Source organism: Helobdella robusta, assembly GCF_000326865.2.
Source record: "Helobdella robusta unplaced genomic scaffold HELROscaffold_34, whole genome shotgun sequence".
Taxonomy (NCBI): domain Eukaryota; kingdom Metazoa; phylum Annelida; class Clitellata; order Rhynchobdellida; family Glossiphoniidae; genus Helobdella; species Helobdella robusta.
In genome coordinates this window covers 224,514-277,013 of record NW_008704659.1, presented here as the reverse complement: position 1 = coordinate 277,013, position 52,500 = coordinate 224,514, and the positions used below count along the sequence as shown (strand labels likewise).

Below are 52,500 nucleotides of genomic sequence, written 5' to 3'. Positions count from 1 at the left end.
GTTCAAAAACAAAATAACAGTAAATTGATAATATAATTCAGAACAGTTTTAATTTAAAACGAAAATCGAATAAAATTAGAGTTACCTATTATCGCATCAAAAATAAAGTTAACAATTTAATATTTTAGATTTCACAGCATGTTTAAAGTTGACAATTGACATCGATTTATACGCGTTAATAGCTAGTTCGTTCCACAATTTGGCACCTCTAACCATCCAATGACGATCATTTGTGACCGTTCTACTTTTTGGTATTTTTAATAAGCCGTGTTGCCTAGTCGCAGAACTTGTAAACTGAAAAGAGTAGAGAAACTGATAATTGTCATAGTTGATTACTTTGAACAAAAAAATTAAAGTTATATATTTATTAATTTCTTCTATTGTAAGAATTTTATTTTTAGCAAATACATAACTGGTGTGATCATATTTACTTAGGCCGAAACATATGCGCACGAAATAGTTCTGTGCAATAAACACCTTATTAATCCAAAACTTAAATGTTGAGCCCCAAAATATGTTGCCGTAAATAAGGTATGGGTAAAAAAAAGAATAATACAGCATAAGTTTAGTACCACAATCCAACTTGTCACAGGCCTTATAAACAATGCCTATCACTTTATATAATTTATTTAATATAAATAATATGTGATGATTCCAATTCAAATCACTTTGAATTGTGATTCCTAAGAATTTAGTTGAATAAATGCGTGGTAATGTGGTGTCGCCAATTTTTATGGAATAGTTGTCAAAAAGTTTATTGTTAGTCCTAATTTTAGGACCAAAGATTATATAACATGATTTATGTAAGTTCAATACCATATTATTTAATTTGAAGTATTTATTATATTTTTTAAGTTCTTCGTTCATTGAACTAAATAAAACTACTGGATCCTTATCAGTCAAAAATACATTGGTGTCATCCGCAAAAAGAATTGAAGTGCAATGATGGGACATCTCAAAAATATCGTTGACAAATAAAATAAACAACAACGGCCCCAATATCGATCCTTGGGGCACACCTGTCTGGATGGTCAATGGAGCTGACTCAATACCATCAATCGACACAAGCTGCGTACGATCACATAAATATGACGTTAGCCATCTAGAAGCAACATCTCGAAATCCGTAATTTTTCAACTTTGATAGCAAAATTTTATGATTTATAACGTCGAACGTCTTTTTCAAATCAATGAAAATACCCAATGTAAAAGATTTGGATTCAAAGCCGTTAAGTAACGACCGGTACAACTCTGCAACTGCTCGCTCAGATGTCGATTTAGGAATAAAGCCAAACTGATTTTTGTTAATAATATTAAATTTAATTAAAAATTTCCACATTCGGTTAAACATTAATTTTTCAAAAATTTTGGAAAAAACAGGTAAAATTGAGATGGGTCTATAATTTTCAAATTGGTTAGGGTCACCGCTTTTGAAGATAGGCAAAACTTTGGCTGACTTCAATTTATTTGGAAATTTTCCGATTTTTATAGATTTATTAAATAATTCTGAAAGTGGAGATGCAATATAGTGGATAGTGTTTTTTATTATTTTTGTGGAGAGAGAGTTTAAGTCATAACTATTTTTTAATTTAATCTTATTAGTAATTAAAATAATTTTATCTGGAGTTGAGTCATACATCTGGAATGCAGGACAGCAAGCATTGCTTGGTGATACATAATCAGCGTTTGTAGAGCCATCAATTAATCTTTGCCCCATTTCAACAAAAAATTTATTGATGCTGTTAACAGCTTCTATTTTTTCCTTCAAATCAAGATTCCCTTGAAGGAGATGAGATTTATTAGTACTTGGTTTGACAATATTATTGATTGTATTCCATTTTTCTTTAATGGTTTTACACCTTTGGAACTTATTTTCAAAAAATTGTTTTTCTTGTGTTCGTTTAATTTTTGTAAAATGATTTCTATACATAGTATATGTCTTTTTATTATCAGCCGTTGGATTTAATAAATATTTTTTATATAGAGTGTTTTTATGGATGGAACAGTTATATAATTTTATATATTATTTCATTTGAAAAGAATACCTACGCTCACTCCCTTACATACATACACAGTTCCTCAGATGAGCCAGCATGGCCTATCACGTAGGATTGGTTCAGGAAGACAGGCAAGGCATTCTGCCGTGAATGATTACATATGTAGATTGTTCCAGAAAGCAGTGATACCTGCCATCAAAGAACCAGAGAGCTTACTATCTGAAGGTAATCAAAGTTACCAAAGCTATCTGTTACCCCTTGTTGCCCTGGTCCCAGGGTTGCTGTTTATCCTGGTCAAGAGGATACCTCACACACTGGTCGAAAGGTACATGAATTACGGGTCTACGGAGCCAGGTTCTGCTGCAGTGAAAGCTGCCGATCTTGAGAACGCAGAGTACGAAGCATGAAAGTTTTGTCCCGATCTGTCTGGAGGCATTCGGCCCAGTTGATAAACAGACGCAATTATTTTTTGATAACGAAGGTGCTAAAATAGTCATTAAATCCGGAGATCCAAGTGGTAAAATCTATACAAATCAAAATAGATCGTTGTTGTTGCAAGAGTATAATTCATTCTGTATTTCAGAGAATACTGCTAAGTGCCCTTCTGTGCCAGACCCCAGATATTAATATGAACTGTTGGGCAGGGGCGAAATGATGGTTTTTATGGCGATTGTTTTTAACCACGGGCTCGCACATACATACACCCACACACACAGGCATAAATACATGCAGTAGTACCTAGATACACACAAATACATATGTACATACATATAGAGTATGAACATATCCACAGATACACATACACGTCCGTACATACATCTATTTTTGACGACGATACGTGGGCGATGATTGGTCATCATAGCAAATGACATCCTCTTCCGACTTCCGAATGCATGAATTTTCGTAGAGGAAGCACGGAAGAGTGCTTGTAAAAGACATTTGTGTACCTTGTTGTTTGTGTATAAATGTATATTTGTGTATGTGTGTATGTATGTACGTGTATTTGTGTATGTATGTACGTTTATATGTACGTGTTTGTATGTATTTATGCATGTATGTATGTATGTATGTATGTATGTATGTATGTATGTATGTATGTATGTATGTATGTATGTATGTATGTATGTATGTATGTATGTATGTATGTATGTATGTATGTATGTATGTATGTATGTATGTATGTATATACGTATGTATGTATGTATGCATATTTGTATTTACGTGTATGTATGTCTGTATTTTTGTATATATTCCTGTATAGTACTATTAATGCGTGGGTGAATTTGCCTGAAGCGGTCATATTTAATGGTGGAGGACTGTTTATTTTGTGTGTGCGTGTGTATGTGTGTGTGTACGTGCGTGTACAATGTAAACAGATAAACGTAAAAAATTGTAAATTTACTTGTTCGTCAAGAAAAAGATAGCACTCGCCAAACAAATTCCACCATCAAGGTTGCCCGCCTGCACTCAATATTGGAATAAATGTATCGAAAATTAGGACTTTTATTTCAATATCCTGATGCAAAAACCTCTTGGAAACCAACAAAAAATATACAACTATTCAATTTATTGATTATGAAAATAAATCTTTATTTCGACTTCAAACATGTAAGACTTCAAACATTTTCGTCTATATTCCAACAAGTCTAAAAACTCATCACCTAGCTTTTTTAAAGCCTAACCGCCAGAAAACGAAATTAAACTATACAAAATGCAATATTGAAATTCGAAAATATGGAGAAAAAACTAACAATCTCTAGCTAAACTAACAATCCCTAGCCAAATTAGCAACCTCTAGCTACTAGTCTGAAGGAGTACCTATTGAATACTAAATAGTAGCCCATCATTTAGATCCATTATATATAGAACATAACATTCTAGAATGTGTTATATTCTATATATAAATATATATGTGATTAGACCTAATTGCTCTAGCCGACGATTGTCGTCTTCTCATTTTCATGTGACTGACGCAAAAGCGAAAGTGAAACCAAAATTTGTGAAGAAAACTAGCCGGAAGTTTCTGCCGGACGAAAATAGCACGATGTGTAATAGATTCCCATTTATTTAATATTAATTAATTCAAATTTATTATGAAAACAAAAATAAACTTTAAACAAAAAACCATTCAAAAACAGATTTTTTTTCAAAAGCCGAATTTGTCGACGAGCAAACAAATTCATTCATAACTACAAGTAGATAGATTTGGTGAATGATAAAAAAAATATATGTTTATAGACAATAAAAATAATTATTTGCTTAATTATGCCATTAATTCGAACAAGTATTCAATGGCAAATGTTTCACTTAAGGAAAACAACAACAAACAACAACAATAACAAACCCAAACAACAACAAAAATAACAACAACAACGACAACAAAAATAACGATAATAATAATTTGTTTAGCAAGTTTATCGGATGGATTTACATTTCATTTCAAAATAAAGTTGAAAATTCATACATAAATAACTTTACAGCCATATTTAAATTAATTTAAAATAAATCAAATTAAAATAATAAATGGCATTATCGATCTAGTTATAATAAACTAAGTATTTATTTAATTTTGGAAAAAATAGAATAAAATGATGTAAGAAGACACCTGATAAATTAAACAACAAAAAAAAAAATAAATTTCTGAGTCGTCTCAAAATTTGAGAATGAAAAAAATTTTTTAGTTTTTTTTTTGTTAAGGCATCATTTGTATCAGAAGAAACATGGCAAACATCATCATCCTCATCGTCATCCTCATCATCGTCATCATCATCACTACATCATCATCATCATCATCACCATTATCATCATCACTATTACCACACTATCACAATACATCGTCATCATCATCATCACAATCAAATCATCACATCATCATCATCACCACCACAAAGTCGTGATCATCATCATCACCAAAAGGTCACCTTCACCATCAACGTCATCACAAGTTCTTCAGCTCCCTTCTGAGTATCTTCCCAGCTGGTGACCTTGGAATTTGGGGCAGGAAGACAACTCCACCCCGCAACCTCTTGTACTGCACCACCCTCTCTGCCGTGTTATTAATAGATAAATGAATGACGGAATGAATAAATGCATGAATGGATGAATGAATGAATGAATGATGGAATGAATGAATGCATGAATGAATGAATGGATGAATGCATGAATGAATGATGGAATGAATGAATGGATGAATGAATGAATGCATGAATGAATGATGGAATGAATGAATGCATGAATGAATGAATGCATGAATGAATGATGGAATGAATGAATGAATAATAGGATGAATGAATGATGGAATGAACAAATGATTAGCCAAACAAACAAAGTACATATTTGAAGATAATTAATAACAACTGCCCACCGTCAACGAATTTATGAATTTCCTCGGCAGTGACCTTGGCCCCGGGTTTCAAGGCCACGAAGGCTTTCGGCAGTTCCCCAGCCTCGTGATCAGGCACCCCCACCACCGCAGCGTCACCCACCGCTTTGTGTGAACACAACAAGGCTTCCAATTCGGCCGGTGGGACCTTGAAATTAGTGGATGGATGGACGATGATGATGATGGGGCGACCGATAGCAGAAAATAAAATAGCCACAAAAATTGTAAACCTGTAAGCCTTTGTACTTGATCAGCTCCTTGACCCGGTCCACCACAAACAGATGACCATCCTCATCTATCGTGCATATGTCACCTACAAACACCCGAGAAAGAAAAAAAAGTTAAATCATCACGTGATTAAAATAATATGATCACATGACCAAAAATCACCGGTCAGAATTCTTAACGTCGGTACTCCATATTTTAATGTTTGAAAATGAACACGTAAAAAGCCAAAGCCAACCTGTATGCAGCCAGCCCTCACTGTCAATCATGTTGGCTGTGGCTTCGGGGTTTTTGTGGTAGCCCTTCATCAACTGAGGCCCTTTGATGCAGAGCTCCCCCTTCTCTCCCGGTCCCAACTCATTATTGTATATGTCCACCACCTTGAGGAACGTGTTGGGCACGGCGGTCCCTGATGACGCCGGCTTCGTTTTGCACGTTGGGATCTGGTTCATGGTGACCACGGGACTCGTCTCGGTCATACCGTACCCTTCAAAATCCAAAAAAATTCTACTAATTCTTTAAAAAATGCAAAATATACACACACAAACACGCACGCACGCACACCAACACAAACACACACGCACGCACACCAACACAAACACACACGCACGCACACCAACACAAACACACATCCCGGCAGTTAGCTAAAAAAATAAACCTTGCCCAAGAACACAGTTGGGATATTTCTCGTGAAACTCGTGAACAGATTCGGCGCCGAGAGGGGCAGCGGCACACACCAGACGTTTGAGGGAGGACATGTCAAACCTCTTGACCATGGGGTGCTTGTTTAGGAACATCACAATCGGAGGGACTATATGGGTCATACCGATCTGAGAGAAGTATTTTAGGATCTCTTTACGCATTTTTTCGAGGTGTCAACAACAAATACACAGTGCATGTGAATACGCAACGACAACAACAACAACGACATAGCTGTGAACTTTAACCATTAATTACACCATGGTGTGTTTGATTTTTTATTCTACTTTCATTTACACTCAGAATAAGTTTATATGAGCACACAATCGCGCGCGTACACACACACACATACATACAAAAACACACAAACAAATACACACTCATACAAACACACACACACAAACAAACAAACACACAAACAAACACACACACACACAAACAAATCGAAATAAACTAAATCAATCGACTGAAAAGGCCGTAAAAATGACAAGTTATCTTCCTAAATAAGATTAACAGTCTGTCATAAATTTGACAAAAAGGTTACAATCGAAAATAAACGAAAATAATACTCGTCATAAAAATTAGGAATAATTGACAAAAACACTTTAAAACCACACACATACACATGAAACCGTACGCACACACATAAGCGCACCACCCACGCCATCTCCCTTTTAAACACACATACACACACAACACACACACACATACATGCACTCACACTCACATACATTTACACACACACACACACGCACGCACGCGCACACGCACACACCCCAAAATTAGCCACAAAAATCATAAAAACAAAAATACAAGGCGACACGACGGACTTTATATCTCTGTATGCAGTCAAGAAATATCTTGGGATCGAAGGCGGGAATGATGACTGTCGTCTGGCCATCCTTCATGGAGCAGATGCAGTGGACGATGATGCCAAATATGTGGTAGAAGGGCAACAGGCCCAGGTGCTTCTCCACGTCTCGATTCAACAAAAAGTTTGGAATACTGAAACAAAGAACATATTTTTTAATTTTCTGTGTGTTTGTTTGTGGTGGTGGTGAAAATGAATCAATAAATTAATAAAACAAATGGATAAGTGAACCATGAATAAATAAATGAAGTAAACAATAGCATGAATGAAAGAAAGAACGAATGGATGGATGGATGAATTTATAAAGAATGGATGGATGAATGAGTAAGTGAATGGATGAATGATATACTGAAGTTTGAAATACTGAAATTTGCGGCTTTTTTAGAATGTTTATCATTAGCTCAGCACAAATGAATGAATTGTTAAAATGAATCAATGAATGAAAGAAAAAATGAACGAATGCATGAATGCATGAATGAATGAACGAATGAATAAACGCCTACAGATAAAATCAAGAAAAAGCAAGAAAGAAACATTTAAAACCAAACAATGCACAATAAAAAACTTCCAAAACAGCAAGACCCAAAAAAAACCCAACTAACTCTGATTGGACAGCATTGGCCACCTCGTTATAGTGGGTCAACATTACCCCCTTTGGCATGCCCGTGGTGCCACTAGAGTAGGGCAAGAGGGCGGTGTGGGTCTTGTAATCGATGTCGACGTTTTTGGGGAATTCAGAGCCATCATCTTCGAGGAGGATCGTAAGTGGAATCAAGCCGTCCACCTGACCAACTGTTATTACTTTCTGTTTTGGGGTTTTATTTAATCGCTAGTTAATTTATTATTTATTTTTGTTATTTATACATTTAAAAGTCGTAAAAACAAGAAATTATTACCGTTTATTATCTATTTATTTATTTGTATATATTTATTTTTTTATTTTTAATTATCTATGTTTTTATTAACCTTAATTGTATGCATGTGTTCGGATACTTCGTGGGCCTTGCCGCTGTAGAGATGCGAGCAAAAGATGTAACTAACATCCGCATCAACAGCCTGCTTTGATATGTCAGCTTCGAAGGGAAAATATATATTATTTAGATTTTTTTACTATTACAACTATTTTTGTTATGACTATGTAGTACAAGTATTGGTAGTAGTAGTAGTAGTAATAGTAGTAGTAGTAGCAGTAGTAGTAGTAGTAGCAGTAGTAGTGGTAGTAGTACTATGTCAGCGCTTGGAAGATTGTTATTGTTATCTAATAAACTTCTAAAAAACTCTTAAAAAAAATTTTATCAGCTGACTAACCAAAACACTTGTCAATCAGATTACAATATTTCAAAAACACAAATGTCATTTAAAAAAGAATATAATAAAATTAATAATAATAGTAAATTATAATAATCAATAATAATAATAAATATATAATATAATAATAAAATAATTGAAGCCACAAATCCTCTCCTCGCATTTGATCCTGGTCACTACAACAGCAGCAGGACCAGACACCTTAACCATAGACCATAATCGAAGACCATAACTATATATACAAATAGTTAATTTAATTAGTATGAAGAATTACTAACGAACGAGATAGTGAGGATTACAGGTGGTAACAGTTCCGCCGATCCACATGATTGCATGGAACACCAACATAAATTCTATGCTATTTTCACTGATGATCATCAGCACATCCCCTTTTTTGAATCCCAGACGGGAAAACCCACTTGCCAGGCGCCATACTGAATCTTTGACTTGGTTGAAATTCAATGTACGTCCGGTAACGCCATCTATCTGAAAAAATACAATAGAAAAAGGAAAAAATTAATAAATAACATGATAGAATATGTTTAATTCAATTATTTCAATTTGACAACTATTCATTTTTTTAAAATACATTGCACACATTAAAAAAAATTATTCCAAACAAAATTCGAAAAAACTTCTTAAGCAAAATTGTAAAATTAATCAAAAATTTATTCGGATTGTAATGACTTTATTTACTTTTGAAAAGTGAAAACGCCAAAATTTACTTATTTAAAAGTGCATCTAAACTAAAACAGATAAATTCTCAAGCGGTGAAAGTTAGTCGAAATTTTCGGCAGAAATGCATAAATCTTAGCACAATTAGCATAAAACAAAACGAAAATATTTTAAATTTAAAAAATTTGAACTCTAAACGACATTTACAAGGTAGCACAAAGTGAAAAAACCGAAAGATGCGTTATTTTTACGCAGGTTTAAAATCTGGGACGGAATAAAAATGACGACCTACATATTAACTTAACCATGTCAGTTCGTATTGCATTCTGTATGATAGCTGTACGCGCTATATAAAGCCTACCATACAATTATATTATACTATCGGAGGTATTTACAGTATACTCACCTTATGAATCAATTAGTATTATTATAACGTATTAAAAATACCTGAGTAAATCGCATATACAAGATGACATTAGTTCAGCACTTAGATGAAGGACTTCTTGCAATAAAACGAACATCACACACCCAACGTCACGCACAAAGCACAAAAATAACTGAATAATTGATTTCGAAACATATTTCGCAATACTTTACAATAATATTTGAAATATATTGGAATAAAATAGAGGGTCTCACAAACCAGAGCTGGCTTAGTGGTGAATTTGCTGTCGAGGACAAATTCCGGTATAGACATGTTTGGGATTTGAACATCGGGATGTCTACTCTTGAACACTTTTAATTGAAAAATTGTGAATTAGTTACCCAATATATATAATAAGCCAAAGTGTAGCATGTTTTGACAGTTATCAACTGATCGTATCATACGATAGAAACCGCCAAGCACAACTACAGTACAACAGTGTCAACTCGCATATCCTTTAGTAGTAGAGTTAGAGCAAAACCCGATTAAACTTATTTATTTTTAAAATACTAACCCAGATTTGACGATGTCGTGTGAAATAATCTCGCACGGTTGGCTAAATTGCAATTTTCAATGAATGTCAAAGCCCTTAAACCATTATTATTCTCAAATAAGTTGACGCGGTAAGAATGCGAAGGAAGGCACAATCCAGCGTAGCCTGCTTTCTCGTTAGCACATTTTTTCCCAATTTGTTTCAAAATAGCAAACGTGTTGGCAGAACGCATTATTATTTCAAAAGCCTTTAAATTGATTTATTATTAATTTAAATTAATTAAATTAAATGGAAAGCGCGACTAATTTAATAAATAATAAACAAATTAAATCATACGGATAGCAATTGAACCTAAAAGCGAACAACAACGATACTTCGAGGTATATTCAGAGTTGCATTCAAACAAATCTTAATAAGGTCGGGTCACAAACAACAAAACACATAAACACATTACATATAACACGCATATGTAATATATAGCATACACAAAATATACAATACACACACATACACATACACAAATACACACGTATACAACATAAAACAAAAGCATAGCCTGCAGCTTTTTATGTATGTACGTACGCTTATGTAGTTATAAATACAATTATAACACATGCCTCGTGGCAATATATAGAAGCCATTGAGAGCAACATTAGGGTAATTAAAATGTATTTTTGTTATTTTATATTTGCGCTAGTTTAATTGTAAGGTAAAAATGGATAAGTAAGTTAAGGTGATCATTTGAAAAAAATTATGAATAAAGTTTGTAGGTGAAGAAAGGACGTGTCGTTTAAAAAACGGTTTGTTTGAAATTAAATTAAAAGATGCCTGAATTGTATGGATTTGAACTGACAACTGAACTGGCTGGCTGGCTGGCTGACTGAGTGACACACCCCTATGCTCTTCAAAAAAGATCTCATCCCATGCGTATTTACCTTGTTAGGTATCTCGAATATAGATCAAAAGTGATAGGCCTTTTGACTTTTGTTTCGTGTTTTTTCTAAGAGTAATTTTGCTTTTTAATTGGAAAACAAGTGTTTTTGTTGTATTTTATGTTTGATAATTTAATTTATTATTATAAAAGTCTATAACAGATTTGTTAATTAATTCTTATGAAATGTACGTCTTTTTACTATGTCTAGCATACTAAAAACATCTTCGAATAACTCATTTTTTCATTTTTTATGTCTGCAATGTATTCAGTTTCGTTTTTTCATCATTTTTTCTTTGCAGAAAGAAAGAAGTGTTTTGATGAGATCATGTTTTGATGCTCGTATTATCATGTTGTTTAAAAGATGCCATTCAAAATTTTTATAAAGTTTATGAATGTTGTCAAACAAAATCAATTTTTCGTGAACTTAAAACTTTTCAAATCATTTAAAAAGTTGAATTCATCTATAATATAGAAATATACAATAATATAGCGTGTAAAAATGATTAACGAATTTTATTAATAAAATCATTTTGAAGCATACTATTATACAAAAAAATCTCAATTATATATTTAACTGTAATTTAATTGTATTTTAATTGCATTTTAACTATATTTATTGAATTTTATTAATAAATATATAAAAAATTACACGTTAAAATGTCTATGCTAGATAACATAAGATCATATTTCTTTTATTTCTGCTCATTTTTCGTAGTTTTATTGCGTTTTTATCTCGATTATTTATATTTTTTAAAAAAATTTTAAATATTTTAATCAATTATTTGTATAGTTGCGTATAATTACGTCATATTTGCCAAAAAATAGCTTCAAAAATTGAAATAAGATGATAGCGTTGCAGAGATCGTCCTCATTTTTAGCCGGCAGCCTGGTCAAAAAATTCCCGAAAAGTTACTTCATCGAGGTATTCAACCATTCTAAATGCAACAGTAAATAAGATAATTTTGTTACAATTTTTCTTAATTTGAAGTTTTTCGTTACATTTTTTTAGAAGATTAAGTGTGTTTTTATTATTTTATCATCCAGTGAATTTTATATTTTAGTTTTAGAAATTAGAATAGTAGTAAAAATTTTTTACTAAAAAATAAATGTTCCCAATACAATATGAATATTAAAATATCAATCAAATACAAAACCATTCATAATTATTTATTTAGTTTAAAAAATCTTTATTTAACTTATAACATTTATATTTATTGTTTTAAAATCAGATGTGTGAAAATTTAAAAACACCAAAGATAGTAAATAATAAAATAAAATTTTATTTTAATTAAACACATATTTCATTTGAAGTTTTTTTAAAAAATAGAAATTCAAGTTAGAAAATGCCTTGAATCTCGAAAAGTCGACCTGACAGGAGCGAAGCAGGTCTATATGTTTGATACTCATCTTCTAATAAAAAGTCTTCAGGATAGTGGTCAGTAAAGTTGGCAATTTTTAAGTTTTTAACATTCCAATTTATATATTTTTTGTTTTAAGGAAGAAATTATTTAAAAATCTTGTTGTTTTTCATAATTAAAACTTTTTTCCAAAATAGTCATACTTTTAAAATTTAGTTTTTTGAAAAACATTTGAAAGTTAAAATAAATGCTACTGTTATTATATATGATAACTTATCTCTTTTTAGGCATAGCCCCAAATCAGGCAGAGACATTGGCGTATTCTCTAGTGCAGATAACACAAGGACACATGGATTTTGTTAATAAAAATTTAATAACCAAAGAACAGCAAGTGGGTGATAAAAGAATTACCTTGCTACCTACCATTTACCTAGCTACCTACCTACCTGCCCACCTATCTATCTACATACCTACCTAGCTACCTACCTACATAGCTACCTTTGTACACTACCTATCTTTCCTACCTATTCATACATTTATTTATTCATTATTTATTTTGAAATCATTTTTTTTCTCAAGGAAATTCTCCTGCAGCAAATACTCTCGCACATAAGTTCAATTAAAAAGGACATGATCATTTTGGAGAAAAGTGAATTCTCGAATTTGAAACACGAATATGAGGTTTACTTGTTCATAATTTTAATCGTAATTATGTGAATAATTTTTTATTTTTAATAAGATTTTATAATTCTTTGTGATACAATTAAATAAATACATATATAGAAATGTAACTTTTCTCCCTGTATCCAAAAGAAACAAAATATAGAGATAGAGCAGATGAAGAGACATTTCAAAGATGAGATCAACAATTTGAAATCTGGGGTTGCCCTCGATATGAACCTCGAGAAATCCCGGGCTAAAGATGCTGTGAGGACAAAATCTTCATTAATTTTTATATTTTCATACATTTTTTCTTTTTATCAAATGATTTTCCACTTTACTACTAAATCATAACACCACCACACTAATTCTTACATTTAATCTGCATTTTTCCAAAAAAAAATCTCACACCCTACGTCCAAATCCTAAAATCTCCTTAACTCTAATTCCTTATTCTTCCAAAATGACTCCCATCCCATCTTACCTCCAAATCCCAATGATCCGACCCGACTTTGCAGCACGCAGAAAGTGAAAAGGCCTTGACGAAACTGGAAAACAGGATAGGGATAATGTCGTCGGAGCACGACAAGCACATCTCTGGCATGGACAACAAGATTGAGAAGGAGATCGCCAACCTACTGGCCACCTACGAACGCTACAGAAATGACGTCATCAAATACGCTGCAGGTATCAGGGATTGGAAAACGAAATTTATAATTTTAATGAATTTTGTCTTTATAATATGTGAATTTTTTTTTCAATTGTAGTCATTTCAATTAGCATAAATTGGTTGGATAAATGGATAATGGCATTTTAACAACTTTTTATTTCGTTTATCCATTTCTTTGTTTAATTCATTTATTTATTCTTTCATCCATTTATTTATTCATTTATCCAGGTGCTGTAATGACTTGCTTAACAATATGTCTTGGCTTCTACAGACTTTGGTCATAGTGTGTGTGGATATGTGTGTGTGTATATTGCGTGCGTTTATAGTTTGGGATCAAATGAATTTTTTATTTTTAGATAATTTTTCAGATGAAAAAATAATTTTCTCATCTAATATTAAAATCATAATAGAATAAAATTTAATTAGCGCATATTCAGTAGCTTGGCTAGAATTTTTCTGTTGCGTGGGCTTGAGTTATTTTAAAAAAACATTTACAGTCACTTTTTTTATAAAAAGTTTACCGTATTCCACGTTTTTATATTGATTTTTCTTATTGAAAACAGCATTATCTTTTGTTCAAGGTTGACAAATTCTACTTTTCGAATGGCTTGGGGGTAGGGGTTTCTAGGAAAACAAATTGGCGACCATTCCTTCAACATTTTTTCATACTATTTTCATTTTCGAAAGTTTTTTTTACTAAAGTTTGAAAAAATTCACCGTTTTTATGTAGAAAAACTAAAATAGTTTAACACCGGATTTTGAAAATTATTGATTTTGTAAAATTATTTCTTATTCTTGATCAAAAAGCACCGATTGTTGCAGTAGGCTGGTCAGATTAAAACCCTCCACTCTGGCTGTCCCTTTGTATTAAGGGTAAATTTTTATTAAAATATGTTGTTGGTATAATAGAATTCAACAAGTGAACACAAGGACTTCAAGTGAGACAACTACAAGTTTGTCACTTGTTGAATATCACCACATTTCAACTACTACAAAATGTTAAAGATCGGGTTTTGTGGAGGTCGATGGTCGCCAATGTCCTGAGAGGGTAAAGCACGAGAAAGAAGATAATAGAATAATTTTTATATAACTACTTTGATCAGTTAGATTAGATATTTTTCCTAATTACATTTTGATATATTGTTTTATTTTTATGGCAACAAATAACTTTAAATTTACTAGTAGTTACTAATTAATTAATTGAATCTTAAAACAATTTTTATGTGTAACGTACAAAATATAAGTGTGTGAAGCAATTGACAGTAATCGATATAACTGTCTTATAATTGTTTTATTGTGGCTAATTATTATTTATTTTTTTATTATTCACGTTATTATTGCCATATTATTATTATTATTGATTTATATGAATATTTAGGTAAATTTTAATATATATTTCCGGCACGTTTGTAATAAAAATTTCATTTCAGATGCATCTGTCTGTTACTTGTTTTCAAAAACTCAAAAATAAACAACACAGTTAATAAGAATAATAAATAGTAATAATAACATACATACATATATAATCGTCAGTATGTTGTCCATTTTGACCTTGGGAGATTTTTTAAATTTTATTTCTAATGAGAAATCAGGAGAACTGCAGGAATCAATTAAAGGTTTCTCAAACTTTATTACAAATACATTATTATTACAATATAATTATTTAATAATATTTAAAAAATTATTAAGAATTTTGTTGAGATTAATAAAAAGTTGGTGGTAACGAATAAAAACTTGTTAGTAAATTGTATCTATGTATGTATATATATATGTTGGAAGGAGACCGTATTATATACAGTATTGTATGAATTCTACCAAATTGTTGGCGTCAATCAATTTAAAGTTTGTCTTCAATTTTCCTTACTAGAATTCTAAAATTGAAAAGACAAACTTTAAATTGATTAATGCCAACAATTCGGTAGAATTCATACAATACTATATATATATATACATAACAAATTCTATATTATCAATAAGATTTTAAACAGAACAAAACAATAAAAAAAAGACAATTAATTAATGAAATGCTTGTTTCTCAGTGATAAATAATCAAGAATCAATCAACAAATTGAACATGTAACAAAACGGCGAAATTCCTAGAAACAGGTACACGCTAAAAATTTTTACAGGAAAAACATTCTTCTCAAATTTTAATAAAAACAATTATAATGACAACAATAGCAGCGATAATAATGATAATAATAATAACAGTAGTTTTTTTTGTTGTTTCATGATGTGACGCGTGTAAATACATACTCGTGCAATAGCTTTTTTCTTCACATTAATATTTATATTAAATGAATAAATAAATGAAATGTGAAATGTCTAAAACAATGTTTACCTCTCTCTTTCTTTCTCTCTCGCTCTCTCTCTCTCTATATATATATATAATATATATAAATATATATATATAATATATATATATGTGTGTTGCAAGGAGAACATATTTTATACAGTATTGTATGAATTCGACCAAACTCTTGGCATTAATCAATTTAAAGTTTAAACTGATTAATGCTAACAATTCGGAGAAATTCATACAATACTGTATACATATGTATATATAAATATATATATTCATATATATATATATGATTACATAGTCAAATGAGTGAAGACCTATGTACTAGTTACAATTAGGATGGTGGTGATAACGACTATTCCTAAGTGCAGTGCAGATGAACGAGAATGAGAAAGACAAAATGAATTGGGAGGAGAAAAATAACGTGACAATAGTGTTAACAGGGCTAATACAACTAATAATAATATGAACTATTTCTACACAAAATTTAAACATAGTCCAAATCAAGAAGTTGGTTAATTTATTCAATAAATGAATTAAATTAATTAATCATTTGACAAATGAAAAATAAAATTGAACAAAAGAGAAAGAATTAAGACGACGAGACTTGTCTGTTTCACTTTCGTACACAGTCACTATGGTTAAATGAAGAAATATAAACAATATAATAATATAACTTTAGAAAAAAAATTTCTCAAAGAGAATGAGGGAGGAAAACAAAGAAGCAGAGAGGTAGAAAACTGAAAATAATATTTTCATTAACAGATTAGCTATGATAGAGGAACAGAAAAACAGAAAGAGAGAGAGAGAGAGAGAGAGAAAGAGAGAGAGAGAGAGAGATAAACAGAAAGAGAGAAAGAGATATAAACAGAAAAATAAAATAGAAACACACACCCAGAACAACAAGGATAAATACGAAGAAAAACACAGAAGCAAAAAAACAATGCATCCATTTTTTTTAGACATTTTAGCGATTAGGGGTGAAGTCATTGATGTGCGTGAGAATTCTGTCAGCCTCTTTCTCCCCTGTCATCATGGCCCCGTGAGAACTTGAATAAAATGTTGGGTGGGTTGCCTCCCCAGCAAAGAATAAAACAGGCTATGAAAATTATTTAAATAACGATTATATTTTTTTCAGCATTATTCTATTCATATAAATTTTAACAAGCAAAATTGACTGACCAGCTAGCAAATCAACTGATCAACCAACTGACCAACCAAGCAATCAACTAACCAACTGACCAACCAAATCAACCAACCAACCAACGGACAACCAACAACTGACTAAGCAACAAATACAAACTTTATGTCGTGAGTTGTATACAGGTTCGGCTAGTGTCAGAATGGATTCTGCCGAAGTGCCGACAGGGATGTGACAATAAGCTCCTAATATCAGTGGATTGGCCTTCCAACTCGATCTTAATTAGTTAGGAGGGACATGTAATATTTAGTCAAGTATTTTAAATGCTTGAACTCAATTATTTTAAATGCTTTAAAATAGCTGTTCATAATATATATGGCAACAAACAAGAAAATTATTTTAAAAATTTAGAAAAGAGAAAAGAAGAGAGAAGAAAAGTGGAAAATAGAAAAGAAGAAAAGAGAGAGAGAAAAGAAAGAGATTAAATTAAAAACAACAAACTTAATGCATTGAACAAGCTTAGGCATCTTCTTAACGATGTTACTAAGGAAACCTTGAATGACAGATGATAATTTATTTGCAACTTCTTCATTGGTTAGAGTCTCCAGATACTCCGCCTCCTTTCCTGATATCCAGCCTATCAAAATGAGGGAGAGAGAGATATATATATAAGAAAATTATTCCGTTCATGCTATTTATAATTTACGGAAATTTCCATGAACAATTTTAATGCAAAAAGTGTGTGGGTTGTGTTGATTGATGCAACTAATAAATATATAATAATAATAATTAAATAAAAATAATAAGAAGAAAAATAAAAATAATGACAACATCAGAGTAAAGAAAAAATCAATTATTAAAAACATCAGAGATTGAAGAAAGGTATTTATTTATTTAACAGAGATAATATAATTATTTCCAAGTATCCACTCTGAAATAAAATACACACACACATACATTCACACACGCACCCACACAAACACACAAACAAACAAACATTAACATACATTTGTACTTAACCTACTTAATTACATTCATTAGATAAGAACTGGAAAGTACAATGCAATTAAGACTGTCACATTATTATTAATAACATTATTGCAGTCAACATCTTTCTGTTTCAAGGAAATACAGTAAGATACTAACAAACTAAGATATTCTGATCTATGGCCTCAACAAATGGTATCTTTTTGTACCAGGTTTTGGAGAGATCTCGATTAGGAGAGAGGTACTCTGGCTCATCTTCACCAGCCAGTTCCTCTCTATTCCAGATCATTTCCAGTCTAAAAATATCATTGGGAAATACCGGCCCGTCGTACACCAGTATCAGTTTGTTCACCTTGGGAATTTTTATGGATTGTGTACATGTTTTAGTTGTGCATACGCTTTTGAGAAGTTTATCTTAAAAAGCGCTTTATAAATACTCAAATACTAACATGCTTGGTTTGTACAGCTTAAATAAACATCGTTAATGAACTTATCCATGTTGTGTATACAAACCGTGAAAACGATAACTTGTAAAAGCAACAAAATCCAACTTTACACAGCAACTAAACTATAAAATAATGCATAAACTAGCACGTAAAAAAAAGTGAAGAAATAAAAAAAATGAAGAAACTAACAACTCCCATGCCGATACCCTCAATTGCTCCCAATTTGTTGGAAGGTAGTTGGGGATTGAAGAGCCTGGGTGCATGTTTTTTTAAATAGCCTAGAGGTACGGTGACCAGGCAGGTCTCACACATGTACTTGCTACCGTCCAAACATTGCACCATGACGGGATAAGTAGCGTCGGATCTATCCCACGAAATCTGCGTCACTAATTTATTGAGATGTATGTTCGGTTTCGGGATATCCTTGGCCAGGATCTTGATGATCATTTCGAACCCGGACGGGATTACGAAGTGGACACCGGGAATGTCTTCGAAACAGCCGGCTTCGCTTAATGCCACCTCTCGCATGGAATCAGCGCCTGTAATCGTGCACTCGCCAATCAATCTCTGGGCCAGAACATTTTTGCGTAACTGTCTATCTTCACCCTTGAATAAATCAACGTTTTTAATCTCAATTTTTAAAATATATAAATCTACAATTAGAAGAATTTATTTAGTGAAAAGGCGTTACAGAGTTACAAACACGTAGTCAACCAACGTGGTAGCCAGAAATCCTCTCCTCAAACTCCCTTTCAATGTAGGCCCCGACACTGTCATCTTCGTACGGGGTCGGCGTCTGGTCGCGGTAGAAATCTTCGCACTCGGACATCAACTGACCGAACAGAAAATCGACGTCGCTGACAATTCTCGGATGTACAGGGTCGCCGTTTTCTTTTGCGAAGAGAATTTTCTTGCCCAGACCTCTGCCGGTGTAGTGAGAGGTGAGGAGGTTGTTCTCCTTGGCGATTTTAAAGATCGGGTTTGCGTCCACACCATGGATCCAGTTGGCTCCAAACTCAACAATCACTTTTGATGGCTCTGTGGGAAAAAACCAATTAAGATATGTGACTCATGCATTGCTTACATGCAACAATTCGTTATGAAATTATAATTCAACTTGAAAAGTTATAAAGAAAATCTCAACAGTTTGAGAAAGAATGAGATTTAACAAATCACAAAACCAAACATACTTCTAACTAACTAAAAACAACGCAACTAAAAAACTCTGAAATCAAATAAGTAATATATAATCAGCTATCAGTATGTACAGTATATTATACAGGCAAATCATGTTTTTTTTTTTTAAAATAGATGAGACCATATTGAATGAATAAACTGATGAATTAATTATTGAAAGGGCACAAACTAGCATTGTAATGAATAGAATTGAACACTGAACTAATAATACAGATACAATACTGATTTACACCAGCTTAAACTGATGCAAATTAATAATAGTTGATTGTTCCAAATCTATACTTTAGATAGTTTTTTTTCTGTAAAAATCATGTTCTATCTTGAATGATTTTATTTAAATTCACTCTTGAAAAAAAAACTTTTAAGTAAATAAGAAAATTTTTCAACACAAATCTATCATATACATTTTTTGCCTCTGTCCTCTGTTCAATTAGTCAGAGAATTTTTTCAAAGCAATACCATACGCCCAAACACACACACGCACGCACACACACGCGCACACACACATATTTATATATATATATATATATATATATATATATATATATATATATATATATATATATATATATATATTTATAACAGCCTGCCTTCAATGTCATATGTGTAGCATTAATAATATTATAATGTTTATGTGTGTACATTGAATCAGGTTTTAAGGTTGAAGTGTATTAAACATATACAATATGTTTATTTATTTAGTTATTAATAATTGGTTTATTCATTCATTTGTTCCTCCATTCTTTAGTTCATACATCTATTTATTCATTCATTCACTTAATCATGAATGAATGAATGAATAAATGAAGGAATGAATGAAGGGATGGGCCAAATTATTGAATGAATGAAACAATGAAATTCCTTCACAAGAAATATTTCAAGTGTAATAGTATAAAAACATTTTCACAGAAGAATTCTGGCAATTAATTAATGTGCACCTTTGATCCAGGCTATCAAATTAATTTAAATAATTTTGAATATATATATATTGTCACATAAACTTACACACACACATACACACACGCACACACACACACGCACATAAACACGCACACATAAACACACACACACACAAATAGTAGAAAAACGTGATTGAACAAAAAAATAAATAAATGGATGAATGAATGAATGGATGACAAATATATTATTTTAGAAAATCAAAAACATAAAACAAACATAATTAGCAAAGAAGGAATAAAAATGTTAAATTGTGAAATAAAATAGCAAAACAACAACAAAATTGCATTTATGAAAAAATGGCAGAGGAAGAGAGAGAGAGAGAGAGAGAGAGAGAGAGAGAGAGAGAGAGAGAGAGAGAGAAGATAAACAGATAAGAAAGAAAGAGAGGAACAAAGTGAAAAGTGAGAATGAGAGAAAGAATGAAAAAATACATAAAAAAAGAAGCAAAGCCAAAGAGAAATATACCAAAAAAAAACATGTTCTACACATTTAGAGAAAGAAACCTTTCATTTTATATAAATTTTTTATGCATAGAAATCAGGGAAGAAAATGTTTCTACATTCAAAGATTTATTGGTATGGATGAGAGTAGATATTATAAAAGAACAATATCACAAGTGCATATTACATTTATTAAAAAATTCTGTGAAGGAAATGAGAGAGAGAGAGAAAGAGAGAGAGAGAGAGAGAGAGAGAGAGAGAGAGAGAGAGAGAGAGAGAGAAAAGACTGCATATTACTCTTTTGTTAAATTCATTGGTAGAAAAACTCAAAAGTAGTAGAAGGACCTTGAAGAAATATTGTAGGTCTTAACTAACTACATGTCATTTATGTTTGTATGTGTGTGTGTGTTTGTTTGTATGTGAATTTGTATGTGTATTTATATGTTTATATGTGTGTGTGTGTGTATCTGCATGTGTGTATTTGTAAGTATGTATGTTCTTGTATGTATGTTTTCATTTTTACTACTACTACTATGTAATTGTACTTAAATTTATGCTCTTGAACACTAAGTGTTTTAAAGGCAATATAATATATTGTATATTATATACTTATGAACATTCATGAGTATGTATGTGTTTTGTATGTTTATTTCTGTCTGTTTAACACTTTCATATATTCTTTCATTCATCCATCTACTAATAGATTAATTAATTAATTCATTCATTTCCATATGTTATGTTATGTTTATAAACAAAGTATGTACAATTCAAGTTAGTTTAATTCTTAAATAGATAATCATGATGACAAATGACTTATACTCTATACTGTACTACAATGTACTATACTCTACACTGCAGTATCAACACTACAATATTATTAATTTAATGCTATATCCAGTAATTATTGTTTATATATACATATAATTTAAAAAAAACCATACAAACCTACAACAACGGAAGAGATTCGGCCGCCAAGTTTGTTTGAAGCTTCAAGAATGACAAAATCGTTGAAACCTTTCCTGACAAACGTTTCCCCGGCCTTCACCCCGGCTATCCCTCCACCAATTATGACCGATTTGTGGCGACCAATGAGCTTTGTCGAGTCTTCTTCGTTGCCCATGTTATGTTCACACACGAGTTGTGGTAAATAAAGTATCGACCTAACTAGCTTGTGTAAGAATCGAACAATAAACAGTAATTCGTCTGTCTGTTGTTTCGTTTGATGTCGCCAGATAAAACGAACAAAAACAAAATCCTAGGAAAATTTAAAATCACAATGGACTGCGTATGATTATTTTCTAAATAAATGATAAAAAAATAGAGTTTTTGTCTGAAATCGATTTCAGTTTTCTAAAAAAATTTATTTACAAAAAGAAATAAAACACGAAAATTGACAGAAAAAGAAATTTAGAATGAAAAAGTTAACGAATATTGTATACAAAGGTTCGTCATTTAAAAACAAATTTAAAAGAAGATTTCTGATCGGGTAAAATTTTTTAATTTTAAAGCGCACTTTTCAGGTTTTCTAGCTCTTAGAGTTCGGCTGCATATAATTACATATAATCACGTGGAAATAATGGATATGACGCACAAATTATTTTCAAACAATATGTATCCGCGTATAACTTGCTATAATTAAATTTTATTTATTGCAATATTTATTCAAAATTGGCTTCCAAATTGCTATATCATTTTTCTTTTACAAGAAAACTTCTATTAACACATTTGTTTTCTAACTCGTTTATATAAAAATATCAATATATTAATACAAATAAAACAATATATATATATATAAATAATAAATACAACATAAGTATTTGTTTTTTATCTTCAAAAATAAATCATTTTGTTTAATTGATCTACCATAGATAATCTCTAACATAAAAAAACACTTGATAATAACTAGTGACCATGGATCATGTTTATAGAGTATAACAGCACTAGAATGTAAAGTATTTATTGAATATAATGAAGATAATTGTTTAAATAACAATTTTGATCTATTTACGTCGTTTATTTTATTAGCAAACAAAAGTTCAACAAAATCGAACAGGGTAATAAAAAAGAGTGACTATAGCTCAATCCTAGTAAGCCAACCTATTTTCGGAATTCACCGGACAAAAAATAATTTTTATATTCAAATTTACAAAAATATTTTATTAACTCATAATTCTATTTGATAAAATTAAATAAGTCAAGTAAATATTTCATATAGTTTGCATCTAAAACCCATGCAATTTCGTAAGTAAGCCAATAAGCCAACAATTCAAGCAAGTCAAATAGTACGATCCTTATCCTTGCAACTTCACAACCGTTGTAGACCGTATCTACTTGTAAGTCATATCAATAATAGTTTTTTTTAGCAAACTTATTATTTTACAAACGAAATTATGGCTTTCAATTTTAATGCTCCTACCAAAAAGTTGGTTGTTTTTTTTAAATTTTATTCATTATTAAAATTTCAAGAGTTATTCAGAGATAGAAGTATGAATGAGCACCTAATTTTTGTTTCTTAGAAAAAAAAGAAATTATTTGTATTTTTTAATTGTGTTTAAAATTTTCACAGGTATGGATTAATAATACCCAAAAAGGATTCCAATCCTAAATTGATGAAATCATCTGCTTTTCACGACAATGACAGCGACGATGAGAAGGTAATTCCAAATTATTTTACTATTAAATTAAATTAAAACAAATTTTCACAATTATACAGACACTTACACAAGTTACCAACATTAATACACACTCACAAACATAAAAACATATACAAAAATACATAAGTGTACAAAACCTACACAGACTGATAGTTACAAACATACAAGAATATATTATATACAAACACAACTTATAAAATAAGATAATGTTGAATAAACGTTTTTATGATTTTACTGTAATTATTTTTTTAATGTTATTATAAACCTTAATTTTTTATAAATTTATTTCAGATAGCTGGAAAATCAAACCCTCTAAATCTTAAAGGTTGTAGCATGATAAAGCCATCATCTAGATTAAACAATTACATCAAAAAACAGACGCAGTTGGACATAGAAAAAGCGCTACACGAGGATCCGAACTGTTTCGAATATGACAAAATTTACGACGAAGAGTGCACTAAGAAGACCCAACAGAAAGAGGAAGTTAAGAAAGATGTCAAGGTTTCTTTATCATAACTTGTATTAATTTATTCTAGCTTATATTTTTTCAAGTTTAAATTTTTTTAAACTTGAATTAATAATTTTGTTTAGTTTTTTATCATTATTCATTTTGTACATATAAATAATATAAATATATAATTAAATATATAAATTAATTAATTTATATTAAAATAAATATATAATAAATTAATTAATTTCCATCACCCAACAGCCAAAATATATTGGCCAGCTGATGAAGGCTGCCGAGCAAAGAAAGAGAGAGTATGAAAGAAGAGTAGAGAGAACTGTACAAAAAGAGAGGGAGGCAGAACAAGGAATGTACCAGGATAAGGAAGCATTTGTTACGACTGCGTACAAGGAGAAGATGCAGAGGATTAAGGAAGAGGAAGAGATGGAGAAGAAGCAGCAGTTACTGGAAGGTCGGGTTTTTTAAATTTGTCAGCATGTGGGTGAATTTTGGCTTTGTCTGTGGTTTGTATGGGTTTGTATGTTTGTGTGTTGATTTAAAAGTTGGAAATTTAAATTGTTTTTTTTTTGTATTTAAACATTTATAATGTATTCAAGTCGATCTATAACACATCTGGTTGACATTTTTATTACAACACAGAGTTACAGAGTTCTGATAAGGATAAAGGCTTTGTCGATTTCTACAGAAATATCTTGAATCAAAGAGTCAAAAACCCTGACGCTGATGATGATGTTTCCATGAAATCTTCAAAAGAAAAAGTCAATACGTGTAAAGTAGAAACTTCTAAAAAGCAAGAAATTTCTAGACCGTCATCATCATCGTCGTCATCGTCATCATCCTCTCGAGATCATCGTCACCACGGTCATGTTGATCATCATCATTCTAAAAAATCTGAAGCCCACAGTGGTGATAAAATGCCAACACCATCAACATCTTCATCGTCTTCATCACATCATCACGTCTCAAAGAGTTATGATAAGGTTAAATCCCACAGGGAAATAGGCAAAAGAGAGCATGTAAAAGGTAGCAGAAGTAAGGATGAAAGTTCAGGTGATGAAAGCTCGAATTCCGATTCCACAAAAAAAGTTAAGAGGTTCAAAAAGGATGCTGGTAAGAATGTGTCAGCAGCAGCAGCTCTACAACACTCGGGAGATACCGACGACGATTCCATCGTTTCCTCTTCTTCGTCGGAAGATGGAGAGTATGAATTGAAATCAGCTGAGGGAAGAGTTGGAGATAAAGTTGCTGAAACAAATGATAACAACAACATCAATAATAATACTACTACTACTACTAATAATAATAATAATAATAATAATAAGGTCGATGATTCCAATCCAATATCTGGATCTGCAGATAAGCCTAAGCATGACAAGAGAACCGTCGGAGATACGTTAAGCGATGCAAAGGCCCGCTATCTCGCTAGGAAGATGGCCTCTAAAAGTGTTCCGATTATTAGTACAGATGATTAAACTGAACTTTCTTTATTGTTAATATTGTTTCGTTATTATTATTTTTATTGTTTTACAAGGTGTGTGTTGTGTGCGTGTGTGCACGCGTCTGTTCTTATTTCAACTGTTTTTTTTTAATATGTTGGCAAGGAAGACTTTATCACAATTGTTTTTTATTTTCCAAATTTTAAAAGCATATCTAAAAATTTTATTAAACTGGTATAGTAAAAACAGTTTACGTGATTCAAATAATATACACGTGCATGTAGAGATCTGATATATTTCAGTAATAATTGTTAATGAGTAAATAAACACGTTTAAAAATACTTTGATCTTTCGTTTCGATTTGTAAAGTTACTAGATGGTAAAATTGTTAATTTAAATTATATAAAATCAAATTTTTACATAAAAACGTTCAGATAACTCTATGGCGCTTTAATTCATTAGCGGCAGCGATGAAATCATTAGGGTTGACGTTCATTTCGAGTTCGTCATTATCTCTGTTCACCTCGCTTATTTCATTCATATGGTTCTTATTATTGTCGTTGAGGTTATCGCTTGAGGAGCTTTTCAGCAGCTCAGTCACTGAACCGTTTTCAGGATGTGGGTCTTTCAGTTCTGGACGCTGTTTGATGTACTGACTTATATAATCGCGCAAGTCTCGCTTCAGTACTGTATCTTCCAGCGGTGATGACGTCTGACTGACGTACATGAATTTCGTCAGGTACGGTAGCACGAAGACGACTTGAACACCAAGGAATGGCACTAAGGAGTTGAGCTTCGTGTTGTACGGATATTGTAGGGTTAATACGACTAGAACTAATAAAAACATGAAGGTCAGTATCCAGAATATTCTTAAGAAACACGAATAAATGAGATTCCTCGAGTTTGGTATGTAAAAATCTTCAATGAGATCTCGCGGCAGAAATATTTCTTTATTTTGCTTGATGATTAGAGTCTTGAACTCTTCGAAGCAGATACAAAATAACGAATCTTTAAAATGCTTGTACTTCGCGTAGGCTGGGTCGAAGGATGTTGAGAATAAGTGGAAGCAGACGGTGATCGGGATGACCCAGGGTGAGACGACGTCGATGTTGGCGAAGACCCCCAGTGCAACGAGGTAGACCACGTACGTCAGGAAGACTCCACCAAGCATCACGAAATGAATTAAAAGCAGCACGATGAATAAAAACTGTATCCCTCGACCGCACGTGGAATCACAGAAGAGCAGGTACTTGAAGCAACATTTCTTTGAGCGTTCATCAACAATTAACTTTTTCGCACGTATAGTTAGATAAATGTATAAAGCTAGAAATGGAACGACGGCTGTGTAGACCACCTCGAATATTGCGTACGAATATATCCCCAACTTCTTAGGGCAGAACACCCATCCAATGTGACCAATTATGTTTAGAAAAACTGTTTCGGAATCTTTAAAATGCGGGTAAACATCTTTTAGCAGATCGTAATAAACTCTCAAAAATATACCCCATATACCATAATAAGCGAGAAATAAAAATATAGAAAACATAATCCTACAGAAAGAAATGATTTTAGCATGCTCAGATTTGCCTACTCCGAGCACTTCCAAGATTCCACAGCGTTCTCTGAGAGCAATCAGAGCCTCTGGGCATTGAATTCTAGCCCACTTTTCAGTGTTCACAACGATCCTGTTGACGATATCATGCTTTATTTCGTCCACTGTTTTCTTCAATCCAGACAGCTTTCTCACTTCGACTTGATTGAAATTTTTCTTGTACAGCTTATAAAAGTGCACAATGCCAATTATATAAATTAAACCCATCAAAGCTATCGGACCGTACCAAACTATTTCGAAGGCATCGCTGTACCCCTGCTCACACGTGTACAACACCTTCCCGGGCATACAGCAGTCAAACCCAACCCCTTTCAATCCGTAGAACACGTGATAGAAAGCGTACACACTTCGGCAGATGACCGGACCTTCTGTGTCCGCGTTTATAGAAGTGCCGTTCGATGTTACATTCTCACTGATGAACTTCCCAATTATGTGCTTCGTGCTCGCATATGGAATGCTTTTGAAACAACTGTACGTTTCGTAACTAAATTTTACTTCCATATCAGCTGACTGGATCGTTAACAAACCTAGCGATAAAATTTTATGATCTAGCGGAAGTCTGAGCAAATTTTTTCCTTTCCCAGCAACCCATGCCCACAAATCCGGGGCGAACGTGTCCGGACCAGAAATGTTGAAGACGGCAGTGTTTCCGTCAAAATTCTGGTACCTTAACTTGAAGTACACCATGTAAACTATACCGCCAGACGTGTTCATTTTGAATTGCTGTCGCAAGATGTCACCAGTGACGTTGTCAGCGAATGTGATGGGACACTTGTAACTCGTGATGTTGTCGGCTTCTGTCAGCTGGTCTGTTGTTGATGATGACCATGACGTCATTGTTGTTGGTTGCGTTGATAGGTTGTTGTTGTTGTTATTGTTGCTCGATTGTGCTGTTGGGTTGCTGTTACGTTGGAATGACAAACTGGCCAACAGCATGAAAAATAAAGTTCCAATTGATGACATCCTTTCAGTTTTGCTGGTTCAGCTGTAAACGAAAATATAACAACATCAGAAATGTTTGTTTCTAATTGGACTTAATATATCATTCCTATCATTAAACCGGATATTTCTCCACACAAATATTACTATTTATACTTTTAAAAACATCACAAAGGATTGCTGGTATAATTACTTAATTGGAGTCATCGGTATTAATCAGAATTGAAAATTGATACATCTAACAAACCGTAAATAAAATTTATTAAAACAAAAATAAAATAAGCTAGGAAATAATGTAGATAAATAGTTTAAACAATATTATTGTTTGGTTAAAATTAGTTCTATATACATTTTTAAAAACAACACACAAACGACATTGTTAACTGCTTATACTCTACAGAACATATTCACATGTGTAGTTAGAGCAAATAATGCGAACTATTATATCATATATGTACGTTATTGTTAATGTATAAGTTCAGCCTACCATTATAGACAATACGGCATTTTCGCTATATTACTCTACTATTAGCGGTGCCTATATGTATAAACGAATGAATGTGTGGATACGCACACACGCATAAGTACACACGCACATACTTACTCACACACACTCACACACACACACATGCACACACACGCACACACACACTAATTCGTGTTTAATGTAGGAAAACATGTAAATTTATGCTATCTAACGACGATAAGATTGATAGCATGTTATTTTCTGTGTTTCTATCAATAATAGTACAACGCATACATGCACGCACGCACGCACACACCACACACACGCACGCACGCACGCACACGATTGAATATAAATTACAAATATTGTAAATCTACAATGTTAACGTACCCACCTTTGATGCGTTTTCATCTTAACTTCAACTCTTAATTTCTTTTTCAACTTTTCAGTAATGCAAATTAGTTTCTCATTATTTCATTCAAATATTTTCAAGAAAATTGTTCGAAGCGTTCAATAATAATGCAATAATAATTATAATAATATTACTATTGCTACTACTACTAATAATTACACAATAATAATATTAGAAGTAGTAGTAGTACTAGCAGTAGTAGTAACAGCAGCAGCAGCAGTAGTAATAGTAGTAGTAGTAGTAGTAGTAGTAGTAGTAGTAGTAGTAGTAGTAGCAGCAGCAGCAGTAATAGTACAAATTGACACAGTTTATTAATTAATAATGTGAAAAGTTACACAAATTTTTCCTATCGAGAAATTTTATCACCCACACTGATGCACTTTTAAAACTGAAATAAAAGAGCGATGAATCATCATTAACTGACTGGATGTATGTGTGTATGTGTATGTGTATATATATATACTGTACGTACGCATGCAAACATGCCACACACACACCCACACACAAACACACACAAACACACACAAACGCACACACACACACAAACACATTTACACACACAAACACACATAAACACGCACACACTCGCACGCAAGCACACACGCACGCACATTATTTTGCTTTGTTTGTGTAGTACCATCCATCCATTCATCGTTGCTTAGCCTTGGGAATAGTTTTTTTCACAGTAGCTAATCTCACTACGCTACGGTCTATTATACATTGCGTCTAGCGATTAGACAAATTAAAAAACTAAAATACACACACACACACACACACTCACACACAAAATGTCAAGCGCGACTAAACAGATTAAAATACACACATACACACACTCAGACACATACTCAGACACACACTCAGACACACACACAGACACACACTCAGACACACACACACAGACACACACAAACACACACGCATACACACGCACACGTATGCACAGCGACACTGAGTAGCTGCCAAATAATGAATTACCAATGAAATCATTAGCAATTCACATTACGACGAAAAAACTCAGATCCCAGAGTCGCCCATTGAATTAACATTTTATATTATTATTTGTTAATTATTTTATAGCTGTAATAATATCAGTTTTAATTAAATTAATTTTAAATTGATATTTCAATTAAACGAAATTAAGAATTTAAAAGAGCAATTTCAGAATAAGGGCTTTTATTTGTGAAAAGAAAAGAATCCAACCGTTTCTTTATTAAATCATCATGTCGTTACTGTCTCGTTTCGTTATAGTATAGTATCGTTATGTTATTGTTATACTATTATATAAGGTTATTTATCATTTCGATATTTTATCGTTATTGTATCCTAACTTTATCCTACCGTAACTTCACTGTTTAACGTTACGTCATTCCGAACTCTCTTAAATAAGAAACGCGTTTAGAAATGTGTGTAAATATTGGCTTAGCAAGACTTCAAACACAGTGCAAATATGTTGACGATGCAGTGAAAAAAACTGTGTACCTACCAACTACACCATAGATATTGATACACACACATACATACACACATATACACACGCACACACATACACACATACATACACACATTTACACATACATACATACATAGATGCACATATACACGCATGCACAACTGCATACACACCTGGATTGATTCACCAGGTAAATATGGCGTCGTTGCTGTGTAGGCAGATGTGCTGTGAGTTATATATGGAATGATGGAGAATGTGTGTGTGTATGTGTGTGTGTGAGTGTGTGTGTGTTTGCAGTTTGACGCTAGTCAGATTTTTTGAGTCGGAAAAAAGTTATGCCAATATTGTGTCCTACGTTACAATGTTTTCCAGGCAAATATTAAACTCTCGTTGGTGCCATTTTAAATACTCTTTAAGTAGCATTTTATGCCTTCTATGGTACTACTATACTTTCTTTGATACTATTTTAATTAAACTTTCATTAATGGATGTTCTAGCTAGTTAGTAAGTGTGGCAAACATTTTATTATTTGTTATTAATTATATTAATATATGTGTTAATTTAATTTTTTTTAAATTTCCAGGTACTCGAAGTTCCATTCACATTTTTAAAACGACATCTATTTAATTTTAAAAAAAGACATTTCACATTTAAAAACTCATAGAAGAGCGAATCGTTATGGCAAAAAAGATAAAACACAGACACACACACGCGCGCGCACACACACTGACACACGTACACACACACAACTAGAAGTTATATTTAATCATAGGCAAGATAATTGAAACAAATGAAATATTTTCATATAAAAAAAAGATGGAATAAAATCAATATAATAGTATTAATAAATATCATGTGTGTGTGCGTGTAAATAAAATGTATGCAAAATATGCGATAAATATGCAGCTCGATTTAAAACAATCAGTCATTATAAAGTTTTAAAGTTTTCAATGAAAACAAAATATATACAATTTCTCGCTCTCTCTCAAACACACACACACAACACACACACACACACACACATACACACACACACACATAATGTTTTAGATATATATCGAATGGTTGAATAAAGAGACTATCCATTCAAGTCATGAAAATTGAAAAATTAAAAATTGCAAAAAAAGAAAAACATTCTTTTATTTATTGGAATGATTGTTTTAGATTGTATTTTCAAGTGCAAATAGGTACCTCGTGATGAAAAAATTCTCCCTCTCTCTATCTATATCCATCCATTCCATCTATCTATCTATTATCCATCCATCTATCCATCCATTCATCCATCCGCCCATCTGTCTGTCTGTCTATCTACGATTACAACGTTGGCTCTCCTAGATACAATTTATTTATATCTTACAACAACAACACACGCTTAGACGACATTTTCTCTGAGATCGGGAGTTGCCGTTTGGCTACCTATGATGAACCCGAAATACCCCTCGACGCCATTCACATCTGTCACTCGCCTCAGTATCACGCAACCCCGCTTTCACCCTGTCCTTCTCCACCTGCTCTCTCCATCCCAATCGCGAACGACCCCTTCCTATCACTTCTTCAACCTCGAACTCCAACGCTCGCCTAATCCGACCCTTTCATCCCTTCTCAGCACATGTCCATACCACATGTCAACACATTTTTAACTTATTTATTTTTATCTTAACACATTATATATCCTCTATGTAATATTTTATGTAATATATTTATATACAATATTATAATATAACATGACATCAATAGACAAGTTTCATATATATTACCTTTTTAACTAGAAGTTCATTTTATGTACAAATATGACGTTGGTGAAAATTTAGGAAAAAATTATAACTGCAAAGAAGACCACACAGTGACGCGCGCACGCACACAGAGAGAGACACTTAGCAGTCACGACAGCAACAGCACATCTTCTTACAAAAGGGTCTCAATGACTTTTTAGATTTTTTACCATCACCCTCTTCTCTTTGACCTTTAGCGAAAGTTATGAAGACCTGTTCCAAGGTCGCCTGACCCACTGAATAATCTTCCAGCTTGAATGACTCTTTGAATAGCTCCACACTCGTAAAAACTCCTGCCAACGTGTTTTGCTGACCGTTCGCATTTTTCTCGATTCGATAGGTCAGTAGTCCTTCACCTTCAAACTCAAGGACGGAGCCTGGATACTTGGCGGCCACAAAATTTTTGACAGCGATGATGTTGGTGATGTTGTTGTCGAGGTTAGGTCCTTGCTGCACTTTGAATGAGACCGTGTAGCCGCTGCCGAATTTGGATTTCAAGTGCTGACAACTTCCCAAGCACTTGAAACGACCATTCACCATGATTGCCAATCTCGTGCACAGCGCCTCGCATTCCTCCATGCTTTGAAATGAAAACACATTCGTATTAATTAGCTTATAAAATATAAAGTTTCATAACTACAGTAATCAGTTCGCTAAATATTTTTCAAACATAAAAATAACTGTCTCCTACCTGTGACTGGTAAGAATGATGGTACTGCCCGAATCCCTGGCAGCTTCAACAGAATTCCACAGCTCCCTCCTAGCCACGGGATCCATTCCGGCACTTGGTTCATCCAGGAAGACCAGAAGAGGATCTCCGATCAGGGCTATTGCGATGCCCAACTTTCTTTTGTTTCCTCCACTTCGTTTGCCAAATTGCAAAATTTTAAAAGTTTATTAAAACAAAAAAATACTTGCATATGTTTAAATGTACCTCAATTTGCCGGCCATCTTGTTTTTGTATTTCCTCAGGACTAATTTTTCAATGAGGTCATCGGTGACGATATCGATGACAGTTCTGTCGATGCCTCTCAATCTGGCATGCATGACCATCGTCTCCTTGACGGTCAGCTGGTCAATCAGGGCATCAAACTGGGGACAGTAACCAACAAAAGGTCTTGTTTTGGCAAGTTTTTTTGCAACATCGATTCCCTTCAAATACACGTTGCCAGCGCTTATTGTTTCTCCCCCGGTCAACATCTTAAACGTTGATGTCTTGCCAGCTCCGTTCACTCCCAAAAGTCCAAAACATTCACCTCGGGGCACCTGAAATTGTGTGGAATGAGACAGTTTTTATTGAAAACGAGTGGAGTTACAATGCGAGATTAGAGGTATGACGAAATCTGATGCATTATATATAATGTGGAGTTTGAAACTGAATAAAATGAAAACTAATAAAAATAATCTTCACCGTCAGGCAAAGGTTCGAAACAGCTAGGAATCCCCCGGAATAAACTTTCGTCAGCTGCTTCATGACGAGCATGTTATCTTCAGACATCAAATCGGACATTTCCAACTTCAAAACTTTCGCTTTCTCCTCCAGGACATCGCTATCTTCTTCGGAAGATGTATTGTTTGGATAAATAGCTGAATCACTTTCAGTCACTGCGACTGACTGAGATGCGAATTTCGTGCGTATATTTTGCAGTAAATCAGATTCAAAGATGAGAAGGATGATGAAAAATATGAGTCCTTGTATAGACATGAATATTAAAGGTTTCCCGATCCCAGGGTAGACCCAGGATAAATAATCTTGAGGAATTTGACAAGTGCTTCCGCATGCATCTTGAGTGAGAAAATTAAATAAATATATATTTTCAGTATCGAAATTCTTAAATAAATTTTAAAAAATTAAATAAAAAATTAATAAATATTAAAAATAATTGCTGCAGTTTCCCGAGCAAACCTGGGCAGCAACGGTTAGTTTGATTTAAAGCTTTAGCACCGGCGCAAAATTTGTCAAGAGGGATGGTCGCATTGATGGTCGCACAGGTTTTTGTGTACTGGTAGTTTGCGTCGACATCTTGTAGAGATCTCTGAAAGCAGAAATTCGGAAACAAAACAAAGAACATCCACTCCAAAATGGACTTGATCGTCTTTAGATCTTCAAATTTTTCCAAAAGTAGTATCGTCACAGATGCTACGGTGCCTATGGTGTTAAAAAATTGAAATCAATAATAATAGAAAATTAACTAAAACCACAACCTCATACCTGTAAAAATATTTATTATAATAGCCCAGACAAATCCGGAAGATGCTTTAGAGAAAAAGAACGAGAGGATGTAGATTGAGGGGAGAACCGACCAACCGTACAACAACAAACTCAAAAATATATACCTAAAAATTATTTTTTTAATTTTATCAAATCATTTTATCGCTATTTACCGAATAATTATGAGATTACTTTAACGAAATAAATTATAAATCTAAATTAAACTTAAATTTTAGTATGAAAAAATAGCCTCGTATTGAAATTTCGATGACAAATTTGAATTTTAAAAATTACGAAATACACATTCAGAGTCTAAGCTTCACATAACGTACCCCGCGTTATTTCCGGATGAAAACCCTTCAAGTTGGAAAGCCACAATGACGATGACGACGAGTACAGACGGGATGAGGTAATTAAAATAATCCCAAATGAAATTTGCAAACCAGAAAACGTTACTAGTGGCTCCGCTGACGTACTGGCTTCCTTTGGCGCCGGAAACTCTCTCGTTGACCAAAAAAATGATGAAGGAAGCAATGAGGAAAGCGATTCCAAACATGAGGCAGTACGAGAAGACAAATCCAGAAAGCAGTGCTTTGCTGTCGTTTACGGTGGCCTTCAACTCGAAGGAGAGAGGAAGGGGGTGGTTGATTGTTTTTATGCTGTACTGTGAAGACAAGAGACACGAGAGCCAGAAGTTGTCAATAAGTGAAAGTGCCATAGCGATTGTGTGGTAAGATTCGTCATTGAAGAATCCAGTTAAATAATCGTACCCTATTTCAACAGCTAACTGATACTTCGTCCGGTAATCGTAAGAATTCTTCTCTCCAATGCCTACGACATAATTGTCCATGGAGGTCTCATTAAAGTAGCCAATTGAATAGTCATTGAGATAGGCTAAAGTAGGCTTAACATTCAACATCTTCTGCATGAAACAGTTTTGGCGGCTTGCATCACCAGGGGTGTAAGAATCGTTTACAATGGATGCGTAAGGAGTTATGGTTTGCTTATAAGCAGAAAGATCTAGGAGAAATGCCGGTGGGTCCGCGACTTTTGGAATGATTGAGACGACGATGCATGCGACAATGGCGAATATAACCGGAATTAATAATTGTATGATGGAGAGGATCCAGTTTCGAGTTGTGTGAAAAATCTTTTTAACGAACATCGCCTGCAGCTGCTGAAGTTTCAAGGCAAATCCAGAAATTCTCGACTCCTTGACGAGTTTCCAATCGATTACTGAAAGTTTATATTTAACTTTAACGTAAAAATAGCTTAACTATTTACATTTTGAAAATATAGAATAATAATATTTTAAAATAATGGCCATAATTTTGTTAAAATGATGGAAACTCTCAGCATAAAAAGTTAAAGTGACTTGGATTGACAGACGATGTGACAGCAATGAAGTTGTCACTCGATTCCACACGAACCACTTTTCCATTTTCATTTGAGTCAGACGCATCTCTATCGCACATCTCTCCAACTCTGGTGGAGAAAACATTATTCGAAATTAATTATCTTCATAAATTTTTGACATAAGAATCAACGCGTGAGGAGTTGAACCAGAGCGAGACCTACTTGATGAAAACTTCTTCAAGAGTAGTAACAGAAGTTCCAAAACTATCCACTCCAATTTTATCACCATCTCTCTCTAACTCAGCAAACAATTCAGGAAATTTTGAAGAATATTCTTTAGGCAGAACGTAAGTTAGCTCGGCGCCGGCGTTGCTTTCCATGGCGGCATCTGGAATCTTCGATTTAATGAGAGAGTCGACGAGGGTGACGTCACATTTCGGAGCTTTGACCATCGTCATGTGATACCCAATGCCTGGAAATTGGAAAAATTCCACATCAACAACGCATCACACACATTGCATGTGACAGGCGGGATCTATATGCCATCGAACCTAGGCACTGCAACAACAGTGCCATGTACCTTAACCATTATACCATCGTGCTATTTTATAAGATTATATAAAAATAGCAGCAAAAAATGTGAAAGCAGACCGTATTTTCTCTTGAGAAACATCGATGATCCGTAACAATGGACTACACCGTCCGCCATGATGGCAATTTTGTCTCCCAAATAATCCGCCTCATCCATATAATGTGTCGTCAGCAACATTGTCCGACCCTTCTGCTGAGTCTTCAGAAGATCCCACATCTGCCTGCGTGCCTCGGGATCCATTCCCGATGATGGCTCGTCCAGGATTACAAACTTTCAAGTGGGAGTAGTTAATTCAAATTATCCTAGACAATAAGTGGCCTTACCACGTTTTTTGTTTTTATGAACCATTACGTGGCCACCGGGTTCGAACCGAATATCATCTCGTGCACAAGTCAGAAATGATCACAATGTCGCACGTAAATACAAACAAATGTGCGTGTGTTACGTGGTATTGTTTATGAAGAAACCTAACCAGCCAAAAAATGAAACAATCTTACGTTAAAATAGGCACAGGATACAAAATATTTTTTGCGCGCGCATAATTAAAAGAATAAAATCAATAAAAATTAACAAAATTATAATTAACATAATAATAACAACGAAAAAAGTAATAGATAATAAAATTTATTATCAACCATAATAAAATAAAGTATTCGCAAACATTTGAGCCGGCAATCAGAGAAATCCCAACGGAGAGTTTGCGCTTCATACCACCGGATAAAGACTTTGAGAAGACGTCGGTCTTAACTTCCAGGTTCAACATGCGAATCATGTTCGTAACTTCACCTTCCAGTTCATCGTTTGAACAACCTTTCAACTGTTGCACGTGAAAAAGCAAGTTTTTTAGGTTGCGCTCTAACCATAATTGGCGATTACATACACAAGAATCGTTTTAAGAACGTTGAAGGATTTGGTGGCACAACGATTGAAGCCGCCTGGTTGTGCCTTGCAGTCATTGGGTTCGATGTTGAAGTGATTGCAGTCCGTCACATGCTTGTGTGTTGCCGATGCATAAAAGAGAATGTCCTCTAACACTTGTGAATCAATAAATTTGGCGTTAATAGGACTGACGGGGCATCTGTAAACAGCATTTGGTGCCCCGTCGTCCCAATTTTTTCAGTTTGAGTAAGATAGATGGAATAAAAGAAAAGATAAAAGTAACTGCTAACGATCGCAAAAAATTCCAGGTGCTCTTTGACAGTGAGTTTGTCGAAGAGAATGTTGAACTGGGGGCAGAGGCCAAGATTTTTCCTGATCATTGGCATTTCGTACCTGATGTCGTTACCGTTTATGTAGGCGGTACCCCGTGTCGGTGGCATGAATCCTGGAAATAATTTGGAGTAAGGAGAATAAATTTTTTGAAAGGAACTTATCCCATCATCGTTGTAATTGATATTAAACTTGGTTTTATTTTGTAAACTAGTTAATGAGAAATCAAATACTGCGAATATTAAATCTTTTATTTTATAACATTAAATCTTTTATTTTACAATAATACATTGATCCAACGTCGAGTTTTCTTAAAATTCTAAAAATACCTCTTGAAACCGCATTAAATTTCAAATTTGTCTGTCAAGTAACAAAACTATGAGGAGCATCAAACCTGTAAGCATAGACATAGTGGTCGTCTTTCCAGCCCCATTGTGGCCCAGTAGGGCCGTGATTTTGCCCTCACAAATATCCAAACTCAAGTTATTTACCGCTGGTTTGGTACCCTTTTTGAAAACCTTCGCGACAAATTTAAAAAATTTTGAAATCAGTTAGATCATTTGATTAACTGAATTTAAGCAGAGCTTAAATTCAGTTAATCAAATAAAAAGACAACAAAAAATGACAAAAATTAGCGATTTTAAAATTAGTAGCATAGATACTCATACAAGGATACACTCTTGACATACTTTTGTAAGATTTCTTATTTGGATTCCAATGTTGTTGTTGCTATTTGAGGTCAGCGGTTCAAAATACTCACTCCTATCTCCAAAATCCGGTTGTATGTTGAGCATGGAACCATCGACGCTGCCCTTCTTAAAACCGCACCAGTATCGTTTCTGAAAAAGTTGAGATACAGATGTATCTAAATATGATATATTAATGATATTAAAATTTGAGATACATGAATGTATCATGTTTGATATATTAATAATATTGGGCGGCCAGATACAAATTTCTAAAAAAGTTTGAGATGCATATCCATTTAAGAATTACGTGTTAATGTTGATGAAAATAATAGATGGCAAGATAGTTTAATGGTCGAATTGTCTATGATTTGATCTTGTGCTGTAGTTACCGTGCGTGCGTGTGTGTGTGTGTGTGTGTGTGTGTGTGTGTGTTGTGTGATGTATCATTAATAAAACATGCATGCTTAAACACTCAATCACATGAGTTTGAATTCAGATAATAAATTATCTATTACAAAATTTATAAAGGTAACAGATTTAATATTAACTTAAGTGCGCACACACACACACACACCAACACACAGGCTCGCACGCACGCACACACAAACCCACACTCACCACATTTAATCACGAAAAGTTATAAACAAACTACTTAAGAAATTTATCAAAGAAGGAAAAAGAGATAGGAACGAGAGAAAAAAATAATGAGAACGAATGAAAAAAAAAGAGAGAAAAAGAGTGATACAGAGAGAAACTGATAATGAGAGAGTAAAAAGATCGAGGAAGATGAAGAAATATTTAAGAGATACGGAAGAGAGAGAGAAAGAAAGAAAGGAAAAAAGAAAGAAAGAAAGAAAGAAAAATAAAAATGTGAAAGATTAAAAAAGAGAGAAAGGAGATTTTATTGGTTCAAGTTTCAGCCCACTTATAATTCACATTATGTAACAGAAAATAAGGACAAGAAAACAAATAAATAATGAAAAAAATGTCTAACAAAATGTCTAACAAAATCCTTCAAGGGCTCATTCAATTCTCAAGTACACACTTCTAAAATTTCCACAGGCATTTTTAAAAAATTTAAATTATTAAATATCATAAATAACAAAAAACAAAGATAAAGAAAGATTTAGAAAAAAAAGAGACAGGCAGACAGAAAGATAGAGAGAGAGAGAAAGAAAACGGAGACAGTCAAACAGACAGACAGAAAAATGAGTTAAACACAAAAGAAAACAAATTCTTAAATTTTCTTGCCAAGATTGGAAAATAAAACGAAGGAAGTGAGAAAGAAAAACAAAGAGAAACAAACAAACAGGAAGAAACAGACAGACAGAAACAGAGAGACAGACAAACAGACAGACCGAGAAGAAGTTAAACGCATAAAAAAAATCCCATTTTTCTTACCAGGAACGGGAAATAAAACGGCTGTGGCGTACCGAACTCCCCGGGATTAACATTTTCAATGTACCAAGTCAGAAACATCGAGATTAGGATGCTAATCAGGAATGATATGAATACGTGCAGCATGGAGAAACTGTCAGAGCTGTTCGATCCGTAGTGGAGATTCTTCCATGTTAGGCTTATGCCTGCGTTTGGGTGCAATTTTTCAATTTTGTATGTGATCTCAGTTTTGTTTGTTTATATTTTTCGTTGTATGTGAATTTTTTTGTATGTAAATATTTTTATTGAGATGTTTTCATTGAAATGAAAAATCTATAAAAAAAAACAAAATTTAAACGAATAAAAAAACTCAAACTACACACGTGACATTTCACTAAACAATCCCTAACCTACTAATTCAAATCGGGATAGGATGGTGCAGCCGTATGACATTCCCAAATTTGGAATAATGGATAGGACGAACCGAATTGTGGTGGATGTGGTATCGAAGGTACTGTAGAGCGAGAAAAATGGGAAGTATGAGAGGAAGAAGAAGAGTGCTCCGGCAGCCGCAGACAAACTCGCTACAAAAAAATGGCGGGAAAAATAATTATCAAATAAATTCTAAAATAATTATAATAAATAATTATAATGTAATGAAACTAGATAATTAAATTAAATAAAAATAACTTGTATATTTGAAAAAAATAGAGAAAGTTTGTTATTATGGCGAATTATTTTCAAATTCATTATCTGGTCTTAATGGGCAATCAAGATAATAGTAACAATAAAAAAATAATAAAAACAACAACAAACATTACACAAAACTAAAACACAAGGTAATGAAACATTAAAAAATCAACCACACCTTTATTGAAGATAGTCGAGATGACGAAGCACGACATTATGATGGAGATGGTGTAGAGTAGCAGGAAGACGAATGTGACTGAGGCATTTGCAAAATTTATGATGGCTCCGTTTTTCAACTTGACGTGGAAAAAGAGTGTCATTAGGCCCACTGATAGGATCATGAAAATCAGATATTTCAAAAACCACGCCAGCCAGTTTAGCCAAACTTTTAGGCCCATAAGCTTCATTGCCTCCTGAGATGAAGAAAGTGATGGAAAAATGATATGAAATAATTTCCAAACGAAGATATAAAATTAATATACTTTACATACTTATTAACTGTCAACAGTATCAACAACAACAACACGCACGGACCGCACGTGATAAGCAGGCATCTCCGTGCATTCAAACCTGGTAACTGCAACAGCAGAACCAGGCGCATTAGCCATTTCTGAATAAAAAAACAAACAAAATTATTTACTAAAAAAAAAAAACTTTCACCTTCAATTTTTTCTCTTTCTCTGCAGTTATCTCGCTACAAATCGTGGGTGATATGACGATGAAACTAAGCATGACTATGAATGGGAACTGTGTGCTCAAGATGAAGGTAAAGACGTCACTCAAATAGGGGGGGTAGGCATATTTCTTGAGGAACGTTTTCATTTCATTCTCGTTACCTCCCAGTTCTTTGATGATGCTGGCGTCTAGGGCTCTTTGCAATACTAAGAAGCCGTTCACCAGGTAACCTGAAGTGTTTTAATGATTTTAACAATTGATTTATTCATTCGTCATCGCGATCGGTTGGCTGTTTTGATGTTATTATTATTATTTTTTAATGATTTTCTTCAATTCTGTGATTGGCAAAACACAAAAAAAAATTTTTTTTTAATTTTTCAATCAGCAAACAAAATTTACCCGGGTCCGTGCCTCCTGGTCCCATTGAAGTATTCTGCCTTGGCCCGCCAACAACTTTATACGGAGGCATGAGGAACTCTGTTCTCCAATCTTTACTACGAAGTACATTCGTTCCTGGAACTTTCTCTTCAGACTTCATCCTGATTTTGTAGGTGATAGTACTGTTGAATGTCTGGCTGTCTTGGAATGAAGAATCCAAGAAGACTACCCCTGCCAGGACGTAGTCAGTCGATGAGACGTTGTATTCCAATTCTTTCTCTGTGTCGAAACCTAGCTCTACATTTTGAAAATATAAAAAAATTGTGAGAGTCAAGGCTTGTAACGATAAGATTGCAAAACTCCGATATAATATTAACGTTATTTTGAATTAATATTTCAAAATTTACGTTTCGAGTTTTTCAAATATTTAAATAATCAAATGTAAAAATCAAATTCAACTGATGGAAAATAATTTTCAAAAATATATTAAACCTGGAGCGAACGGAATAGACATCATATTTAATGTTCTGTTGATGATTTTGCGAGTGAAATCAGTATTCGGCGTGAATGCCAAACGCTTTCTAGACTGCATCGGCGGAACAGTAACATTTGTTGGGGCCGTTTTGACTTCAAATCTGCCTTCAGTGGTTGGCTCCGAGACGAAATTAGAGGCGGTTTTTGATCTGATTGCTAGTAAAATTGCAGCAAAAAGCACGGGCAGCAAGACTTCGACTATTGTTAGAATTATTTTTCTTTTCTGGAGTAGCCAATTTTTCCAAAGAAGGAGGCTGAATTGTCTGCAACATGGCGTGCAAACCATCTTGTTGTTTTTTAATAACTGAGATCAATTAATAAATATTAATTAATTGATTAATTAAGTTGTCTGTGCGAGGCCAATTAATTGTTATTATTTATTTATTAAGTTGTTGAGTTAGTTATTGTCTTCAAGTTTTGTCGTTCAAGACTTCTTTTGGTCTAGGGATTAGACGATTAGACTGTCTAGAGTGTCTAGAGACTGTCAGCTGAATAAAAACCACACAAAGCAAATAATAGATGAAATTGTATTTATATTCGGAAAATTCAGTCACTGTTATATGTTATAGGTTTTCTACTGTTTCAGTCATCCAAACTCCAACCTAAATCTTGAATTTAATACAATTAAATCAGTTTAAAAAGACACCAAAAAATACTATTTAATTTTGCCTAAATTCCATTTATATATTCAGCAAATACAGTAACCACTACTGTTACCAGTTACGTTACATAACGTTTTTGTTGCCTAGAAAATCTTATCACCCTTTTCAATATAAAAATTTTAATAGAACACATTTATTTGAAGATAACTACTCCATAGTGTCTCTTAATTATTATATAAAACTCTCTCTTTCTCTCTCTCTCTCTATATATATATATATGTATGTATGTATATATATATATATATACATATACATACACACATACGTATATTTATACATATATACATACATACATATACATACTATATACTTTATTTATAAATATATTACAATTAATATATACAAACTCGATCAGACCTGAAGGGAAATACAAAGTAGTACAATAAAACAATTAGAAAAATATCAGCAGAACTCAGAAATAATGATCAGCTTCAGCTTATATAACACAATTGATGCATGCACAACACTGGTATTATCTAGATAGAGAGAAAGTAAGAGAGGAAATAAGAAGAGAGAAGGAGAGAGTAAAACAGAGAAAGAAGGAGAGAGAGAGTAAGAGAGAGAAAGAGAGAGAAAGTGAGAGAGAAGCAGCGTTGTACGCAAAATCGTTATATAATGAACGAACGATCTATTATAGATCTACGTACGCAAGAATCATTAATTTGCTTCCATATATAAACATACATACTTAAATACACACACACACATACGCACGTACACACACACACACACACACATACATACATGTTTTTATTTATTTCATAACAAGATCATTCCAGAAATTGGATGAAGTAGGAAACACAACACACCTATGCAAAAATTACAACCAACCATATAATTTTATTACACAAATGAATGATGATTGGCAATATAAACACAGGTGATTGCAGTGTGCTTGAGTTGAGTATCATCTTATATGTAATTATTCACACACACACACACCACACACACACACACACACATCACACACACACAAACACAGGGTGAAAGAAAACATGATTCACATATAGGTTGTGACACAGGTTGCTATGAAATGAATGAAATCACATGTTGTTAAATAATGCTAAAATGTTAGGTGTTGCTTATTATTACACTCATCCATTAAATACAATACATTATATTTATAATAGAAACTCTATGTATAATAAGTTATATTAATTTATGTGTTTGTCTGCTTTTAATTAAGTTATTACACATAATGGTACGTTAAAAAAGATACCCGGTTTAGAGTATAGATAGATAACAGATTAAATCAAACTTGGGTTTAATTCGGAATTTTTTATAAGTAAAATTGGGAAACTTTTTTTTCGTAAAATTTGTTGAAAATTTTACTTATGAATGAATTTGAATTTCATTTGAAAAAGCAGCATGTGATTTTCTTAGTGCATGTGTTTTTACGCGTTTCTATAAATAAATGTACACTGATAAGGCTAACGCATGTACTCAATCGATGGGAATATATATATATATTAATGCACAGGGATGTGTGGATAAAATTAGAATAGAATGAAAATATTTTAAAAATCAGTACTGTACTATTAGTATTCTATGTATTCTAAGTATGTTTATAGGTGTTCCATATGTGTGTAAAATAAATCCTATATCTATCTTTGTTAAATCTTTATTTTTTTATATTAATATTATATTAGGGAGTCAACCCTAAAAAGCATTTATTGCTAGGCTGACTCTTTCACTTTTTTGTGAATAAAATAGATTTAAAAAATCTCTCGTTATATATCTCATCTCTAAAGAAATTCTTCCTACCAACGTTTCCTAGCAATGAACTATTGCATTCAGAATTCCTGGACTTTCATAATTAAAAGTTGGTTTAAATTGTCCCTGGGGAATTTACAATTAGCAAGTATGTCGAAATCTGTGGAAACAGTGTTAGCGTTGTTTAGGAGACAACTGCAATGATACAAAGAGCGTGTCTGAGGAGACATCCTCAACTTCAAATCATGTTGGCTCGGGAAAATTACGTAGGAAAAATTTGGTGAAATAAGAAATATAACAGGCGATCACAACAAAGTAGTGTTGGGTTTGTTTCGTTCTAAACTAGAAAGAAAAACAGAAGAGGAAAAGGCGTTGCTGGCTCGGAATTAAATTTCAAAGAATAAAATTTATTTATAAATGTTCATCTAAATTTAAAAAATGTAACGATTATGATTTTTAGCGTCGATCTATTTAACAAACAGTAAATTATTAAATCAAAACACACCAAAATTAAATCAACGGGTCGACGGTGTAAATACATTAAAGAGCGATGGAAACTCAAATTCAAAGCGAAGCCACGAACTAAAAATGTAATTTTTTATTAACTACCCCAATTAAGGGGCTGAAACAAATTCAATGAACACTCATTGTAATGTTCCTCTCCACGGAAATCTTTAGTAAAAGGCGAAAGATTTATTCGTGGAATGAAGAGAAACCAGAGTTAACTCGCAGCTCATTAAATGGCACTTTTATAGTTTTTCGGATTATTGTTTGAGGTGTTTTTAAAATTTAATTTTGATCGCCATAACCTATTCATAAATTTTATTTAGTCGCTCGTCTGCTCTTAAACAAACATGCTTATATTTATACGTACGCGCGTGCACGCGTGTGTGTGTGGAGTGGAAATATAATATAACAGCTGATTTAACAATGTAACAAATTATTTTATTATTTTATCTTTCAAATTTACAAAGCTTATGAATATTTAAAAACACAAAATAAAGTTTTTTAGCGTTGATTTTGTGAAATATAAACTAATCACGTAGAATAATCAATCGGAGAGACATAATCAGCTCCAAAAATAAAACAAGCATGTACATAAAAAAATATTATAGCGACATAGTTTATGATTTTCAAACCATTCTTAGAAGGACAGACAGTCCATGTATTTCATTTACTGGAAGATTGAGCGGCGTTGATGGCAAGCAAAAACAACAACAATTTGATCGACATAATCATCTATGAAATTATACTGGTAAAAAAAGCTAAAAATATCAGCCAGGTACGGTTTTAAGAAATAAATTTTCTATTTATAATAACAAAAAACCTGATTGAAACGGCAAAAAATTTCAATTAAATTTTTAACCTGATACCTGCCAATTAGTGAGTAAGTAAATACGCAAATGGTGACTAAGCGTATTGAAAACAGCAACCTATAACACCTTTGCACGAACCGTTCTAACGCAATGCCACCACATAGCAAATACAAATACCAACACACAAACACAAAAGCTAATTTCTGCTGACATCAACGCTTTGGACCACCCCTAGCAAATAAATGGTATCACCACCATAAACTTTAACTGTATTAATCCAAGCTGATTCCAAGACCGATCATATAATTCAATTAATAACTACCCCATTTAAGGGGCTGAAACAAATTCAATGAACACTCATTGTAATGTTCCTCTCCACGGAAATCTTTAGTAAAAGGCGAAAGATTTATTCGTGGAATGAAGAGAAACCAGAGTTATGCGATACAAGTTTCGATGCATTTACATAGTTCGGCTACAATGTTGTTTGAGGTGTTTTTTTATATTTAATTTTGATCGCTAGGAACTACCCATAAATGTTATTTGGTCGCTAGGCTTTTTATATGACCTGTCCTGTATTATTGAAAATTCACTTAAACCAGATAGCGACAGCTTATGACGATAGACAAATATAAATAAACAATTGGAAACTAACAACAGTTCTCGATAAGAGATCAATAACTTTCAAAGTTTTCGAAAGAATTTCACGCCTTTCTTGAATTAATTACATTCAGATTTCATTTTTCTATTTCTATCACGTGCAAAGTATTTCAATATTACTTTAAAGTTGTATTGTATCTATTGTTATTTGACGTAACACAATCGTATACAACTATTCATATACGTTGTACAAAAAAAAACAATTTTGTTTATAAAAAGTTTTCTGTAATAAGGGTGAATATTTGATACCCTATTTAACAAATTTGCACTATAAAGCAAGTGTTTTGTTATATCTGTGAAATTTTGTATAAAATGTCAAAATGAGGCCAGTAGCGGCTTAATGCTGGAGACATTTTTATTAGCATGCTTTTTAATTTTATTTAAAGTCATTCGCACAGATCTCTCCCAATTGAAATCAACCCCAACTAACTTATAAAACCGTCTGTTGTGTCCGCGAAAAAATTTCACAAGTTTGTTCATGGAATCGTAACTGAGGTTTTTGTAACTTCTTCCTTTACTCGAGTGGAGGCATTTTGTTGTTTCGTTCCGTAGTCGCATGCAGTAAAAATTTCTCGACGCGTTCAAATAAAAATTTTGTTTCGTCAATTCGTTCTTTAAATTTAAAAATTTCTCAACTTTTCGCATTTCGAACAGAGGGTTCTTTATAAAATTATCCCCATTTATGATGTGGATTTGAGATAGTTTGAAATATTTCAGCCACTTTTTAAAATGCCGGTGGTAGATGGATCTCCGGATTGCTTTGTAATTTTTTCTTACCATCTGGGTTTTGGCATCGAAGGCAAATGTTTCGAAAGACGGATAGCCAAATCCTCTTCTGTTTCTCGAAAGTTTCAGTTGGGTGTAGTCTGAGAGAGTTCTGTAGACGGGATTTCTTAGAATGAGAAGCAGGCTGATGTTGTTGCTCATTAGGTGTACACGGTGTGGCACCTGGAAACATTGCATCATTATAATTTCTATTATTATTTTATAATAAACAATAAAATATATTTTTATATATAAGGTAATTAAAATGTCAGTAGTGCAAAATTTACCGACACGAATATGCCAAAAAACAAACTGTAAAGATAAATTGTACCTTATCTTTGACGAAATAAGCGGGAGTTTTTTCAATCGTGATATCCGAAAGTAAAGATGTCGGCATTTGTTGTCGGTACCAGTCGAAGCCTTTCGCAAAATTTTCGTCTGAATCAAAAAAGTGAACTTCGCGTTTTTGAGCTTTGATCGACGAATGAAGGCTTAAAAATTCCAGCAAAGCTCTGCTTGAAATTATCCGTTATTCATTTTAAAAAAACGTCATTAAAGTTTTGTCTTTGGTCTGTTACAAAATGACCGGGTTCAAAAACAAAACAAATCTAATTTAAGCTGTGCGTACGTTCTGTTCATGTGTTATGTGTATATTGCCACATTTTGTGTTTATTGCATTTCGCATGAAATGTCACAAACAGTTATTGAGAAAAAATGATGCTGAGAAAATTGAAAAGAGTTTTCACTTCAATATTTTCTATATTTAATATAAACTAATTACAATTTATTTATCGTGACAAAAATTTTAAAAAATGGAAATGTACCTTGTTCCTGATTTGCGAGCTCCAATTATCAGGCACTGTGGCAGGCGTCTCTTCAAGTCTTGCTTTTGATTTCGTTGATGATGTTGTTGTCGTTGTGTCATGCTTTTGTTAACGACAGATTTACTAAATTTCAATTTTTCATTTAAACTAACCTCGCTACTGCTACCATTATGTAAACCAATTTCCTTATTAACGACATTAACATCGCGATATAAAATTTCTTTAGAGTTGAACCGAAAACTATAGCAGATTTGATGATGCTGATATTCGTAGCACGAATCAGTAGTATGTACGCTCCTCAGATATATGAACCATGTAACGTAAAATAAAACACAGATGAATACTAAACCAAATTTTAGCATAAATGTCATTCTAAATCTATATTTCATTATTTCATATTGTTCATAGACAATAATGATATTAATTACATTTTACAAATAATAATATTTATTATTTTACCCAAAATACTGAAAAAACAAAATAAAATGAAAATGCTGGTCAAAAAACCTTAAGTTTGACAAATTTGTGTTGGCGAATCGCAAGCGTTGCATTTAAATGTATGTTACGTATACATATATATACATTCACACGCAAAGAAAAAATACACACACACACACATGTTTATATATAAAATCTTTTTCCACATTTTTTTAAATTTCAGAAAAACAATTTTCCAGGATTATTAACTTAATTAAAATTGCTCTGTTGCATTTAGACGCCACTCAACAACGTCAACAGAAAAAAAAATTAAAAAGATCATGAATAAAACAAAAAAAAAACAAGAAAAAAAACTTCAACAACGTATTACGACATCATAGGCACTTCCGACAGCGGCGACGACCAATCATAATTCGTTATGCAGATATGCCATCAAGGATTCACTCGTTTGATGAATCTCGTAACGTTTTATAATAAGATAATTTGAATTTGGATTAAGAAAATTTGAAAAATATAAAATTCTTTATGTTTAATACATTAATGGCACACATATGAACAAAAATCTGTAGCTAAAAGTGAACAAACAAATACTACTAACGAACAAACGAAAGAACGAACGAACGAAACAAACGAACAAACGAACGAACGAACGATCGAACGAAACCAAACAGAGAGACATGAAACGATCGGACGGGATGAAATAGGCTTAGAAAAGTGACCAGACGTATGTTAGTGGGGATTTGATTTCACGTCAGATACTATTAGTTTTATAGTGCAATGTTGAATTTATCATTGCAGCAGGCCGTCTATGAATGGGTTTTTCCGCTTCCATCTTGTTAAATAAGAAAAAAATTTAAAATATTTTTCTATTTATATATTTCTCTTATTTATATATGATCAAAAGAAGCGATTTAAATAAATATTTGTACATGGATGATGAAGCATTACATACATAGGTCATATAGATTAGATTTCATTTAATCGCATGATTAACAAAAGCATCTATTCAGTTGTTTGAGTTTGTCTATCTGTCTGTCTGTTTGTTTGTCTGTTTGTTTGTTTGTTCGTTCGTTCATTTGTTTGTTTGTGTTTGTATATGTGTATGTAGTGGAGTAGATAATGTCTTTTTTGTAAATTTAATCTTTAATTTCAAAGTTTATTTATATTAAATACTAAATTTAATAAAATTACAAGCAAGCTTTAATCAGTTTATTAATTAAAATCATTGAATTTTGTTATTTAATAAAGAAAATATATCAAGTTTTTAGCCTTTTTTTTGTTTTATTCAAGTAACAAACTTCTTTCCATAGCTTTTAAATGGCGCCTAAAAATGAATTTAAATGCCACTTGATGACTTTTTAAACTTTAATTTAGCTTGTTTCAGTAATAATTCGGTTTTTTAGAAATTTTATTCTAGATTTCCGTCTGTTACAAATTCAAAAAATGTCTGAAGCTGTTCCACAATCATCTGTCTCAAAAGTAATCACTTTTTTATTTTTTATTTATTTATTAATTTATTTTATATAATTTATTAATTTATTTGAATTGAACTTTGAAGTAACAGACAAACATTTCAAATAAAATTCCAATTCAAAAGTAACACTAATTGTACCTATTCTTTTTTTACCACATGAAAATTCAAATGTGAGATAAATAAGCATTAGTCCCTTGGCTCACTGCACTAACTTATGACTGGATTAGGATTAAGAAAGAGAAATTGTATTAATTGGATTATCATTATACAGAGTAGAGTAGGTTAGGGTTGTTTGCATCATTAGAGACCATTATTAGAGTCTAATGGTTAGACTAGACTTGTTAGACAAGACTAGACTAGACACTAGACTACAGTACAGACTATAATACTCTAGATTGGGGGCTTTTGAGATCAGCTCTTCATTTTAATTAGAATCAATTAGACATTCAACTAGGGATAATTATTATTAGAATGAGTAATAATAAATAAAAATAGTGGCGATCTTTACTATTTTTTATTAAATAATTTTTAATTTATAATGAATAAATAAATAAAATTATTATTTGTGAAAATCTAAAAATTTGTACACAGGGTGTTTTTGTTCATCGTGGCAAAAAGACAAATATTACAGCCGGTAATAAAGATGATTTTTCATTTAGTTAACTTTTAAGCAACAAATTTTTCCTGACAAGATTAATTAAATTAATGGATTTAATATTTATTTTACTTGATTAATTTTATTTAGATTTAAATGAAAAAAAAATTCAAAATTCAAAAAGAGCATTACGTCAAGCCTTGTAACAATCTAGACAGTACAGAGGATTGCCTCTATAGAATGCAGATGTATCATGATCTATGTTCTAGACTCCAGCAAGATATTAATGTTAGAAATTTTTAATTAATCAAATAATTAATTAATTAATTGATAGGATCTAAAAACTAATTAATTAATTAATTAATTAGTTTTTAGATCCTATCACATGTTATTTGTGTGATTAATTATTATTATTCATTATTATATTTATATATGTATGTATTCATTTTGCAGGAGATACAGGCAGACATGGATAGCAAGGTCTTTGAAGACATGCTCAACTACATATCAAGTGCCTACAATAACAACAACAATAATATCAATAATAACAACAACAATAATAATAATAATGATAACAATAGTAATAATAATAATATTTCTGGTGAAAATAGTTTGAGATGGAGCCAAAATGTTCCATTTGATATTCCTACAGCTGCTCTCGTTATGGGTCGGTTTGGTTTTTTTTTAGTTTGTTTAATCATTTTTTTTTCTATTTTGCCACATCTGCCTAATATCAACCTAATTTAGAAATAATTATTATTGAATTGTAGTATAATAAATGTAAATTTGTTATACATATAACACAGAATATTACTAGACAATATAAATAATTTGGTAGTTATGTTAATGTTTCAACTAAATTAAAGTACTCCAACCAATGAAAATAGCTGATGCCCTTCGGAAGCGACATTCACTCAAGCCACAACTGCCCACATCCACAGTTTTTCATCCACATCCGCGTTTTAAAAAAAAATTTTCGCCATCAATTTCGGATATTAATTTATAGGGGATGGTGACAGTGAAACAGTTTATTTACATTTTTACAGTTTATTTACATTTTTACAGTGTAACAAAACAATAAAATTGCATTTTTAATAAATCCTAATTGCTTCCGAGCAACATTTCATCCTCTCAACTTGGTCCAGATGAAGGTTGGATTGCCTTTTTTGGATTGCATTTAAGGGCTGGCCAAACCTTTCAGATGAAAATTTTGACGCCGGTGTAGAAAATATAAGATAAGATTTTTCGGGCATGAAAGCCTGCCTGAAATTCTCGCGTAAGTAATTAAACTATCCTCATCATCTATCAATAAACTGTCGTCTTCATCTGAATAGTTTTGAACTGGTATTTGAGAGATCTTCGAGTGAAATCTGAATTCTTAAAACAGCAATATTCCCAATACAATAAAATACAATTGCTATACAATTAAATACAATACAATAAAATACAATAAAATAAAATACAAAACAATTACAATACAATAAAATACAATTACAATACAATAAAATAAAATACAATAAAATGCAATACAATTACAATAACAATTACAATACAATACTATACAATTATAATACGATACAATACAATACAGTAAAATACAATTACAATACAATATTATACAATAAAATACAATACAATAAAATGCAATACAATTACAATAACAATTAAAATACAATACTATACAATTATAATACAATACAATACAATACAGTAAAATACAATTACAATACAATATTATACAATAAAATACAATACAATAAAATGCAATACAATTACAATAACAATTAAAATACAATACTATACAATTATAATACAATACAATACAATACAGTAAAATACAATTACAATAACAATTACAATACAATACTATACAATTATAATACAATACAATACAATACAGTAAAATACAATTACAATACAATATTATACAATAAAATACAATACAATAAAATGCAATACAATTACA

At 32.5% G+C, this 52,500-nt stretch overlaps 8 protein-coding genes across 8 annotated transcripts; 3 read left to right on the top strand and 5 right to left on the bottom strand.

The window, feature by feature from the left end:
• Nucleotides 1-2,082: 2,082 nt before the first annotated feature.
• HELRODRAFT_175523 (hypothetical protein) lies at nucleotides 2,083-2,403 on the top strand (the record flags this gene model as incomplete). The annotated part of the gene is made up of 1 exon (XM_009022950.1): nucleotides 2,083-2,403. The coding sequence occupies one exon, from the start codon at nucleotides 2,083-2,085 to the stop codon at nucleotides 2,401-2,403; it is 321 nt and encodes a 106-aa protein (XP_009021198.1).
• Nucleotides 2,404-4,110: 1,707 nt separating this feature from the next.
• HELRODRAFT_185750 (hypothetical protein) lies at nucleotides 4,111-10,420 on the bottom strand. The gene is made up of 11 exons (XM_009022949.1): nucleotides 10,095-10,420; nucleotides 9,800-9,891; nucleotides 8,760-8,967; nucleotides 8,140-8,246; nucleotides 7,776-7,978; nucleotides 7,133-7,307; nucleotides 6,262-6,433; nucleotides 5,842-6,090; nucleotides 5,609-5,691; nucleotides 5,361-5,526; nucleotides 4,111-5,041 (listed from the first exon to the last, which is right to left on the bottom strand). Exons 1-11 carry the CDS (start codon nucleotides 10,303-10,305, stop codon nucleotides 4,935-4,937), a joined length of 1,773 nt encoding a protein of 590 aa, XP_009021197.1. The 5' UTR covers nucleotides 10,306-10,420; the 3' UTR covers nucleotides 4,111-4,934.
• Nucleotides 10,421-11,740: 1,320 nt separating this feature from the next.
• On the top strand, nucleotides 11,741-14,872 carry HELRODRAFT_100974 (hypothetical protein). Its single transcript, XM_009022948.1, has 7 exons — nucleotides 11,741-11,954; nucleotides 12,335-12,442; nucleotides 12,653-12,756; nucleotides 12,945-13,046; nucleotides 13,179-13,292; nucleotides 13,544-13,712; nucleotides 13,924-14,872. The coding sequence occupies exons 1-7, from the start codon at nucleotides 11,852-11,854 to the stop codon at nucleotides 13,977-13,979; spliced, it is 756 nt and encodes a 251-aa protein (XP_009021196.1). The 5' UTR covers nucleotides 11,741-11,851; the 3' UTR covers nucleotides 13,980-14,872.
• A 2,092-nt stretch (nucleotides 14,873-16,964) lies between these two features.
• Nucleotides 16,965-22,288, bottom strand: HELRODRAFT_175520 (hypothetical protein; the record flags this gene model as incomplete). Its single annotated transcript, XM_009022947.1, has 7 exons — nucleotides 16,965-17,096; nucleotides 17,301-17,415; nucleotides 17,640-17,775; nucleotides 18,285-18,477; nucleotides 18,761-19,177; nucleotides 19,290-19,609; nucleotides 22,114-22,288. 7 exons carry the CDS (start codon nucleotides 22,286-22,288, stop codon nucleotides 16,965-16,967), a joined length of 1,488 nt encoding a protein of 495 aa, XP_009021195.1.
• Nucleotides 22,289-23,558: 1,270 nt separating this feature from the next.
• On the top strand, nucleotides 23,559-25,763 carry HELRODRAFT_175519 (hypothetical protein; the record flags this gene model as incomplete). Its single annotated transcript, XM_009022946.1, has 5 exons — nucleotides 23,559-23,590; nucleotides 23,735-23,822; nucleotides 24,114-24,323; nucleotides 24,535-24,742; nucleotides 24,931-25,763. The coding sequence occupies 5 exons, from the start codon at nucleotides 23,559-23,561 to the stop codon at nucleotides 25,761-25,763; spliced, it is 1,371 nt and encodes a 456-aa protein (XP_009021194.1).
• Nucleotides 25,764-25,898: 135 nt separating this feature from the next.
• HELRODRAFT_192523 (hypothetical protein) lies at nucleotides 25,899-28,625 on the bottom strand. The gene has a single exon (XM_009022945.1). It carries the CDS (start codon nucleotides 28,300-28,302, stop codon nucleotides 26,158-26,160), a length of 2,145 nt encoding a protein of 714 aa, XP_009021193.1. The 5' UTR covers nucleotides 28,303-28,625; the 3' UTR covers nucleotides 25,899-26,157.
• Nucleotides 28,626-32,480: 3,855 nt separating this feature from the next.
• HELRODRAFT_82844 (hypothetical protein) lies at nucleotides 32,481-42,376 on the bottom strand (the record flags this gene model as incomplete). The annotated part of the gene is made up of 20 exons (XM_009022944.1): nucleotides 32,481-32,958; nucleotides 33,070-33,240; nucleotides 33,313-33,644; nucleotides 33,790-34,130; nucleotides 34,297-34,527; nucleotides 34,591-34,715; nucleotides 34,923-35,866; nucleotides 35,976-36,075; nucleotides 36,169-36,418; nucleotides 36,598-36,808; nucleotides 37,200-37,355; nucleotides 37,708-37,862; nucleotides 38,142-38,265; nucleotides 38,437-38,586; nucleotides 39,838-40,019; nucleotides 40,224-40,437; nucleotides 40,707-40,916; nucleotides 41,164-41,408; nucleotides 41,578-41,853; nucleotides 42,049-42,376. 20 exons carry the CDS (start codon nucleotides 42,374-42,376, stop codon nucleotides 32,481-32,483), a joined length of 5,223 nt encoding a protein of 1,740 aa, XP_009021192.1.
• A 4,377-nt stretch (nucleotides 42,377-46,753) lies between these two features.
• HELRODRAFT_82775 (hypothetical protein) lies at nucleotides 46,754-48,128 on the bottom strand (the record flags this gene model as incomplete). The annotated part of the gene is made up of 3 exons (XM_009022943.1): nucleotides 46,754-47,386; nucleotides 47,535-47,718; nucleotides 48,028-48,128. 3 exons carry the CDS (start codon nucleotides 48,126-48,128, stop codon nucleotides 46,754-46,756), a joined length of 918 nt encoding a protein of 305 aa, XP_009021191.1.
• Between the last annotated feature and the right edge of the window lie 4,372 nt (nucleotides 48,129-52,500).

Bases quoted from the DNA above. Each gene is read 5' to 3' on its own strand.
- HELRODRAFT_185750 (XM_009022949.1), bottom strand. From the start codon at position 10,305: ATGCGTTCTGCCAACACGTTTGCTATTTTGAAACAAATTGGGAAAAAA. The intron at 8,247-8,759 runs GTTAGTAATTCT...TTCCCTTCGAAG, and splicing joins TAATCCTCACTATCTCGTTC to CTGACATATCAAAGCAGGCT. The intron at 6,434-7,132 runs GTCCGTCGTGTC...TACTTCTCTCAG, and splicing joins ACTGCATACAGAGATATAAA to ATCGGTATGACCCATATAGT.
- HELRODRAFT_100974 (XM_009022948.1), top strand. From the start codon at position 11,852: ATGATAGCGTTGCAGAGATCGTCCTCATTTTTAGCCGGCAGCCTGGTC. The intron at 12,443-12,652 runs GTCAGTAAAGTT...ATCTCTTTTTAG, and splicing joins AAAAAGTCTTCAGGATAGTG to GCATAGCCCCAAATCAGGCA. The intron at 12,757-12,944 runs GTGGGTGATAAA...TTTTTTCTCAAG, and splicing joins TAATAACCAAAGAACAGCAA to GAAATTCTCCTGCAGCAAAT.
- HELRODRAFT_192523 (XM_009022945.1), bottom strand. From the start codon at position 28,302: ATGTCATCAATTGGAACTTTATTTTTCATGCTGTTGGCCAGTTTGTCA.